The sequence below is a fragment of the Dama dama genome, chromosome 16, assembly GCF_033118175.1.
Source record: "Dama dama isolate Ldn47 chromosome 16, ASM3311817v1, whole genome shotgun sequence".
Lineage (NCBI taxonomy): Eukaryota > Metazoa > Chordata > Mammalia > Artiodactyla > Cervidae > Dama > Dama dama.
Window position 1 is genome coordinate 40,073,280 of NC_083696.1, and position 71,724 is coordinate 40,145,003.

The 71,724-nt window shown below is 48.0% G+C and overlaps 1 protein-coding gene across 3 annotated transcripts; it reads right to left on the reverse strand.

Annotated features, from left to right (window-relative positions):
* Positions 1-13,831: 13,831 nt before the first annotated feature.
* SLC25A37 (solute carrier family 25 member 37) lies at positions 13,832-60,533 on the reverse strand. Of its 3 annotated transcripts, XM_061163870.1 has the most exons (4): positions 60,194-60,533; positions 20,811-21,039; positions 18,587-18,643; positions 13,832-16,684 (listed from the first exon to the last, which is right to left on the reverse strand). In XM_061163870.1, exons 1-4 carry the CDS (start codon positions 60,401-60,403, stop codon positions 16,164-16,166), a joined length of 1,017 nt encoding a protein of 338 aa, XP_061019853.1. In that variant the 5' UTR covers positions 60,404-60,533; the 3' UTR covers positions 13,832-16,163. The 3 variants fall into 3 exon arrangements, with proteins under 3 accessions (XP_061019853.1, XP_061019855.1, XP_061019854.1); XM_061163872.1 differs by lacking the exons at positions 20,811-21,039; positions 60,194-60,533 and adding an exon at positions 20,203-20,727; XM_061163871.1 differs by lacking the exons at positions 20,811-21,039; positions 60,194-60,533 and adding an exon at positions 19,398-20,192.
* Positions 60,534-71,724: the final 11,191 nt, after the last annotated feature.

Below are 71,724 nucleotides of genomic sequence, written 5' to 3' on the forward strand. Positions count from 1 at the left end.
ATGGCACATTACGTACATGAGACATTAGTCAAGTGACTGAAGATTTCTCATCAAGATCCATAGAGGCTAGAAGACAAGGGAACAGCCACCTGTAACATGCTGAAAGAGTTGTCAACCCAGACTTTAAACCCACTGAATATGCTCCTCAAGGCAAAGTAGACATTTTCAGGTTAAGAAAAAGTAGGAATTCATTGCCAGAGAATCTGTTCTAAAAGAAATGCTAAAGGAAGGTCTTGAGGCTGAAAGGAAATGATACCAAAGGAAAACCTAGAACTCCAGGAATGAGGAAAGATGAAGAACAACAGAAATTCTAAAGCTTGGAATAAAAATCTATTTTTCTTGTCTTCAGTTCTTGAAAATATGTCTGATCAGTAAGAACAAAAATTATTTTATATTGGTTAGTGCCACTGGAATTCTCATACATTGCTGGTAAGAATGCAAATAATATAGCCATTTTAGAAAGCTATTTGGCAGAAAGAAAGCTATTCTTCTTATAAAGATAAACATACACTTAACATATAACTCAACAATCCCATTCCTAAATGTTTACCTTAGAGAAATAAAAATTTATGTTTATACAAAAACTTGTATGCATGTGTTTAGAGCAGTTTTATTCACAATCACCAAACTAGAAACAGTTCAAATGTCCTTCAATTGGTGAATGGATAAACAAGCTAAGGTGCACCCATACAACAGACAACGTTCTACAGTTTATATGACCTTCTGCAAAACTCAAAAGTATAGTGGTGGAGCAGTTTGTCAAGGTTTAGGGTTGGTGGGAAAAATTGACTATGAAAGGGAAGCACAAGAAGGTTTGTGGGAATGATAGAATTACTCTGTACCTTGATCGTGATGGTGACATGACTCTACGCATTTCTCAAAACTCAAAACTGAACACCAAACAAGTTCATTATTCTCAATGTAAATTTATAAACAATTTTTAAAAATTCATCAGTCTGTTAATTTCTCCACTTTCACATATCCCTTCCTTAAGTCAACATCCATATTTCTAAAAGCTGAATACAAATGGGACTCTTGCATATTTCAGTATTTAACAATTTACCAAAGCAGCTTGCTTTTAAAAAGAATCTTTGTGTACATCTTTTTGTGAAATAACCTTAGTGCATCTGATACTCGATGTTATCTATGTAAACCAGAGTTTTGAACTCCATCATCACCATCACTTATAAAGTGAAGTGACTCTGCAACTCTGATGATCCTCCAGCATATTCTTTTTTTCTCCTGCAGTTCTAACCAAGGGCAGGGTAGGTAAGTTATTCTCACAGCCTTTCCAATCCAACTGGAAGAAAAAGTGAGAACACTCTTAGGCAGTTCAAGTCCCTGGGATCAGCCCCTGGAGACACCCACATCCTCTGACTTAGTATGGAGGACACTGGGAGGCAGGGCTCAGGTACCTGGTTGCACCAGGACTTGCCCTTCCTTAGTCTGTGCCCTTGGCTAAAGATCACTGGGTCCTGAGGCCTGTTCAGCTGAATTATGGCCATCTCTCTCATCTCACCCTGCCAGTCGTGATGTCAAGGGCAAACAGGAGCAACACAAGAAGGAGGAAGTTGCCTTTGTATCAGCCTGGTGCTTAGTGATGTATGACAGACATGACAGACATGGTAAGCCCCGTGCACCGTGTCCCAGCTGCTCTTCTCCGCAGTTAGCTCAGGTGCCCGGCTCTTCGTTTGCACATCCTGGTCACAGTTCCTCAGGCCTCACTTTCCTGAGCCAGCTTTCAGGTTCCGTAGTCTTTCAAAAAATCACAGATAGCTGTGCCTTAGCGCCTCCTGGGATCGTGTTCCTTGCTTTGCTCAATAACTTCCTGGAAAAATAATGGATACAAATCTCACTGTTATCAACCGCAGAGCATAAAGATGTCTAAGTGTATAAACATCTTCTCTCTGTAAAGCAAACCAGTGTGGCTTCTACACACTGGTCTCCTTTTCAAAGAAGCTAATCCACCCCTCCTGCCACACACACATACACATGCCAATTTCTCTGGCAAATAAACCCTTATTGGCATATAGTGGGATTTTTGTCTGGTGAGCAGCCTAGTAGTCACTCTCTTGGGTTTCTGAAATTGTTGTTGTTCAGTCGCTAAGGTGTGTCCAACTTTTCTGTGTTCGCACGGACAGGCTACAGTATGCCAAGAAAACTGGAGTGGGTTGCCATTTGCTTCTCCAGGGGATCTTCCTGATCCAGGGACTGAACCTGCATCACCTGCAGGTTAAATTACCGATGCTTTAATGCAGTGATTCTGGGAGGCATAAGCTTGAACTCAATTGCTGGATATTAAAGCCATTCCTGGGAGCTCCAAGCTCCTGATGAAGCATTTCCTCCTCTTCCTGTGGCACACAGATGCTTCTGCTTATCTCTCAGCTCCATCCAGCACTCCCTGCCTTTACAGAAGGAGAAAGCAGTGCATAACTCAACCCAAGGGGAAGATATTCCTTTTTTAAACTAATTAATCTATTTCTGGCTGTGCTGGGTCTTTTCTGCTTCAAGAGCTTTCCTCTGGTTGCAGCAAGCATGGGTTACTCTACAGTTGCAGTGTGTGGGCTTCTCATTGCTGTGGCTTCTCTTGTTGTGGAGCATGGGCTCTAGAGCATGGGCTCAGTAGTTGTGGCGCATGGGCTTAGCTACCTCATGGCAGGTGGGATCCTCCTGGACCAGGGATCAAACCCGTGTCTCCAGCAGGTGGATCCCTTACCACTGAGCCACCAGGGAAGCCTGGATATTCTTCAATAAAACATGCATTTAGTAAATAAGAAGAAACAGACTATAGCATGAATGTCCTCTCATATTGCCAACATATACCAAGAGCTTTTATTTTTCTGGGGCTCTCACTGCAAACAGAAAGGATCGATGGATACTGCTAGGTTTTCAAAATAAAGCATAAGTCAAAACTAAATTGTTAATTGCCTTATGACTGAAAAGCCAAGAAGTATCCATGAATGAGAAAGAATCCACCAAACCCTTTTTCCAATCCATTCTCCATCCTCCGTCAGGCTCACCCTATGTTATCTGATCTAGACATTGAGGGAGGGTAACAGGAGGACTGATAAAGGCCCCCAGACCAGCCCTGCCTCGTCTGGCTGGCTAGCCTGGGTCATCTTTGAGGACTCCGTGACTGCGCCAGCCGCAGGGAGTAGAGACTGTTTAAATGTATGACAAAACCCACTGAAATGTTGTGAAGTAATTAGCCTCCAACTAATAAAAAAAAAAATAATAAAGCAAATATGCAATACAATAATCTGATAATAAATACCCAAAAAAAAAAAAAAAGAAGTTTTTATGCCTGTGACCCTGAGTCTTCACTCCACAGCAACTCAAAAAAGTTTTAATTTACTCACATCCACGTTAAATATAATTTCTACATGGCGACATACGAGATTGGAGCATTTAAGAGAATATTTTATAGATATTTAATTAAATGCCCATTGATGCTGATTCTTTGGTTTCATTTTCAGAAATCAATACATTTCTTTTTGTTTTCCAAACATTCCCAACTGTTCTCTGTAAAGCTGGCACTCCTAAGGTGCTGAATCTACAGTGCTTAACAGATGCAATGGCTTTGCACAAGGGAACATAGGAATGATACCTCTGAGCCAAATCCTTAGTACACACAGTTCAAGACGTTTGTACGTGGTTGTATAGAGGAGAAACTCAGGGCCCTAACACCCACCAGCAGTTGGTTTCATTTATATTATTCACTCGATATTTACAACAATCTTTTTAAGCTTTTAATTATCATCCTCACCTAACATAACAGAGAGAAAACATAGAGCACAATCACAGCGATTTGTGCAAGGGCCCACCAATAGCAAGCTGGCCTTTGAACCTAGGACTCGTGGCCCCAAGGGCTTCCCAGGCGGCGCTAGTGGTAAAGAACGCACCTGCCAGCGCAGGGAACATAAGAGATGTGTTCCATCCCTGGGCTGGGAAGATCCCCTGGAGGAGGGCATGGCAACCCATTCCTGTGTTCTTGCCTGGAGAATCCCCATGGACAGCGGTGCCCATGGGGTTGCAGAGAGTCAGACACGACTGAGCACCCTAGCAGGCAGACGCTTGTGGCCCCAGAGTTCACAGTTTTCATCTGAGTCATGACTCCTGCAGATTCTGTGAGAGGTGCAGGTCTCACTATGGCAAACCTATCACACTTCATCACTTACCACACAGATCTAGAGACCTTACTCATCATAATGGTCTTCAGCTTAGACAATTTGTCTTGAGAGTTTTTCCTGCAGGGTTGTTTCATACATGTACCTTTGGATAGACCCATATTGCAAGTTACATCTCTGAGTAAAAACTTCCCTGTACTCTCTCACTCCCAAACAAAATAGCATGTGGCATATAGTCAGCACGTATCAAAATAATTCATGTCTCCACCATTGGGCGTAAGGTAAAGAGACATGTTGGAAACGTTCCCAGGCCATGAAGTATCTTCAACACAGTGATCAATTTAAAAAATAAAAATTCATAAGCATGCCTTGATACAGATCTGGCTTACAGATAACAAAAGATTTAGTTCAAGACTCCTATAGAAACCCACAGGAATGCAATATCCTTTGTAAATGCTGCCATTTGAAAAAAATTCTGGTACCTAGAGTCCAGAAGCTGAGACAAATGTGGCTTTCCAGTTTGAAGGGTGAGAGATGAGATATGTCTTGTGTATTAATGAAAATCAGATGCCACCTTGTGGTCAGAAATAGAAACTCAGCAAAAAAAAAAAAAAAAAGATTGTTCTGAGAAGGAACTATTAGTACTATAGAATTCCATCCATAAGTAACATGGTCTATCCACGTGGAGACAGTGTGTTCCCACATTAATTCTCAAACACTTTTTTGCTCTAATCTGTGACATCCTTATGTGAACCGTGAACTTCCAGATGTTCAGTTGGATTTAGACAAGGCAGAGGAACCAGAGATCAAATTGCCAAAATCCACTGGATCATCAAAAAAGCAAGAGAGTTCCAGAAAAACATCTACTTCTGCTTTATTGACTATGCCAAAGGCTTTGACTGTGTGGACCACAATAAACTGTGGAAAATTCTGAAAGAGATGGGAATACAAGATCATCTGACCTGCCTCTTGAGAAATCTGCATGCAGGTCAAGAAGCAACAGTTAGAACTGGACATGGAACAACAGACTGGTTCCAAATAGGAAAAGGAGTACATCAAGGTTGTATATTGTCACCCTGATTATTTAATTTATATGCAGATTACATCATGAGAAACGCTGGGCTGGAGGAAGCACAAGCTGGAATCAAGATTGCTGGGAGAAATATCAATAACCTCAGATATGCAGATGACACCACCCTTATGGCAGAAAGTGAAGAAGAACTAAAGAGTCTCTTGATGAAAGTGAAAGAGGAGAGTGAAAAATTTGGCTTAAAGCTCAACATTCAGAAAACTAAGATCATGGCATCTGGTACCATCACTTCAAGGCAAATAGATGGGGAAACAGTGGAAACAGTGAGAGACTTTCTTTTTGGGGGCTCCCAAATCACTGCAGATGGTGACTGCAGCCATGAAATTAAAAGACGCTTGCTCCTTGGAAGAAAAGCTATGACCAACCTAGACAGCATATTAAAAAGCAGAGACATTACTTTGCCAACAAAGGTCCATCTAGTCAAAGCTATGGTTTTTCCAATAATCATGTATGGATGTGAGAGTTGGACTATAAAGAAAGCTGAACACAGAAGAATTGATGCTTTTGAACTGTGGTGTTGGAGAAGACTCCCTTGGACTCCAAGCAGATCCAACCAGTCTATCCTAAAGGAAATCAGTCCTGAATATTCATTGGAAGGACTGATGCTGAAGCTGAAACTCCACTACTCTGGCCACCTCATGCAGAGAACTGACTCATTTGAAAAGACCCTGATGCTGGGAAAGATTGAAGGTTGGAGGAGAAGGAGACGACAGAGGATAAGATGATTGGATGGCATCACCGACTCAATGGACATGAGTTTGGGTAAGCTCCAGGAGTTGGTGATGGACAGGGAGGCCTGGCATGCTGCAGTCCATGGGGTCACAAAGAGTCAGACAAGACTGAGAGATTGAACTAATTGATGACATCCTTACAGATATAATCCTTAATTCACACACGACATTTACCAGCTTCTTGAAGACCCCCTTCCTCCATTCTAATTTACGGGACTGGTTGTCATTTCACCTTGACTCCAGTGTTGATTAACCCCTAAGGCAGTGGTGCTCAACCTTTTTGGCAGTTCCAAGGACCAGTTTCATAGAAGACAATTCTTCTGTAGACCGGGGCTGGGGATGGTTTTGAGATGATTCAAGTGCATTATTTTTTATGGCAGAAAGTGAAGAACTAAAGAGCCTCTCAATGAAAGTTAAAGAGGAGAGTGAAATAGTTGGCTTAAAGCTGAACATTCAGAAAAATAAGATCACAGCATCTGGTCCCATCATTTCATGGCAAATAGATGGGGAAACAGTGGAAACAGTGGCAGACTTTATTTTGGGGGGCTCCAAAATCACTGCATATGGTGATTGCAGTCATGAAATTAAAAGATGCTTACTCTTTGGAAGGAAAGTTATGACCAACCTAGACAGCATATTAAAAAGCAGAGACATTACTTTGCCAACAAAGGTCCGTCTAGTCAAGGCTATGGTTTTTCCAGAGGTCATGTATGGCTGTGAGAGTTGGACTATAAAGAAAGCTGAGTGCCAAAGAATTGATGCTTTTGAACTGTGGTGTTGGAGAAGACTCTTGAGAGTCCCTTGGACTGCAAGGAGATCCAACCAGTCCATTCTAAAGCAGATCAGTCCTGGGTGTTCATTGGAAGGACTGATGCTGAAGCTGAAACTCCAGTACTTTGGCCATCTGGTGTGAAGAGCTGACTCACTGGAAAAGACCCTGATGCTGGGAAAGATTGAAGGCGGGAGGAGAAGGGGATGACAGAGGATGAGATGGTTGGATGGCATCACCAACTCAACGGACATGGGTTTGGGTAGACTCCGGGAGTTGGTGATGGACAGGGAGGCCTGGCATGCTGTGATTCATGGGGTCGCAAAGAGTCAGACACGACTGAGCGACTGAACTGAACTGAAGTGCATTACATTTCTTGTGCACTTTATTTCTATTTTTATTACATCAGTTCCATCTCAGATCATCAGGCATTAGATTCCAGAGGTTGAGAACCCCTTGCCCTAAGGCATTCCAAACTCAATAGGGTTTTGCAAAACACAATTAATGCTGATTTTTGCTTGTGATGGGAATGCAAAATGGTAGCCCCTTTGAAAGACAGCTTGACAGTTTTTTACAAAACTAATCTTACCATATAATTTGATAATCACATTTCTTTCAACCCAAAGGAGTTGAAAACTATGTCCTCAAAAAAACCAGTCCACAGATGTTTATGACAGTTTTATTCAATTTCTTTTGTTCTTTGTTTTTTATAATATTGTGTTGGTTTCTGCCCTACAACAATGCGAATCAGCTGCAAGTACACATATATCGCCTCCCTCTTGTGCTTCCCTCCCCTCCCCTCATCCCACCCTTTGTGGTTATCACAGAGCACCAGACTGGGCTCCCTGTGTTTAACACTTTGTTCATAATTGACAAAACTTGGAAGCAACCAAGTTGTCATTCAGTAGGTGAATGAATTAAAAAAAAAAAAAAAAAAACTGGAATAGACTTGTGAATACATCAGAGGAAGAAGAATGTGAGACAAATTGGAGAGTAACACTGAAACATACATATTACCATAGATAGAATAGATAGCTAGTGGGAAGTTGTTGTATAATATAGGGAGCTCAACCTGGTGAAAACCTAGAGGAGTGGGATGGGGTGGGGGCTTATGGCTGATACTTATGGCTGATTCACGTTGCTATAGGGCAGAAACCAACACGACATTGTAAAGCAATTATCCTCCAATTAAAAATGAATTTTAAAAAATTGGTACAATCAGACATGGAATATTATTCCATGCTAAAAATAAATGAGCTCTCAAGCCATGAAAAGACATAGAGGAAAATTAAAATACATTGAAAGAAGCCACTCTGAAAAGATGATTACTGTATAATTCCAACTATATGACATTCTGGAGAAGTCATTAACTATGAAGGAGCAAATTGATCAGTGGTTGCAGGGGTTAGAGGGAAGTAGGGATGAACAGAAGAGCACACAGGATTTTTAGGGCAGTGAAACTTTAATAGTGGACATACGTCTTTGCACATTTGTTCAAACCTGTAAAATGTACACACCACCAGGAAAGAACCCTATTTTTAGTTTTTTTAAGGAACCTCCATACTGTTCTCCATAGTGGCTGTACCCATTCACATCCCCACCAACAGCAAGAGGGCTTCTACAATGGAATATTACTCAATCATAAAAAGGAATGAAATTGGGTCATTGGTAGAGAGGTGGATGGATCTAGAGTCTGTCATACAGAGTGAAGTCAGAAAGAGAACAACAAATATCACATATTAATGCATATATGTGGAATCTAGAATAATGGTACAGATGAATTTATTTGCAGGGCAGGAATAGAGAGCAGACAGAGAATGGACATGTGGACACAGGGGAAGAAGAGGGGGTGGAACAAACTGGGAGAGTGGCATGACATATACACCCCACCAGGAATAGAACAGACGGCTGGCAGGAGGCTGCTGCATAGTAACGGGAGCTCAGCTAGTGCTCTGTGAGACCTAGGGGGGTGGGGAGGGGGTGGGGAGGGCGGGAGGGGGGCGGGAGGGGATATATGTGTACAAATAGCTGACTCACTCCCTCGTACGGCAGAAAGTAACACAAGGGGGTAAAGCACGTATGCTCCAATAAAAAGAGTGAGCCCTGAGTGTCAACGTAAGTTCATCAGTTGTAACACATGTTCAACTCCGGTGGGGGTGTTGATCATGGGGGAGACTGTGCCTATGTAGAGTGTCAGAAGGTATGAGAATTCTCTGTACCTTGATTCTACTGTGAGCCAAAAAATTGTTCTAAAAATTAAAATATGTCATTTTTGAAAGTTTAGACATAATAGACTCTACAATTTAAAAAATGCCATAGGAAGACCTCGCTGTCTTCTTCCTGTAGTGATGTACAACGTGAAAACAAGGGTTTGCTGGTATCACATTCCCAAAGCTGTAGGCTCTCAAGGTGACCTATTTTGTTTCAGGCACCTGACCTGGAGTTCAACACAGACAACAGCCCTCACTCAGAATTTAGAATGACACAGGCAAATCATTCAATTAACCTTGCATAGAGATGCAGCCATTAAAGATACAGTAAAAACACAGGTGTGAAATACATTTATATCCATCATTTTCCTGGACTGAGTTCCTGATTCTTTATATTTAATTTGTAGAGTAGTTTAGGAAGTGAGATGTGAGTCTCAGTAAAGCAAAATAAATGAATGATTCTTTCTGGCAGGTAGGCTAAAAGGCCTGCGAAGAGTCTCCTTGTTGAATCATATAAAAACCATGTCATCATACTTTAATTACAGACTTAGACACTGAATAGAGCCTGGATTAGAAGACCATAGGCTATCACAGCTGGAGGAACTATTACAGGTCATCTGACCCAACCCTTTCATGTTGCAGGTGAGAAAACTAGACCAGAGAGATTAAATGATTATGTCCAAGGTCACTCAAGATTGCCCAGCTAGTTTGTACCCACCAGGATGGCTCAGACAGCAAAGAAACCGCCTGAGATGCAGGAGACCCAGGTGCCATTCCTGGATCGGGAAGATCCCCTGGAGATGGAAATGGCAACCCACTCCAGTACTCTTGCCTGGAGAATCCCATGGACAGAGGAGCCTGTTCAGCTACAGTCCATTGGGTCGCCAAGAGACGGATATGACTGAGTGACTCACACACACGCAGGACAGTGTCCAGGTCTTTGAACTGCACTCATCTACTAAGATTCAATGATTAAAATGAACCAGAGCAAATAAATTATACCAGCAATGAAAAATTATTCTTGTATTAGTATTCAGTATGAGGTAATTACATGCTTTTCAAATTTGACTTTCAGAAACTTGCTGATCATAAAAACAAAAGAATTACAGAGGTCAAGGTGGAACTACAAGATAGCATCAATAAACTAAGATTTTTGGCCTAGGTCAAATCAGCAAAAATATTCTCTTCAAAATAGGAAGCTGAATCGAGTGAAGCATGAGAGTAAGCATCCAAGAACTTCTGTGAATGAGTGCTTTCGGCAACCCCCACTCACTGGAGCACCATGAGGCTTAGAACCCCGTGTTCCAAGCTGTGTGAAGGGACTTTTTCTGCCACAATGAATAACAGGTTGAGTTTGGCCCGGTATTTCCATCAACAACATTCTTTGTTCCTGGCTGTTGTTCCCAGTATGATTGTCATCTCAGGACCATTAATCATGATCCTCTTAGTGTGTAATTTACTATCAAATGCTTGCAGGAAAACACAAAGAGTCATACAATTGGCCCTCAGCCCCTGGCCCCTGCCTAAAGACTATGTGTGTGTGTGCATGTGCGCTCAGGTGTGTCTGACTCTCTGTGATCCCACAGACTGTAGCCCACCAGGCTCCTGTCTGAGGGATTTTCCAGGCAAGAATACTAGAGCAGGTTGCCATTTTCGCCAGGGTATCTTCCTGACTCATGGATCAAACCTCCATTTCTTGTATCTCCTGCATTGGCAGGTGGATTCTTTAGCAGCTAAGCCACCAGACTGACTATATACTTTCCTAATTTTTTGTTGTGTTCAGTCGCTCAGTTGTGTCTGACACTTTGCAACACTATGGACTGTAGCACACCAGGCTTCCCTGTCCTTCACTATCTCGTGGAGTTTGTTCAAACTCATGTTGATGAGTTGGTGATGCCATCCAACCATCTCTGTTGTCCCCTTCTCGTCCCACCCTCAATCTTTCCCAGCATCAAGGTCTTTTCCAATGAGTCAGCTCTTAGCATCAGACGGCCAAAGTTTTTTAGCTTCAGCTTCAGCATCAGTCCTTCCAATAAAGATTCAGGGTTGATTTCCTTTAGCATTGACGGGTTTGATCTCCTTGCAGTTCAAGGGACTCTCAAGAGTCTTCTCTAGCACCACAGTTCAAAAGCATCAAATTCTTCTTTGCTTAGCTTTCTTTATGGTCCATCTCTCACATCCGTACATGACTACTGGAAAAGCTTTAACTAGATGGCCCTTTGACAGCAAAGTGATGTATCTGGTTTTATTATGCTGTTTAGATTTTTCCTAGCTATCAAATTAAATCATGGATAAGGCCACTGGAGATGTTAGAAAATCAGGAAGAACCAAAAGAAGCTGCTAGCACTTCAGTGTCACCAGCTTCCAGACTGGTGATGCTCTTTTAGTCCTAGACCCAAGGCATTTGAAGTCTGGACATTGCTTTGAGTTCCAGGTAACTTCAGTTGTCATGGACTCTCTTAAAAGTGGTTACTATAAACCAACATCCATTAAAACCTTGTGAAGCCCAGCCCTACAGGAAAAAATGGCATATGGGTATCCATAATTACTTTTATTAAAATGTGTACATTATTTTATTCCAAACTTTATACAGATTTAATCAGGCAAAGGGAGAGGATTTGTTGCCCAGTTTCACTCACCTGATTGCATCAAGTTCAAAACTTGAATGTTGAGATATACATCTGTAACCTGTCAACCAATGCCAGAAGCATCCTTCAAGAGAATATTCTCAATATTCAGCAGAAGCCAGAATCTACTTACACACACACACACACAAATGACGAGAACAAAGACTCCCAAAACCTTTTGGCTAAGATCAAGTGTAGTATGGGGGCTTCCCAGGTGACTCTGCGGTAAAGAATCTGCCTGCAATGCAGGAGACTCAGGTTCAATCCTTGGGTCAGGAAGATCCCCTGGAGAAGGAAATGGCAACCCACTCCAGGATTTTTGCCTGGGGAAATCCCACGGACAGAGGAGCCTGGTGGGCTACAGTCCCTGGTGTCATAAAGAGTCGGACATGACTGAGTGAGTACTCCTCTTAAAGATAGCCACCAAGGGTCAGGGTGACAATGACAAAGAGCCGAGTGTTCACAGTCCATCGCCCTGAGCTTCACGGGCGTTCTGCTTTGTCGTATGAGCTTTCCGCAGTGAGTCCTTGACAACAACAGAAATTTACAAGAACTTTAAGGCAAGGCCCAAGCTTCAACTGCCTCGGGATGGAGACCCCAAAATCTCCACTATGATCTCAAATTTATAATTTTTCTCCTCAGATAGGAGTCTCAGATGACAGCGGACATGGGCTGGACTGTCCTTCCTAAGGTGGCACTTGTGTCCTATATCCTCTAGTAATTCTCCTTGGATGGCCCACGTGCTATGGAAAGTGAAAGATTACAGCTGCCACCAGTAAATAAAACCACGAGTAAAGAGCTTCTTAAAGGAGCCATGTCCACAGATAACCATGGAATTCTAAACTGTGGATGAGTCATCACATGTCCACCCCTTCACAAAAGGGGGCTCACATGTCCCCAAAGTAACATTACTTTTAGGAGGTAAGGCTAGAGAAATGACTGGGCTTCCCTGGTGCCTCAGAGAGTAATGAATCTACCTGCAATGCAGGAGACCTGGGTTTGATCTTTGGGTTGGGAAGATCCTGGAGAAGGGAATGGCAACTCACTCTGGTCTTCTTGCCTGGAGGATTCCATGGACAGAGGAGCCTGGTGGGCTCTAAGGTTCATGGGGTCGCAAAGACTTGGACATGACTGAGCGACTAACACTTTCACTACAGGAATGACTAAGCTTGGAAATATTCTCAAACTTTATTAATGTATTGGAAAGTCCAAGTTTTTAAACAATGTATCTGATCTAAGCTCCCTGGCGAAAGTTCCTTCCTTCCCACTAGAATACCAGGAGAGCTCAGGTGCTCTATAAATCATTTAACTCCCTTTTTTAAAAGTTTATTGAATTTGTTACAAGATTGCTTCTGCTTTACCTTTTGGTTTTTTGGCCATGAGACATGTGGGATCTTAGCTCACCAACCAGGAATCAAACCTGCACTCCCTACATTGGAGGGCGAAGTCTTAACCATCAGGGGACCGTCAGGGAAGTCCCCAGTCATTTAACTTCTTGATTGATATCCAGTGTGCTTCCAGATTTGACTTTCATGAACAAGCCTGGGATGGGCATTTTTGAGTACTTGCCCAATTACTGCCTTACTGGCTATTGGAATATTGTCAGGAACGTTAGGATGGCACTCAGAGGGAAAGCAGCTGAACCTGGTGGAGGTGGGATTTAGAAAGGAATCAGAAGCCCCAGGGGAGGCACAGTTGGTAAAGAACCTGCCTGCAATGCAGGAGACGAAAGAGACGCAGGTTCGATCCCTGTGTTGGGAGGATCCCCTAGAGAAGGGCATGGCAATCCACTCCAGCATTATTGCCTGGAGAATCCCATGGACAATCCTGGTGGGCTACAGTACATAGGGTCGCAAAGAGTCAGACACGACTGAAGTGACTTAGCATATGCCCAAAGGGAAGAAGGAAGAGAGAGAGCCAGAGAAGACAGGCATGAACGTGCCAGCCAGGAGGGTTGGGCATTGCAGTTACCATCAGCCTCTCACCCTCATGGTCCCACAAAGAGAGAAGAGCTGCCACCCTCCCCAGCAGAGCTGAGCAAAACCCAAGGAGGCTCCCAGCCATGCCCTGGGCCTCTCACGTGACCATCCCTGGGCTGGCCGAGGCGGCCACCTGCTTCAGTTTTGATAAGTGGGCTGAAGGGTACTCTCCATCTCAGCCATAGATCCTGGTCCTTAATGCATAAGACTGCAGGAGGCACAAGCCCCATGAGTTAGGCTCCTTTCTTCCATCCACTTCCCTCTCATGTCCACATCCCTACCACAGAACCCACGACACTTCAAAGATCAAGGCTTTATTTTCCATAGCTCCAGTGTCTTGACTGTAGCAGCACATCAGAAACATCCCCACACAGAAACACACATTTCTCCCCTTCTTCCAAGAGTTGGCGATGATTTGAGAGGCAGAAACCATGATATTTACAACGGGCAATTTAAGAAACGACACTGGCCCACCACGGTAACATACACCATGCATCTCACAGGTTAAGCAGCAGCAGTACATTTGTATTCAACAGGCACACTCATCCTTAAGAAATAAGGAATATTCTGCAGCACGGTGGTGTATCTGAAGTGGACAAGGAGGGGAGGCTGGATAATTATTTCAGAATTCGACCTGGTCTTTCTTCCATTTGCCAAACGTTAACACTAACAGAGGGTATGTTTAGGGGTATGTTTAGAGAGACGTAAACATTTCCCCCAGAAGCTTGATCTCCGTGGGCATTCTGCATCCCTGAGTGGGATGGAAGCTTGTTGCAACAGACTTCCACTGGGGAGATGGGGGTGGGGGCTACCTCTGAGAGGGGACAGGTCAGCAGCCAAACCTCCCAGCCCAGGAGAAGACCCTGTTCATCGGGCATGTGTGGGAGCTGTCTGACATGGGTCTCTGCTGTCCGGAACCTGCACACTATTCTGGGAGGCAGAGTGTGCGAGGTCTCAAGATGCTAATGTCCCAGGACCACCCGAGTTCTTCCTGAGAATGAGGGCACCTCAAGGAGCCTGGGTCTGAGCCCAGTGACAATGCACAACAGGGACCCTGCCTAAGGCAAAGGGCCAAAGGTCACGGTCAGGACCAGGCTGGGTCAGAATGAAAACAGTTGCTTCCTACGCATTTTAAAAGAAAACTGTGAAGCTGCTGGGTCTCGGAGAGAGGCCTGGGAAGGCGTGGCTGAAGGAAACAGGCTTGTATTTGCTCCAGGGATAACCTGGCTCAAATGTGCCACTGCAGAAAACAAGGCGGCATGTTTCCAGGCGGTGTGTACCACACAAGGTTGAAGATGGTTCAAGAGACATCCTGACCGTGCACAAGGGCCCAGGTCCTTTCAGCAGCTGCTAGGGAGACCTGGGCGGTGAGAGGCTCTCTAAGGGAGACATTCGTGATGGGCAGGGGAAACAGATAAATGCTGTAGATGCACTGCCTGTGTTTCTTAAAATCCCTAAAACTGCACAGGGAAGCAGAGATCAGGACTGAGTCCAACACAGACAAGAATGCCTGAAGTGCCTGGGTTAAAAGGTGGATGGAGAACGAAGTCCAAGGATCAAGGTAGGACTGATCCTATTTGCCTGCCCAACAAGCAGCCAAGCACTGGTATTTCAAGGGCTTCTAAGTGCTCGCCCTGAGAGGCGTACCTTCACCTCACCCACACGGGAAGGGAATGCTTTCAGGAAGACCAGCCACCCGAATTCCACCGGGGGCCACTGTGTTCCAGTGTGAGCCTTGCCTGCCGCCCAGTATGTGTGTGTGTGGCGGGGGGTGAGCTCACAGCGAGAGGAAAAGCCCCAGGGTCCGATCTTTGGTCCTGGAATTTCCAGCAAAAGACAAAGGGAAAAGGCACAGGACGGTGACTGATTGAATAAGGATTTAAAAAAAAGTAGCTAAAAATATTATTTTTTTCAACGTACCTTTTTCCCTTATAAAAAGAGAAATTCAAAATATAAACCTTATACTTATTATTTTACATTCAAGTGGAACTTCCATGGGGAGCTCAACACAATTTTAGGCCACATGGAGCAACGCACTACTTTGGTGCCCTTTGACTTAACCTGATGGAAAAATTCAGCCCTCTTACTATTTTTTTTTTTTTAAACAGCTTTATATTCTCAGCTGTAACACTTGCTTGTACACACGCACAGGCACACACTCAAATTCAAAAACTTCTACATAGAAAAATAAAGGATAAACATTATCCATCTATTTTATACTGTGTACTGGAACTTTTATATACATAACTTTTTTTTTCCTCTTTAATGTTTTCAGTCACTGCGCACGTTCTTCCCTCCTGTGTGATCTATGGACGATTCTAGGGGAGGAGGTGCTACACTGCAGGAAAAGCTACATCACTCTGGGGGGAGGACGAGAAACAGCGATTTCTCGCTGCCCCGCTGGCCTTGCCCCCACCTGCTATCACCTGGTATGTCCCGGCGGATGGCCATCGGGTAAACGGCTGTCCGTCCTCTCCTCCTTCTAAGAAGGGGTCAGGGCGCGCGGAAGGCCCCTCCTGCCAACCCTGTGCCCCAGTAATCTTGGTGTGAGGGCAGGGGAGCGGGCGCAGGCAGGGAGAAAGCCTTTGCACAATCGAAGACGCCGGCGTTGCTTCCCGCAGCCCGCTCCTTTAGTAGGGAGTTCGATTCTCCAGCTTGTGCTTGGTGAGGAAGTACTTGAAGAACTCATAGACGGACCAGGAGATGGCAGTGGACGGCATCTGGTAGATGACGCGGGCCTGCACGCCTTTGAAGTACCCGGGCAGGCCGTTGAGCTGGTACACCGTCCGGAAGGCGTTGGCCATGCCCGACAGGCGGCCGCTGATGTTGGCCAGGTTGAGGGCCATGTTCTCCTGAGTGTTGAGGAGGGTCTTACAGACGTCCAGGGGGGTGGTGGCGGCGGCGGCCAGGGCGCCGGCCAGCCCGCCTGAGATGATGTGTGACTGCGGGTTGTAGCCCCGGTAGGGGTTGATCTGCTCCTGCAGGAACTCGTAGGTGATGAAGTGGATGGACTGGAAGGGAATGTTCATGGTCAGCTGCGTGGTGTAACTCCGGTAGAAGGCCCCCAAGCCCTCCGTCCCCCACACTGTCCGGATGCAGCTGAGGGCCGACCGGTGTGGCGAGTTGTACATCTGCATGCGTTGCTTCACGACTGTGATCGGGCCGCGGGGGGTTGGGTTTGGCCCCACCCCGGGTCGGAGTGAGATGGGAAGCCAAGCCATAAAGAGAAACAAGCAAGTTTAGACACGGGTAACAGGGCATGGACAGCTAGCACACACACCCAGCCCCAGCCCAAGAAACCGCCAGGGGGCCAGCTCCGGGCCATCCCGGTTTCAAGACATGCCTCCGGGACCCAGTGCCAGGAGCCAGAAGCAGGCTCTTTCTTGACGTTTCTCCTGCCTGACTCTTGGTTCAGGTGGCCCCCACACCAGGCAGCCACTTCAGATTCCCCGAGGTGATCCCCCAGGTTCTGGCTGCCTTGGGCATCACACACGCCGGGGATCTCAATCCTGCTTCCTGGCTCCCCTGCCCTCCTCTGTCCCACTATGTCTACTGGACACCTGGCCCATCTTTTATTCTCAGCGGTCTCTACCCCGCTGATAGTGTTTTTAGCTCCTGGGTCTCAGTGCTCTTGGAAGAGACACTCGAATGATGTCAGCCCAAGTTCGATGACAAACTCCAATGAGGACTCAGGCTTTTAATACAAAAGTAACTGGTGGTTCAAAGGACAAATACTGCGGTCCCTTAGGCTTAGAATTTTAATCGTCTCCAAAGACTGCAAGATAAACACATACAGTGTGCTTTACTTCTAAAGGAATAAAGTCCTTAAATAGATATAATGTCAAGGAGAAAAGGGGAGAGTTGAACTTCATTTTTTTTTTTAATCTCCTGAGAAACAAAATTGAAATAAAACTCTTGCCCAGTTGACATGGGCTACCTAACTGCTCATTGACTCTGAATCACCTTAAACCCACAGAAGAAGCAGCAGCCCGCCTCCCCATCTGACCCCTCACGTCCTGGAAGGTCAGAACATGTTTCCTGTCTGATGGGGTGCAGGAGGCAGCTGACAGCAGATAAATTGTAACCTTAAAAGACAAACCAAACTTATAAGACTTAAGATGTTGCACTTTTTAACCTCTGATTCTCCCTTCTGGCAAGGGACCATTTTCAGATGAGGAAGGAAGCAGGAGAGAGGCCCACATCTTACAGAGAGATTAACCCAGCTGAAACTATGCTTGGCACCAGGCCCCAAGACCCCTCCCTACTCAGACCCGAGATGGCTAAGGATGTGAGGCTATAGAAAAAGCCAACAGAACTCATCTGCACAGCTAAGAATTGTTTTATAATGCTCCCAAAATTCGAAGGGGGTAAAAAAAGGTAACGTGAGAGAAGACAGCTACAATAAAGTGGCCAAATGTTAATTTATGAAGTAGAATGATGCATACATGGTGGGGGGGGCGGTTCACCATACTCTTCTCCCTACATCTGCCTGTTGGAAGTTTTCCGTAATAATGTGAAATGTCTTTCAAAAAAGCAAATTGAACATAACGCCTAATGGGTGACCTCTGACAAGTTTCTTCTAAATCTGTCTATGGTTGGTAAAAGTGAACAAGGGCCAGCGGGCTGTGTGTTTGTGTGTGTGTGTGTGTGTTCGTGTGTCTGTGTGTGTGTGTGTGTGTGAGCACACACAGGTTTCAGAGTAGTGCAACAGCATACAAAAGAACTGCCAGGAGAATTTGTTAAGCAGCTCTACTGACTTAGTAGTTCTGGAGTGGGATCTTCGAATCAGCATTTTAACACGCTCCCAGGAGGCATAGCTGCTACTGGTCCACGGATCCCACCCTGAGAAGTTCTGTTTAAGCGAACGGGAATCCCAGAGCTTAAACGCTGACCTCCCTTCTCGAGGCGTTTGAGAACATGGTCAAGAATTCTCCTGCATATTCCGACTGAGAGCCAGGAGTCCCCTTGCCCAAGCTTCTGCCCTGCCCCCCACTTCTGCTCCTGCCCCTCTGCACAGGCCCTGATGCCTCTCCCTGGGACCATGAAACATTACCTTCTGCTGGATTCATGACTGCGTCGTGAAGCAGGGTGGCCATGCTCCCAGCTATCCCTGTAAAACAAACTCCAGAAAATTACCCTCTGGGACCGGGGCTTCTCAGGAAGTTCCTGGAACCTAAAGTCAGACAGAACCCTGGACCTGGCTTTCTAAGAAGCAAAACTCACTACCCGTCCGCCCAGGTGAGCACCGACTCCTGAAACCCTAAAGTGATCATGGCAAATCCTGGATAAACATGGGGAAGGTAACACAGACACCGTTACTCACATTTCAATTCGGCAGAAATTCATTTTCCCTAGGAAAAGGCTAGACCTGCCAACACAGGATGTTACCACACTTTGGAGGCTTTTTCCACTGCTGAAATTTTAATTCTTTCTCATCCCTGGCCTTTGTCTATAGATGAACTCGCTCTGCCCTTAAATTGGGGCAATCGAAGGCGATATCATGTATACAAGCAGAGGGGCTTCCCAGGTGGCTTAGTGGTAAAGAATCCACCTGCAATGCAGGAGATGCCAGTTCAATCCCTGGGTCGGGACTATCCCCTACAGGAGGAAAGAGCAACCCACTCCAGTATTCTTGCCTGGAGAATCCCATGGAAAGAGAAGACTGGTGAGCTACAGTCCATGGGGTCACAGAGTGGGACATGATTTACCAATTAAACAACAACGATATACACACAGGAAGGGGGGGGGAAAGAGACAGCTTGAAGAAAATTCCTTAATAAAATCCAGGCTTTTTTTCTTTTTTTTTTTTTTAAAGCAAATGGCCAAGGGGAAAGGGCTCAGAAGACCTGCCGATGGCAGATTACCCGGGTTAGTTTGCAAAGCGATGGCATGTCTCAGGGACGGCCAAGCCCAGGTCTCCTCTGGCCTGGCTTCAAAAACCAGATTCCGGCCTGGAATTTTGCTTTTGACTCTGGGTTTCCTCTCTCTGTAGGTCACACTGCCCAATAATCAAGACAACCGCTGCAAAGTGGGAGAAATGAAGGACACAGGCTAAAGCTTCAGAAATGCTTATGTAACCCCCTCCCTCCTCCACACACACGTAGGATCATCTGCAGAAATATCAGGATGCAACCAGAGCACACCACAGTGAAGCGGTAACTGCACTGGGCAGACCTTGACATAAACACAAACTCGCCTCCACGGGGTCCAGTGCCAAGGAGCTAAAGAGGCAGTTTTAGCAAAAGCGGGGCCCTGAGACCATGAACTTGGAGATCTCAAAACTGCAGACCTTGGTGACCGTTTGGACAAATGGAAGTAGGGGCCAATTTTTAAAAAGCAAAATAAATGTCTGCAAACCAGCCAGATGGAGTCATTTTTACCAAGGTTTGCTGATGGGAAGGACGCTTTGGAGAAGGTGCTAAAAAAAGATGCTCTGCCAGTTACATCTACCTCTCCGTTGCTGAAAAATAAATTTGTTAAAGACTCCTGGTGCCACCAGCCAGAGTTGCGCTCCAGACCCAAACGGAAACCAACCAGAACCAAACCCACAGGAGCTGAACCCAGTAAGCCAAGCCTATGTAACAGGTGCCTGTGGCCAACTCACTCCCCCTTCCACCCCACCGCCCGCCTGGCTCCCTCAGAACAAAAGAAAACTATTTCAGCCCTTGCTTGGTGAGAGATGCAACAAACGGAAGAGACTGGGGCGAAATTCCCAGATCCTCCGAAGTTTAGGAGGGAAAGGTCCTTTGCGCAGGAGCAAATCCTTCGTCAGCCATAAAACTTCTTGACCTTGTAAAGCTTAGTTAGATCTTGACGCTGTAGAGACCTGTTGGGTCAGTTTTTAAATAGTCTCAAAGAAGAAGCTGTCCACATAACTTTTTTTTTGGAATCCAGCATTCAAAAGTTTTGTTCCTATTCAGGGTTTTTTTTTTTTCCCCTAGATCTGATCATTAATTGCTTTTGAATGTTAAGAAAAAAAAAAGCAAAAAGGCAAAACCCACTCAACAATGAATGAAACACCTCTGTCACTGATTCTCCCCAGGCTTCAGAAAGCGAAGGAGGGGAAAGAAAAAAAAAAAGCGCGCGTGCATGTGTGTGTGTCTGTGTGGGTGTGTGCGCGTGTGTCTGGGTGTGTGTGCACACACATAAGTCCTTGGTTCGTAAGCAAGCGTGGCGGAGATGAGGCGTCAGGCAGCTGGGTCACAGGGAGGAGAACCCTGGGGAAGGGTCTGTTGAAGGAGAGACCTTTCTAACTCCAGACAAACGCTTGCAAATACCGTTGGCTAGGTGGCTGTTCCCCTGGTGGTGGAAAACGGCATTTAAAGTCCTTTTCATGTTTTCGTAGCAGGCAAAATACATGGCGTGGGCTGGCCCCGCGCCCATCATCATCACGTTGAGGCCTCGCAAGGGTCTCCAGAAGCCTTCAGTCCGTATGATTTTCTTGAGGGCTCCATAGACACTTGTGTAATGGGCTTTGGGATCTGGATTCAGACTCTGCATTCGTGTCTGGGGGAGGGCGACAAAAGAAAAGAGAAGGATTAACGAAGCTGGTCAGCAGGGAAAAGGAAGATCTAGGGAGGGAGGGAGAGAAAAACAGGTCGTTTTTTATAGTTTCACAGGATTTTTGAGTGAAGATAACTTTTATTCTTCTCATTCCTGGAGTAATCCTCTACCCCTACACACACATACACATGCACTCACACACACCCACATACACACACTCACATGGATTTCATTATACCCAGCAAAGCGAGTAAACGATGAGGGGAAGGATTTGGAGTAGAAAGAGGTGCCCAGACAAGGGCAAGCTGTGTGAGCGCATGCATGCCAAGTTACTCCAGTCGTGTCCGACTCTTTGAGACCCCATGGACTGTAGCCCACCAGGCTCCTCTGTCCACGGGATTCTCCAGGCAAGAACACTAGAGTGGGTTGCCATGCCCTCCTCCATGCAAGTTGTGTGACTTCTGATGAATCCCTTAACCTCTCTGGGCCTTGGGAGCCTCAATGAAAAAAACAAGGTTGCTGCAAGCACCAAATGAAACAATGGGTCTGAAAACTCTTAAGAAACTCAGCGCTGTTAGTCACTTGGTCACGTCCAGCTCTTTGCAACTCCATGGACTGTAGCCCGCCAGGCTCCTCTATCCATGGGATTTCCCAGAGAAGCATACTGGAGTGGGTAGCCACTTTCTTCTCCAGGGGATCTTCCCGATTCAGGGATTGAACCCTGGTCCCCTGCATTGTGGAGAGATGCTTTACCATCTGAGCCACCAGGGAAGGTGGCAATAAACTCAGAGACCAAGTCAAATAGAAGTATTATTATCCAAGAGTTCCCACTTGGTTCTCGAGACTCCTGTGTCCTCACTTATCTGAGTCCTCTGTGCTGTTAAAGTTTCTGTTCAGCCTCAACCATAAATCTCCTTGGAATCCTCCATCCCTCGCCCCCTCATCTCCTCTAAATACTTTTTACATTTCATCATTACAAGTTAGCACTGAAATATATGCTCATGTTCTTAACACACTGAAGACTGGAGGATTTTTGCAAAAACTCATGCCTGTGGACTTAATACATGTTATAACATCAACTCACTCCTGAGTCCCCAGCTGGCACGTCCCACTGATTTTGTACTTGCCAGTCTCCCAATCACGTGAACCTACTCTCTCTCACATCACACTGATCAATAATGTGTTAATTTTTTCCTAAGTATAGTCCTGCCTCCTGGAGGCAGACACCAGCCTTCCACATCTCTGTCTTCCCCATCACACGCCCCAGGCACTTGAGTAGGAGTGATGGTTAATCTTATATGTCAACAATCTGACAAGGTCATAGTATGCAGGCTGGCTCCAATTCCAGTCAAACATGCTGCTGTGAAGCAACATTTTACAGATGAGATTAACATCACTTTATAGATGAGATTAACATTTGAAGTCAGTAGACTCAAAAGTCAGTGAAGCAGATTACTGCCACCCATGGGTGGCCCTCACTCAATCAGGTGAAGGCCTGAAGAGGGTAAAAAGACCAAACCCTGATGTCCCCCAGGAAGAAAGAATTCTGGTTCTAATCTTTGGTTATAACATCAACACACCCCTGAGTCCCCAGCTGGCCTGTCCCACCGATTTTGTACTTGCCAGTCTCCACAATCATGAGAACCAACTCTCTCTCACACACACATGCACACACACACACACATATACCCTACTGGCTCTGTTTCTCTGAAGAGCCCTGACCAGTACAGCAGGTAAGAAATATTTATGAACAAAGATCACTGGCTCAGTCCTGCAAAAGCAGCCTTCTCCCCCCTGCTCCTCTCCCCCAAACACATGCACAGCCTAGACTAAAGCATCTCCAAACTTTGATAGGAATACCCTTCAGCCTCCAGACAAAAATCATACAGAAACTAATATATAAAACAGAAGAGCCTCTCTGATTTTAAATGAGACAAAATGCTCTCACTCCCCAAAGCCGAAATCCCCCCCACCAGGAACCTTGAGGCTCAGAGGAACAATGTGGAAACCAAAATGGTGGTCATTTTCAGACATAGGATTTTGCCAGCTAGTAAAACCACGAAGAAAATGGGCACACCGCAGGCAAATTTTCATTTTGCCAAGAAAGGATATAAACATAATAGCAATATAAGCAACAGGCACCACTACCCTGTTTTATAATCATTTCCTAAAAGACAGAACTCTTTTTTTCTGGCTGTGCTGCATGGCCTGAGGGATCTTAGTTCCCCAACCAGGGATTGAACCCTTGCCCCCTCCAGTGGAAGTGCAAAGTTGTAACCACTGGACTGCTAGGAAAGTCCCAAGACAATTTTAATGCTTCAAAAGAAAAAAAAAAAAAAAGTCAAGATTACTTCTGATTACCAAATTGGTCTTTAAGTTAAATTTAGCTTTAAAAATACTAGTTCCCTCTCCCTTTTTTCTACCACAGACAAGTGAAAATGCCCCTGAACTAATCAGAAGAAGCCACCAGACACTTGGGCCCCACATTCCCAGGGTAAAATGGATGGGGTCAGCATCCCTGTATCTTTTTAACTGAGTTTTTACTCCAACTCATTTCAAAAGGCTTCCCAGGTGCGCAGTTGGTAAAGAATCTGCCTGCCAATGCAGGAGACCCAAGTTCAATCCCTGAGTTGGAAAGATCCCCTGAAGAATGAAATGGCAACCCACTCCATTATTCTTGCCTGAGAAATCCCACGGACAGAGGAGCCTGACGGGCTACAGTCCACGGGGTCGCAAAGAGTCAGACACGACTGAGCTCATGCATGCACATGCAATAATGGAGGAGACACTATGAACAAAGACGACAAAAGGAAGAAGTGGGAGAGTGTGCCAACCAGGGCGGTAGCTGACTCAAAACCCAGGCCTTGCTCTAAAGCACACTGCTGGTGGGAGCCAATAATGTACACAAAATGCAAAGTGCTGTCCTTGGAGGAGGAAGAAATGGTGTTTCAGGGACAGCAGGGGTTCTCTAGCATTCAATTCTAAAGGATATTTGAAATTTCTCAAGTTTCACAGCAAATGAAGCTTTGTACTTCCCGTGGCCTTTTCTGATCACTGCTCTGATAAAAAGCAGGAGCCTGAGGCAGGAGGTGGTACAGCCAGGTGGCCCAAAAGGCAAGCTCTGCTATCAGGCAGAACTGATCTTATCACTTATGGTGTGACCCTGGACAAGACAGTTAACCTCGCTAAGCCTCAGCTTCCTCTTTCTAGAGAATGGCTGAGAAAATTAAATGCCTATTCCTAACCTTCTGGTTAATGACAATAAGGGATTCGTTCAAGAGGCTAAGTAATATGGTTCTTGTACATTGACTTCCAGAACGTTCCATGGAGTTCCATGGAGGTGAGGTTGTGTCTGAGTCACAGCACACTCTAACGCCTATTATAGTGTTTAATCATTGGGTGCGTGCGTGCTAAGTCACTTTAATTTATATATATATATGAAAGTGAAGTCACTCAGTCGTGTCCGACTCTTCGCGACCCCATGGACTGTAGCCTTCCAGGTTCCTCCATCCCTGGGATTTTCCAGGCAATACTGGAGTGGGTTGCCATTTCCTTCATATATATGTGTGTGTGTGTGTGTGTGTGTGTGTGTGTGTATGTATATGTATATATATATGTTTAGTTGTTGTCACTATATAAACTAATACATAGTTTAGGCACTGAGTTGTGTTCAACTCTTTGTGACCCCATGGTCTGTAGCCGACTAGGTTCCTCCATCCCTGGGATTCTCCAGGCAAGAATACTGGAGTGGGTTACCATTTCCTTCTCCAGGGGATCTTCCCAAACTAGGGATCAAACCCCTACCACCTGCATTAGCAGGTTGGTTCTTTACCACTAGCACCACCTGTGGGGGTAGGGGGGCAATAAATATTCGTTAAATGTGCGGATAAGCAAACAAACACACCCGCAACTTCAGATACCAAGGAGGGTAAAGCAGTACTATGTCTCTTCAGTTCAGTTCAGTTCAGTTCAGTCGCTCAGTCGTGTCCAACTCTTTGCGACCCCATGAATCACAGCACGCCAGGCCTCCCTGTCCATCACCAACTCCTGGAGTTTACTCAAACTCATATCCATCGAGTCGGTGATGCCATCCAGCCATCTCATCCTCTGTCATCCCCTTCTCCTCCTGCCCCCAATCCCTCCCAGCATTAGGGTCTTTTCCAATGAGTCAACTCTTCGCATCAGGTGGCCAAAGTATTGGAGTTTCAGCTTCAGCAACAGTCATTCCAATGAACACCCAGGACTGATCTCCTTTAGGATGGACTGGTTGGATCTCCTTGCAGTCCAAGGGACTCTCAAGAGTCTTCTCCAACACCACAGTTCAAAAGCATCAGTTCTTCAGCACTCAGCTTTCTTCACAGTCCAACTCTCACATTCATACATGACTACTGGAAAAACCATAGCCTTGACTAGATGGACCTTTGTTGGCAAAGTAATGTCTCTGCTTTTTAATATGCTGTCTAGATTGGAAGGAAGATATGACCAAGGAGTAAGCATCTTTTAATTTCATGGCTGCAATCACCATCTGCAGTGATTTTGGAGCCCCAAAAAATAAAGTCAGCAACTGTTTCCACTGTTTCCTCATCTATTTCCCATGAAGTGATGGGACCAGATGACTTATTTTTCTGAATGTTTAGCTTTAAGTCAACTTTTTCACTCTCCTCTTTCACTTTCATCAAGAGGTTTTTTAGTTCCTCTTCACTTTCTGCCATAAGGGTGGTGTCATCTGCATATCTGAGGTTATTGATATTTCTCCCAGCAATCTTGATTCCAGCTTGTGCTTCTTCCAGCCCAGCATTTCTCATGATGTACTCTGCATATAAGTTAAATAAGCAGGGTGACAATATACAGCCTTGATGTACTCCTTTTCCTATTTGGAACCAGTCTATGTCTCTTACCACCCCTAAATACAAGCACACTTTCCCGGAATTACCTGTCCCTCCCATGACCCTTTATAGGGTCCTGTCATTGATGAAAAGTCCTCTTTGGCTGCATTTCTCAAGCCTCTGTGAGCCTCTGAAGCAGAAGGGAGCCGAAGCAGCCTGTCCCTGGGGACCCAGCTGAAGCCTGTCAATAAGAAGTGGCTCCTGTCATGCCCACTCCCAGAGAAGAGACCCGCCTTGGGGAACGTGTGTAGCAGCGGCCCAAGCCTCCTCCCTCACGATGTCTAGCCTGGGTGGCAAGACCAGCCTATGGAGGATGGCCTTTCTCAGTCCCAGCAGACCCTGGCAAGCAGGGGTGTGGCCGTGTGGGAAAACACACAGCACTGCAGCGAGGAGCCAAGAGACGGGATCCTGGTCCTCAAGGGCTCCAACAAGGCCAGTGGCCTTGGCTGTGGCAGCTATCTCTCTGGTCTCCAGAGTCTTCAACTGGGAAACGAAGGGGAGGATCAGAACAGTGGCTAGTTATCAAAATCACCTGGGAAATGTCTAAAAATATCTGGGCATCGCCCCAACATGAATTGATTCAAAACTGTGTTTTTTAATTGAAGTGTAGTTGATTTACAATGTGAGGTTAGTTTCAGGTGTTCAACAAGGTAATTCAGTTTCATACACACACACACACACACACACACACACACACTGTCACTTGACTAGAGTCCACCAGGCTCCTCTGTCCATGTGATTTCCCAGGCAAGAATACTGGAGTAGATTGCTATTTCCTTCTCCAGGGAATCTTTCTGACCGTAGATCAAAACAGCACCTCCTGCCTAGGCAGGTGGGTTCAACCATCCTCCTATGAACGGCCAGTTGGGTGTCTGCACACTCATTGGACTTCTCTGTCCTCAGGTGGTGGACTACTCAAGGAGGGGCCATGTTCAATAAGCCATGCCCAGAACAGAAGCAAGTGGCCCCTGAGCACTGAGGACCCAGGAAGCCCCCTCTCAGCCCATGTCAACTCCCACACTGCCAGGCTTGGGTCCAGTGCCTCCGAAGTCCTGGGGCACCTGAACTTCTCCAGTCTGCCTGCAGGGGGCACCCACTCAGTGTCAGGCACGGGCAAAGTACGAGATAAGGGAAGAATGACAAGGATTGTCAGGAGGAGTTCAGAGGAGAGAGCAGGAGTCACCATCTGTACCAAAGGTCAGGAAAGCCCTCTCAGAAGAGAGACTGAGGGAAGCTCAAGGTGGGCAGAGGAGAGTGAGGCGGCAGGGACTGAAGCCAGAGAGGAGATAATCAATGGAGCCCCCCCCACCCTTTTTTTTCTTTTTCTGTGCCTCTGCCTATAAAACGTACAAATGAGGGCACGGCATTTTCTATCTACCTGTCGGCCAGAGAAGGAGAAAAGGTTAGGAGTGAGTGTCCATCAATGGATGGATGGATAAACAGAATGTGATCCACCCACACAGTGGAATTTTATTCACCTTAAAAAAGAAGGAAATTGTGACATGTGCTCAGTCACTCTGTGGTGTCCGACTCTCTGCAGCCCCACGGGCTGTAGCCCCCCAGGATCCTCTGTACTTGGGATTCTCCAGGCAAGAATACTGGAGTGGGTGGCCATGCCCTCCTCCAGATCTTCCCAACCCAGGGATCAAACCTATGTCTCTAGTGTCTCCTGCATTGGCAGACAGTCTTTACCACTGACATCACCTGGAAAACCTGATACATGCTACAACACGGTGAACTCTGAGGACATGATGCTAAGTGAAATAAGCCAGTCACAGAAAGACAAATAGTGTATGATTCCACTTATATGAGGTCCTAGACATCTCTAATTCATAGAGACAGACAGTAGAATGATGATCTGTCAGGAGCTGAGGGGGGAGCAGATGTGGGGAGTTATTGTTTAAAGGGTAGGGTTTGGGGTTTTGCAAGATGCAGAGTTCTGTGGATGAACAGTGGTGATGGGAGCACGGCAATATAAACGTACTTAACGCCACTGTACAGGACACTTACAAATGGGTAAGACGGTACAGTTGACGTTATGTGTATTTTACCACAATCTCTTAAAAGGGCAGGAGGTAAGGGTGACTACAAGGAAAAAGAAAATGAATGAATGAAGAGGCACAGAGAGAGGGCAGAAATTAGAATTAAAAAAAAAAAAAAAAACAGAAACAGAATTTCACCAACTGCTATTCCCATCCTGGGGTTTCAACTCCTGCCTCGCTGTCCAGCTCTCCTATTTCCATATCATAAACACCTATTCTTTGTATTTTAATTCTCCTCTCTTGGAAATTCATAACGTACATTAGTGCACCCAGGACTCTGGGAAGTTCTGCAGGAAAGTCGACTATGGAGCTTTGTTTCAAGGCACTTCAATATCTGTCTTTGGCCATGGAAGCCTCTTCTCTCTGAATGATGGGTTACACCTTGCAGAATATGCTTGAGAAAAAACACAGCTGTGGCCAACACCCTGGAAGCAGGAAGTGCAGAGACCACTCAAGGGGTTAGCAGGTTCCCCTGGGGAGCCCCTGCAGAGAGTAGACAGCAGGGAACAGCTTGGAAGACCAGATCTGAGAAGGGGGATGGGGGACAAATGAGCAGGATAAGCCCTGTGCTGCTAGGGACAGAGTCTTACTCCATGTCAATTTGCATACTGCTTTTGCTCTCAAAAGGGCAGAATGGAGGATAGAACCTGGGTCCCAAGGTAGCTCAGTGGGTAAAGAATCCGCCTGCAATGCAGGAGATGCAGGAGACGCGGATTTGATCCCTGGGTTGGGAAGATCCCCTGGAGGACGGCATGGCAACCCACTCCAGTATTCTTGCCTGGAGAATCCCAAGGACAGAGGAGCCTGACGGGCTACAGCCCATAGAGTCCCAAAGAGTTGGATGAGACTCAGCATGCACCCAAGATTAGGAGACTGGTTTTGCCACTCACTGCATCTGATCTGAGCAAGTAGCCCTCCCCACCCGGCCCCACCCACCACCCCCATCCCCCACAGTCCCAAGGACTAGAACATCAATTCTATAGGAAGGTTCACATCAGTGATATAAACACTGTATTTATTGAACCGGCTCCATCACGGCCAGCAAGACTGCAATGGAGCGGACAAGCCCCTTCCTCAAATTCTCCCCCAAGAAGACAGAACAGGACAAACCCTCCTTGCAGGCCTGTTCACTTATAGAGAGGGCAGGGAGGGAGTGGAAAATGTGTGTTCTGTACCAGGTGAGCTCCAAGGATCGTATAACATGGACTTCAAGTGCTGGGGGGAGAGCAGAGCCGGCTCAGCACCTGTCTTTCCTGCTGGGAGACTGTGGCCCAGAATGGGAGAGGGACTTGCTCACGAGTCACAGATCAGTGTCCCCCAGAAAAGAACCGCATGCTGGGCCCAGGAGGGAGCCCTCGGACCTTCCAGCATATCCCACAAAGGACGGCCCAGCCTGGCCCCAGCTCCCACAGCATCTCTGGGCCACTGTCCTCCACCTGATCTGGACAAGCTGGGGATTCCCAACATTTCTTTCTGAATCCCTCAAAAATAAAAACCAAGTAATAAGAAAACCTCCCCTAACATGCGGCACTTCCAGGACCAGAAAAAGATAATGGGAAATCTAGCCATCCATCCGTTCAAATGCAGTTGCCATGCTCCTCCCCAGAGGCAGGTGTGATAGGGAGGCAGGCAGAGAGGGGCGTGCACAGGGCTCCAAGTTCATGGTGTGAACGAACAAACGATGAGTGGGCACTGCTCCCATAAAGAAACGAGGGCTGCACTCCAGAAGGCCACTCAGGAATCTCTGCTCCAGACCCCTTCCCGGAGAAAGGATAGAAGGTTCAGGCACCCAGGAAGTGCTAGGAAAATGCCAAACAATGTTAGCATCTGTCGCCCAGTGGCTGTTTCAGCATTAGAAATCAAGTTGGTGAGTGTAATTCCCTCCCATCTGCCAAATGTTTCCAAGTAGCACTGACATCATCAACAAACCACAAAGCTGGACTTTGAGACCCGCCCCCAGCCCTCTCCCTGTTTTCTAAGCCCTTCAGCCATCCACCCATGGGTGCAAGGCCTCCCCCTGCAGCCCATTTCTACCCACGGTCCATCCACGGCACCGTGCGTGGGATCTATCTGCTGTGGACACCCCAGCCCCCTTGCACAGCTGCCTAGGCCAGAGACTGCAGCCAGGAGCCGGTTCCCACGCAGGCCAGGAGGGAAAGGCTTTTTTGGGGCACTTTCTAAATTTGTTTAGCTTTTCTTTTTTTGTGGGGAAAGGATTGTCTTCCGGAGCAAAGCCACAGACCTCATCGAGGGCTTGGAAAGCCCTATCTCGCCTTCCAGAATCCTTAGGAGGCATGTATAGCAGATGAAGAAACCCAAACCACATCAAGGGAACCAACGCACAGTAAAACGTTCAGCACTCGAGTTCAAAACAGCGGAGTCCTGACTCGGACGGAACCTGTGGCCTCATCATATTCATTACATGGGAGGGACTCCCGGTGGTACTTCCAACAGTCACGCCCTGGCCCTTTGAAAACATGTGCGGAGATCATAAAAACTCAGGCGTGAGGATACCACCAGCATCACTCCCCACACATGAACCAGGATCGGAGCAACACAGAAAATCCTGTAAGACCAGGGTCTTCAACGTCTAGCGCTTAAAGCCTGATGATCTGAGGTGCGTGCCTGAGTGCTAAGTCGCTTCAGTCGTGTCCAACTCTTTGCGATCCTATGGACTGTAGCCTGCCAGGCTCCTCTGTCCATGGGATTCTGCAGGCAAGAACACTGGAGAGGGTTGTCATGCCCTCCTCTAGGGAAATCTTCCCAACCCAGGGATTGAACCTGGGTTATATTTCCAAGTTTCAAATTCCAAATAGTGTTTTTTTTATGTCTCTCAAGTTGGCAAAAGTGGATACATAGGAGAATATACTTTGTTTCTGTTTTTTTTAATCAAAAGGATAACTTAGGAACCAGAAAGAATGACTCCTCTAAAGCAGCCTTTCCTTGCTTCCCACACCCTGCAAAGAACAGGGGGCTGCTGGGGACTGCATATCAGAGCATGTGGGGGTTGGTGTATGGGGGGGTCCAGGCATTTGCATCCTGAAAGCCTCTGCTGAGAACCCTTACATGGGAGACATCATTTTGCTGACGAAAGTTCATACGGTCAAAGCTATGGATTTTCTAGTGGTCATGTTCGAATGTGAAAGTTGGACCATAACGAAATCTGAGAAAAGAAGAATTGATGCTTTGAAATTGTGGTGCTGAAGAAGACTCGTGAGAGTCCCCTGGACAGCAAGGAGATTAAACAAGTCAATCCTAAAGGAAATCAACCCTGAATATTCACTATTCAGAGAAGGACTGACACTGACGCTGAAGCTCCAATACTTTGGCCACCTGATGCAAAGAGCCTCATCAGGAAAAGTCCCTGATGCTGGGAATAAAGGAGAAAGGTGCAGCAAAGATGAGATGGTTGGATGGCATCACCGACTCAATGGACATGAGTTTGAGCAAACTCCAGGAGATAGTGAAGGACACAGGAGCCTGGCAAGCTGCAGTCCATGGGGTCACAAAGAGTCAGACACAACTTAACAATTGAACAACAACAATATGGGAGCAGCAAAAGGGCCAGCTCACTGGAAAACTAGGTAGAAAAAGTGATCAGAAAAAGAGATGAGAGGTGGTGGGAACACATCGGCTAAATCAGGCATCACTGTCCCTGCTTCGCCTACAGGAAGCCCCAGGCCTCCTGGGGTTTCAGGGGGGAGGGTGGGTTCACACATAGAAGAGGAAACCTTCAGCCTCAAGCTGTCTTTTCACCTATTTCCCACGGGGCCCAATGTTCACCAAAGGCACACTTGCTCTTCTCATCAGACCAACCAGCCTCATACGCTTCCGATTATCTGCTGCCTCTACAGCTCAGAGCCTGGACTGCAAAGGATCCCGGTCATCTGTCATTCACACACATTGTCAGAACACAATCCTGCAAGTTTCAGACCCACTAGAAGTGTACTTAAGAGGTGCTGGTATTTCTAGAGACAAAAGGATACCACTTGCATGTGGAACCTAAAAAATAATACGGATGAATTGACTTACAAAATAGAAACAGACTCACAGACATAGAAAACAAACTTATGGTTCCCAAAGGGGAAAGCGGAGGAGAGGGACAAATTAGGAGTTTGGGATTAACAGATACACACTACTGTATATAAAACAGATAAACAACAAAGACCTACTGTATAGCACAGGAAATGATATCCTGTAATAACCTATAATGGAAGCAAATCTGAAAAAAAAAAAAAATATATATATATATTGCTATACACCTGGAACTAACACAATATTGTAAATTACATAGTAAACTAACACAATGTTTTAAGTCAATGATACTTCAAATAAAATAAAACAAAACAGGACTAAGTAAAGAGCTTCCCTGACGTATGTGGTAGAAGAACACAAATTCCACCAAGACAACCCAAACTAAGTTCTTCCTCGGCTTCCCAGCGAAGAAGCCACAGCACCGAACACGACTTCTCTTGGTAACAGGCCACAAACCCCAGAGCACCTTCGACCCAGAAAGGGTGGCAGAAGAAGGGTCAGTTGAGCTGCACCTGGAAAGAAGGATGGGATTCACACTGGCAAGAAATGGAGCTGTCACTGCAGTCTCTGTACACTATTTGATTCTTTGACTTAGCCATAGGTGTCACTTTGACTGAAAAAACAAAATGTAAACAGAGCAGAGAAAGAATATTCTGGCTGAGGGAGCTGCAAACGGGCTAGTGGGTCTGGGAAACGGAGGCGGCCTGTGTCAGGGGATGCAGCAGTAAGATGTGGATGGAGAAGGAGCCTGGAACTCAGGAGAGTGGCTGAAACCTAGATGATGGATGAATACACGTTTGCTGGGGCTTCCTTGGTGACTCAGCAGTAAAGAATCCACCTGCCAATGGTAGGAGACTCGGTTTCATCCTTGGTCCAGGAAGATCCCCTGGAGAAGGAAATGGCAACCCACTCCAGTATTCTTGCCTGGAGAGCTCCATGGACAGAGGAACCTGGCGGGCTGCAGTCCATGGGGTCGAAAAAGAGGAAGACAAGAATTAGCAACTAAACAACAACAACACATTTGCTGGCTGGGAGAAAAGGCAGGTCGGGGCGGGACCAGGGGAGGCCCTGCCTGAAGAGCTTGCTAAGGTGTTTGGAATTTACTTTCCAGTCAAGTGTTTTCCATGGTTACGTCCCTCACTTGACACAAGAGTCGCACTGAAGGCAAGCCAGCTGGGATCTGCCACATCTGGGAGAGGGCACCGGGCAACAGAAGCCCTCTCCACCAGGCCCCGTGTCCCACTACAGGCTGAAAGGCCACGATAACAGCACAGCCACGGAGGTCTCCCTCCCCGCCCCCAGGCAGCAGCTCACAGCACAACCTCGCCTGTGGCTCCAAGGATGCCATTCCCACATACCTTTATCTTGGGAGCCAAACCTGCTTCTTCTTTCCTTTCTCGAGAAAATTCTATAGCAGGAGGGAGGGATGGAATAATCTGTACCTGGCTCAGATCCAGAGTACCTAGGACACGCTCGAGGCACCTAGTTGGTGGCCCGCCCAAAGGATTAAATTACCTCTGCTCTAGAGGCAGCCAAATTCCCAAGATTACAGGTAACAGGGTTGGAATTTCCTGGGTGGGATTGGAGATCTCACTGGGAAACAGAGAGGGGGTTGCAGGGAGCTCTGGGTGCAGGGAAGTCTGGACCATTGGTTATCGCGACCCGCCTCGCCTGGCTCTAGTAAGCCAAGCTAGTGCTTGGTCCCTGCGTTCAAGCCCCATATGCGGCAGGAAGGACTGTGCTGTTGCCGTTTAGCTGCTCAGTCGTTCCCGACTCTCTGTGACCCCATGGACTGTAGCCCATCAGGCTCCTTTGTTTCTGGGATTTTCCAGGCAAGAATACTATAGTGGGTTGCCATTTCCTTCTGCAGTGGATCTTCCCGACCCAGGGATCCAACTCATGTCTCCTGCATTGGCAGGTGGATTCTTTACCACTGAGCCACCAGGGAAGCCCTGAAGGGCTGAGTGGCCTTAGGCACGCTGCCTTACTTCTCTGAGCCGCAATGCCTCTACACATAGATTGTTATACTAATCAAGCAGTCACATCACCAGCTAACTCTCCCCATTTTACAGACCAAGAAACTGAGGCACAGTAGGATAAGCAACTGGCCCCAAGGTCACAGAGTACAGAAAGGACTGGAAGTCAGATGCACTGGCTCCAAACCATGCCCTTAACCACCAGGCTACACGACCCCCACGTCCTGGAAAGGTGGACCGGGAAGGTCACTTATGACCTCCGGCTTCTCCCTCACCTCTGACGGGCCTGCTTCTGCACTGTGCTGAGTTGCTCAGCAGTGTCTGACTCTTTGTGACCCCAAGGACCACGGCCCGCCAGGCTCCTCTGTCCATGGGATTCTCCAGACAAGAATACTGGAGTGGGTTGCTATGCCCTCCTCCAGGGGATCTTCCCAGCCCAGGGATGGAACCCAGGCCTCCCGCACAGCATGCAGATTCTTTTCCGTCTGAGCCCCAGGGACACCTCCCCACTTCTACAGCTGTGCTAAGTCACGTGTACACAAGCTCAAGTGCAACCTTGTAAAGATCGAGTAGCCTTGATGCCTCAGAAACACCTAGATCCTTGATGCCGAAGTCCACGAAGGGCCTGGGGCGGAGGGCTGAGGGGTGGAGGTCTCCATATCCAGGCGGTACACTTACAGGCCATCAGAACCCAGTCCCTTGGAGGTCACACAGCATCACTGTTCTCCAACTCTGGCCGTCATCAGCCTCACCACGAGGCTCACACAGAACTGGGTACTAGTAGCTAGTTCATTGTGAACGCACCTCTCTCCTGGAAAAGACTCTGAACCACCTGTCCACTCAGGCTGTGGGCTGGAAAGGCACCCTGATCAACAATGAACATCCAGCACTCGGTCAGGATTCAAAAACGCCAAGACGAATTGCTCCAGTGGCCAGGCTGCTTGCAAGGAAGAATTTCACTCACCTGGCCTCCCAGAGGCCTCCCCGGACTCAGTGGCCTTGTCTGTGTCACTGGCTTAAAAACACCCTACCCACAAGTGAGGACAAGACATCAGAGGCAGAACTGGAAAAACACCTCCTTCTCCCAAGTGTTCTGTCTTCCTGGCATCTGGGCAAATTTGCTAAGCCACCACTGTGCACCGAAGAAGTTTAATACAAGTGTCCCCATGGAAGTGACCTGGGAGCACACGTTCACGCCCCTCCCCCACACTCACAGTACCAGCACATTGACTGTGTGTGTAAGAAGCAGAGTCCAGACAGTCCCACTCCCTACTCCAGCCCCCAAAGCTCCGCCATCACCTGTTCTGCATGACAGGGGTGGGGAGGGGATTTCCTCTGGGCTTCCGTCTGATTTCAGAGTTCTCCCATCACACCCATTCAGCTCACACAACACTGCCTGGCTGATGGGGAAAAAGTTGTGTGACTTGCCTAAGCCACCAGAGGTGGTCACCACTGCACCAGGACGGGACAGCTCTCCAACTCCCAGATCCTGCCCACCTGACCCTCCTTCAACTGTTATTTTGCTATAAAAATCCCAATCAGGGAATCTCAAAGAAATTTCATTCCATCAGACAGTGCCCAGGGTCCAAAGTCCATCCATTCAGTCACCCATCACATACTGAGCCCTGACAGCATGCCAGACTCCGTTCTTAGGATATGGGGACACAGTAATGGCCCCATCCTCAACCACTGCACTATTTTTGAGCTGCACACGTTTGGCAAAGTTACTAAAATTCTTTGCCTTTCAGTGGCCTCATGGGTGAAAATCTCTACTTCATATGCTTCTGGAAATGAATAACAAATATGTGTCTCTTGTGTCTCCTGCATTGGCAGGTGAATTCTTTACCACTAGCACCACCTGGGAAGCCCAAGTGAGAAAATATAATAAGAAGTACATTACTTTGTGGACATCACCTTGCTGACAAAGGTCAGCAAGTCAAAGCTATGGTTTTGCTATGTATAGTCAAAGCTATGGTTTTTCCAAGAGTCATGTACGGATATGAGAGTTGAACCATAAAGAAGGCTGAGCACCAAGGAATTGATGCTTTCGAATTGTGATGCAGAAGACTCTTGAGAGTCCCTTAGACAGCAGGAAATCCACCCTGAGTATTCATTGGAAGGACTGATGCTGCAGCTCTAATACTTGGCTACCTGATGCAAAGAGCTGACTCTTTGGAAAAGACCCTGATGCTGGGAAAGATTGAGGGCAGGAGGAGAAGGAAGTGACAGAGGATGAGATGGTTGGATGGCATCATCAACTCAATGGACATAAGTTTGAGGAAACTCCTGGAGATAGTAAAGGACAGGGAAGCCTGGCGTGCTGTAGTCCTTGGGGTTGTAAAGAGTCGGACACAACTTAGCAACTGAACAACAAGAAAAGCACATTAACCACCGAGCACAGTAGAGGAGGTGCTTGGTAAGTGTGACCATTACTGAAAGTTTTTGTAAAAGGGCTCCAGCAAGTATGGAGTCACCTGTGTTAATACAAATGTCTTTGAAATATCATTAAGAACCACCACCCAAACTAGCTTAATCTTGCCTAGATAGGAGATGTGGGTATTTTTCCCTGTTTGCTCATAAATGGCTTTTTGGCACAAAGGATGTTCATCACAGGCTTGAACTGAATCATTGAGACTACAGAATCAGATAGGCCAGAAATTAAAGAGAGCCCAGGGTCCCAGAAGGAAGCTACCAGCCACAGGGCACCAAGGACCCCAGGCCACAGTGCCTACAACCTCACAACAGAGGGACAGGGCACTTTCCTAGAAGTCCAGTGGTTAGGACTCTGAACGTCCACTGCAGGGGGCATGGGTTTGATCCCTGGCCCATAACTAAGATCCCGCATGCCACACGGTGTGGTAAAATAAATAAAAATAAAGGGCTGGGGACTTTCCTGGTGGTCCAGCAGCAAGAAATCTGCCTGCCAACGCAGGGGACACAGGTTGATCCCCCTTCTGGGAAGAATCCATATGCCACGGAATAACTAAGCCTGTGCAACACAACTCCTGAGCTCCAGAGCCCACACTCTGCAACAAGAAGCCTCGCACCCAAACTGGAAAGCAGCCCCCACTCGCTGCAACTAGAGAAAGCCTGCAAGCAGCGATGAAGACCCAGCACAGCCAAAAATAAACAAATAAATACTTTTTAAAAAGAAATAAATAGCAATGGAATCCCCACTCTAACCCCCTCCGACCAGAAAGAGGCTGGACAAAGGGGAGGTGGCCCTTTGGTTTCCAATGGAGTCAGACCCTCAAAGACCAGCAGAACAGGCTCCGGGGCCCCATGTGACCTACATCGCAGCCCGGCAGCTTCCTCCTCCCACCTTGGCACCTTTGACAAGTTACTCAATCCCTCCCAGCCTGTTTCCTTCTCTGGAAATGACGCTCATCGCAGCAGCCACCTTCTAGTCTCTGTGAAGATTATAAAGTACAATGAATGAAAAGCCCTCTGCCTGGGGTCTGGCATCCAGCTGCTGGGGCTTTTATTTATGTTTTTGGTTCTTTTTGGTGGGGGTGTTAGTCACTCAGTCGTGTCTGACTCTTGGTACCATAGACTGTAGCCTGCCAGGCTCCTCTGTCCATGGAATTCTCCAGGCAAGAATATTGGAGGGGGTAGCCATTCCCTTCTCCAGGGGATCTTCCCAACCAGGGACTGAACCCAGGTCTCCTGCATTGCAGGCAGATTCCCTGAGCCACCAGGGAATTCCCAATTTGGTGGGGATGGGGAGGAGATAAATAGCAAATTCCTAGGAAGATGTCATTTTTACTCGAATTGCTTCACAAGATTACCTCCTAGAGAAGGATGCCCCCAGAATCCACCCTGATTGGAAGCAACACCCCACAAATCACTATTTGGATGAGATGACCTGAGCCACTGTTGGGAGTGACGGGCAGCCCTTTCGTTCTCCCTGCCTCTCTTAACAGAAGAGAATCTGAAGCTCAGGAAAGTGAAGGGATTTGCACATAATAGCCTCTAAGGGTCTCAGTCCCTCCCACCCACTCCGTTTCCACATTTACCTTCCTTTGCTCCCCAATTCTAAATGAATGGAACCTGCTGCTTACATTAATCCTGATTATGTAAGGAAGGAAACTTGGAGAGTCAGAGAGGAAGGAGGGAAAATCTAGTGTCAGTTTACACTAGTGCAAAGGGCCCAAGATGAAAGGGCTGCAGAAAGTTCACTAAGAGCCCAGGACAGTTCAGACCTTTACCTGGTGCTGAAGTCCAGGGCCCCGGCCAGGGTAAGGCCCTGAAGTGCCAAGGTCCCCTGGCACTGCTGACTGGCACCCATTCCTGCACGGTCACCACAGGGTGAAGGCCCGCCCCAGCGCTCGAGCACCCGCCACCCTCTGAACGGCAGAGAAGCAGGCAGCCGGGGCCACATTGAGCTACAGGGCTGGGCCCGGGGCGCCCTGTGAGGGCTCTGCTTCCTCCCCCGTGCCCTGCCCGCAGGGGGGCAGGCTCTCAGGGCCCTCAGATTCTGGGCATAAGCAAACCCACATGGTACTGCCGGGCACAGATGTTTCCAAAAATGTCTCTTTCCCAAACAGGGGCGACCCCCAAAATGTTCTCACACAGAAAGGAGAGAGTCCTGCGCCGAGAGTCAGAAAACCTCAATTCCCATCCAGCTTTGCCCACAAGTCCCTAAGGAACTCCCGGCTGGTATCCACAGGAATTCCCACCAGCAGGTAAGCCTGAGATGTGAGAGATTCCTCTGTCTAGTCACCCACCCATTACAATTGCAAATACCTGTCCAATGAATGGGCTTCTCCGGTGGAGCTAGTGGTAAAGAACCCACCTGTCAATGTAGGAGATGGAAGAGACATGAGTTCAATCCCTGGATCAGGAAGATTCCCTGGAGGAGGGCATGGCAACCCCCACCAGTATTCTTGCCTGGAGAATCCCATGGGCAGGGAAGCCTGATGGGCTACAGCCCACAGGGTCGCACAGAGGCGGACACGACTAAAGCTGACTTAGCATGCACACACATCCGGTGAATAGAGTCAATAGATGATCTCTAAGACTAAGTCTTAGTCTCATCTTAGACGATCTCTAAGTCTTAGAGATCTTTAATCTTACAGTCTCTAAGTCTTAGATGATCTCTAAGTCTCTTTTTGACTTCTAACATTCTAAATCTATAAAACCACTAGAGTCCTCTGGAAAGCAAATGCTTGGGAGGGGGAGTGTTTAATCTGATGCATGCCTGTGTATTCAGTCGATAAGTCGTTTCCAATTCTTTGCAATCCCATGGACTGTAGCCCACCAAACTCCTCTGTCCATGGGGTTTTCCAGGCAAGAATACTGGAGTGGGTTACCATTTTCTTCTCCAGGGGATCTTTCTGACCCAGGGACTGAACCCGAATCTTTTGCGTCTCCTTCATTGGCAGGCAGATTCTTTACCACTGAGCCACCAGCAAATGTACGTTACGTTAGATACGATACATCTATACTATAGAACCACGGCTTAAAAACACTTGTATTGGACTTCCCTGGTGACACAGTGGATAAGAATCCACCTGCCAATGGAGGAGACACGGGTTCCATCCTCGGTCCGGGAAGATTCACATGCAAGAGAGGCCACCGTAATGCGGGGCCTGTGCCCCAAAAGAGGAGCTCCCCTCACCACCACTAGAGAAAGCTCACACAAAGCACCAAAGACCCAGAACAGCCAAAAGTAAAAAACAGACAAATAAAAATTTAAAACACTGTATTTAAAAAAAAAAAAAAGAATTCCAGCAGAGATTAGAACCCATGTGCATTGCCAGTGGGAATGTAAAAAAGTACAGCCCCCATGGAAAACAGTACGGAAGTTCCTTAAAGAATTAAAAATAGAACTACCACATGATCCAGCCATCCCACCTCTGGGTATAGATCCAGATGAACTGAAAGCAGAGTCCCAAAGACATATATATATACACCCATGTTCACAGCAGTATTCTTCACAATAGCCAAAAAGTGGAAGCAACCCAAGTGCCCATCCATGGATGAATGAATAAACAAAAGGCAATATTATCCAGGCAATGCTATACTATTCAGCCTCAAAAAGGAAAGAAATTCTGACATGTGCTACAGCACAGATGAACCTCAAAGAAATGATGCTTAGTGAAATAAACTGGTCACAAAAAGATAAACAGTGTATGATTGCACCTAGATGTGGTATCTGGAATAGTCAAACGCAAAGTGACAGAAAGTAGAATGGTGGCTGCCAGGGGGCTGGGGACAACGAGGCGATGCTGTTTAATGGGGACAGTTTCAGTTGGCAAAGATGAGAAAAGTTCTGGAGGTGGATGGGGATGATGGTTGTACAATAATGTCGATACACCACAGTAGTGAAATGCACACTGGAAAAAGGCTAAGATGGCAAGTTTTATGTGTATTTTAACCACAGCTTTTTAAATTATAAGACATTTTTAAATTGAAAATAATTTTTCTAATAACCACAATTTTTAAACACTAGCCATCTAATCAATAGCTCACTCCACGTGCATTTCTGAAATCAGTCTGAAGTGTGGCCACAATCCAATAATTTCCTGAGGTTTCCTTGAACACCTGGGAGGGCAGTTTGGGGTTTGTTTATCTGTTCTGTGAAGGTGGTCAGGGGTCTCAAATGCACCACGTAACCCCCACGGACACAGTAACATTCCCAGCCTCGGAAGGAAGTACCTGGAAATTCCACCCAAGATGGAACGAAGGCAGAAGCTTTGATGGAAGATAGAAAGGCTTTGGGGCTTCCCGGGTGGCACTGTGGTAAAAAATCTGCCTGCCAATGGAGGAGACGCAAGAGACGTAGGTTCCATCTCTGGGTTGGGAAGATCCCCTGGAGGAGGGCATGGCAATCCGCTCTAGTATTCTTGCCTGGAGAATCCCAAGGACAGAGGAGCCTGGCGGGCTCCACTCCATGGGGTCGCAAAGATTCGGACACGACTGAGCAGCTAAACACACACCCAACAGAAAGGCTTAAGATGCAGAGCTGGGATGCTCGCCCTTTTCCCCAGGCCGACGCCCGGCCTGGCCGATGCAGTGCTTCCCTGCCCAGCACGCACAGGCCTGTCCCGGCCCAAAGGCCATCATGCCAGGAAGCAGCATCCCGCCTGTTCAGGTGTGGCGGTAGCTGCCAAAAACCAGCCACCCATTTGTATCTGAGAGACTGGGTGACCACACGGGTGGTTCCTGCCCTGCCTTCCGGGCCAGGGAGCAGAGGTGGCCCCCTCAGGCCTGTGGGTGACAGCTCTCCCGGATCCACCCTGGACGGACTCAGAGAGCCGGGCACCTCACAAGCCCCATGCACGGTTCCCCAGTCAAGAGTGGTCCTGCCAGCTTCTGCAAGACCAGCTTCCTCACCCTTTCTCAGAGACCACAGCTTCTAAAGGAAGCCCCACGATTAGCCTATTATCCACAGGAAAAAAAAAAAAACCTTTTCAAAGCTACCCTGTCGCCAGCCTTCTCTGGCTCATTCCTCTACTACTAATTGAATCAGGTGATGCATCTGCACGGCTGCCTCCTATTAAAGTCTGAGAGAAACACGAAGGAAGAGGCAGCCTCACATGCTGTGATCTGTGCCCCAGCACTGTGCTTTACTGCCACAGACACTCAAGAACTGAGGGGCTTCCCTGCTGGCTCAGTGGTAAAGAATCTGTCTGCCAATGCAGGAGACACGGGTTCAATCCCTGGTCCCTGGAGGATGCCACACGCCGAGGGGCAACTAAGCCTGTGGGCCACGACTATTGAGCCTGTGCTCCGCAACAAGAGAAGCCACTGCAATAAGAGTAGCCCCCGCTCACCGCAACTAGAGAAAAGCCTACACATCAACAAAAGGCCCAGCACAACCAAAAATAAATAAACAATAGTAAAAAGTAATCAGTGGAGGAGGGCTCGGAGGTACACTGTATTTCATTCACAAAGCAGGCATTTTAAGGCCCAGATGCAATCTCCTCCCCAAACGGCCATCTCCTTGCTGAGCATCTATGTCCCATGGAGTGAGACACTTCATGTTTTCTGGGGCCTAACACGCAGGATAAGAGCCCAGGATATGAGCCCCGTGAGAGCCAAGCTCCAGAGTTGAGGGGATCACCAGAGGGCGAAGGACGGGCTGCGGGGAAATTTTCCAGACATTACTGAAGCCAGATTTCCCACAAACGCTGCTGTCCAATCAGCTCCGTAAGGCTGAATGATTTACGTGCAGGCAGGGGCCAGGTCACAGCTGGAGGGGATGTTCTCCTGTTTCTTCACACACCCTTCCTACCAGACAATAACAGAGAAAGAGGACAAAAGACCAGAACCACCAGGCTTGAAGTGCTAAGGGTCTCAGAGAAAAGACACCAAAGGTAACATCCTGAACACTCACCTTCCAGTCTCCAAAATCCACTTGCACGTACTACTTTCTGCACAGACAAATTATTTTCTAAGTTCGAGGGGAGGTATTTTTGTTTCCCTGGATGCCGAAGAGAATGGCAAGAACGTCTGATCCTGGATGAGATTTCATACCAATGAAAACCCTCATCCTGGGAACAGAGCTCAGGTGTATGATTTAAACCAAAGTCGAATGACAAGAAGGGTTTCCAGAAGGGAGGAGAGATGAATGGGTGCTGGGGATGAAAATGAGGGGCCAGACCACAGGAGTCTAGTGTTGGTAAAACAGGGTCATTCTACCAACAGATTCTCCCAACAACAAAGAGTGTGCTGCTAGAGGGGCGGGGGATGCTTGGGGTAGGCAGAGAGTCCCTGCCTTCAAGGAGGTTACAGTCCAGAGGGGAGGGAAAGAGCACACCAAAAATCATACAAATAAAAAGTTACAAACTAAGGGGGAGAAATGGTTGGATGACATCATCGACTCAATGGAAATGAGTTTGAGCAAACTCCAGGAGATAGGGAAGGACAGACAGGGAAGCCTAGAGTGCTGCAGTCCATGGGGTTGCAAAGAGTCAGACACAACTGAGCAACTGAAGAACAAACCATCCTGAAGTGAAGGGCAGGGTAAAGATGCTGGGACAAGAAAGGCGGGGACCGAGTTTAGACTCGAGGGTCCCGGAAGCGACTCTGAAGCGGTGACCGGAAGCCTGGGGGGAGTCACGCAGGAGAAGCGCGGGAGAAGAAGGGGGCCACCTCAGGATGCAGGTAGCGACAGGTGGGATGTGAACAGAGGCCCCAAGGAAGGCGATGTCACTGCAGCCAGCTGGGTACCAGGAGCAGAGCGCAGCCTGTGCTGAGCCCCGAAAAGAGGACAGTCAGCTGACCCTCTATGCAACGTTTCAGTCCCTTTGGTTCTGACCTGAACACAAGCCACATCTCTCACGGGGAGAGATGGTGTTCCCGTCACCGTGATGGGAGTGGCGCCAGCAAGCCTTCCAAGGTGAGGAGTGGCCCCTTCATCCTGTCATTCCCACCAGAGTTCCCCCAAAATGCCCCAGCTGTCTGGGCTCACCCATCCTTGCTGCTGGCAAAGCTGGATGACCGTGGCCGTGCCGGCTGACCCCTCGATGACTCAGCTTCCTGGTAGTGAGCTCATAAAACGGCCCAGGCAGGAAGGAGTCAGAGAGCTATAAACAGAGCCTTCCAGAAGCATCGGCTACATGGCTCCCCTAGATTCCAGAGTGGGACTGTGGCCATTCAACATTTCTAGAATTGTCTGAATGACCAGTTCGCAGTCTTCTAGTGTTGCAGTTAAAGGTTTCAAGAAAATTAAATAGACTACCATTTCTTGGCAGATACTCTAGGAAACAAGGTCCCCCAAAAGTATTTGGGCATCTAGTTCTTTTCCTGCTAGCTCCCTGGTAGAATTCCAGGGTGTGTGTGTCAGAGGGGGTGGGAGTCGTCTTCCTAGCTTCCTCCTTCAAGCCAAAGTGCTTGTAAGTCTATACTTGACACTCCAAATCAAAGGACAGTGCCCAAAGTTATACAGCTCATGGAAATAAAGAGTAGAACTTTTAGAACTAGAAGCCTCCTAAGAAACCATATAGGTTTAGTTCCATTTTGCCATTTTATAGTTGAACAAACTGAGACACAGAAAACTGAAATGCTTTCTAAGAGTCACTCAGCTGGTGGGCTTCTGGTTATCACAAGCTAATCATAACTCACCCTAAAAGGCAAATTAAACGTTCCGTGTGTGTCTCCAGAGAAAGGATCCATTTTGCTGTGTTTTTCCTCCTTTCATTCCCTGCCCTCCACACTCAAGCTCTGGGTTGGCAAAGGTTCTTCCTGCCCCTTCAACTCTGGCTGCTCAGACAGGATCAGAAATCTGTTTTCAATTTAAAAGCCACTTCTAGTAAAAGCCCAGCTCTGTAGTTAACTTTCGTTTTTTTAGGTTCTGAAAGGGAATTTCGGAAATTTTCTTATGATTAGATTATCAGAAAACTCAAAAGACCCTGGAAGAGACATTCAAGGGAAGGTTACAGTGAGAATTCTTACCCCAGGTCAGGGGAAGCGTCACCGGCTGGCCCAATCACAGACGCCAGTGGAGGGCACAGACTGACTCCGAGGATAACAGAACCACCTAGAACTGTCCCCACACAGAGCCCCCGGGGACAGACTGCGGCGCCCACTCGTTCGCCACCTCCTTCTGAGCCTCAGAAGACTTTCCTGGAGGCAAAGAAGGAACTAGGAGTCACTCCAACTTGTCAATGTATTCCTTATTATTATTCTGTTGTTTTCACAAAGAAAAATTGCTGAAGCTGACATTCTTTCTTTTATAATCAATGTATTTTTCATCTTGCTTTAGGTATTTTTTAAAATTGAATTATAGCTGATTTACAATGCTATGTTAATTTCAGGTGTATAGCAAAGTGATTCATATATACATATATATAATATTTTTTCAGATTCTTTTCCATTATAGGTTATTATAAGGTATTTGAATATAGTTTCCTGTGCAATGCAATAGGTCCCTGTTGTTTATCTGTTTTATATATAGTAGTGTGTATCTGTTAATCCCAAACTCCTAATTTATCCCTTCCCAATCCCCTTTCCCCTTCGGTAACTGTAAATTTGCTTTCTTTGTCATTGAGTCTGTTTCTGTTTTGTAAATAAGTTCATCTGTAACATTTTTTTTAGGTTCCACAAGTGACATCATATGATATTTGTCTTGCTCTGAGTGAAGCTGATATTCTTGCTGCTCTGAGAACTAATTATAAATCTTCAGTCATTTTCAAAATAAATTTACTTAACGCTTCACACTTCTTGGCATAAATACACTCATTAACCCAGTGATTGTCTATGAAGCCAAGATTCAAGGGAAAACAGTTTTTAAACACAAGTACACTAAAAGAGAGTTCTCTAGTCTCTCTTGCTCATTTTAGGTTACTAACCCTTTCTCTGACAACCCCTATTCCAATACGGCATCTTCTATGCCTTAATGTCCAGCAGATCCAACTTTTGCTTCTACCCCAACTGTTTCTCCTGGGGCACAGCTCGGCATTGTTAAGCGACACTGAAAAAGGGCCATGCATGTCCTCCTTCAAAACACCCAGCAGGTTTAGTAAGAAAGACCTCAGATGCCAGGGAATCCACAGACACAGGAAGAGAAGGCTGGCCGTGGGGTCGGTCAGTTCTTGCCCATGTCACAGGACTGGTCTTGCGGAGAAACAGGACTCAGTTTTTAGAAGCTGGGAGATCCAGGAGCTTTTCTCTCTTAACCTGGACCGATACGGGCACCAGAAGGAAAATCCTCAAGAGCCAGCAGCTTCCAGCCTTTATCAGAATCACTGGAGGTGGACGGACAAGCCCCAGGAACTGAAGTCTCTGCATTTAGAGAAGGATCCACCAGAGACAGAAGGACTCAAAGAAAAGAGAGAGCAGGAAAAAAAAAAAAAAGTCCAACTATTCAGCTTCCTTTATAAAGTGACAAGAAGGGGGTGACCCTGGTGGATCAGCAGTAAAGACTCCGCCTGCCAATGCAGGAGACGCAGGTTCGATCCCTGGTCCTAGAGGATTCCACATGCAGTGAAACAATTAAGCCACTGCACTCTAACTACTGAGCCTGTGCTCTAGAGCCCAGGAACCACGACTACTGGAGCCTGTGAGCCTAAAGCCTGTGCTCCACAACAAGAGAAGCCACTGCAGTGAGAAGCCCAAATACCGCAATTAGAGAGCAGCCCCCACTTGCCCATGCGGCAGTGAAGACTCAGCAAAGCCAAAAATAAACGAATAAAAAGTTTTTAAATGCCATTAAAAAGAAGTAACAAGGAATGAGACAGGAATTTGAGTATCCATCACAGGTCCCCATATGGGGCTCGAGACGAACCTCTGTCATCGCCACGCTTCTCTCGTCACCCTCTAAACTGTGATCTGGGTTACTCTGGCAAACCCTAAACCTCACCAAATCATGTGACTGTATTTAATTTTTAGCTACTTGCCTGGCTGCTGCTCCAGCGGGCATTTGCCACTCATGGCACCCATCAGTTAGGAGCCGATTATGAGCAGAAATGCCCGTGACATGACAGCTTTCCTCCCTTCCTCTGTGTTAACGACTCCTTTGGTCCTCAGCTCTGCAGGAAAAGTTCCCACCGGGGGAGGCTGGGCTTCCCTGGACGCTGCCAAGCAGTCACTTAGTGGTCAAACAGTGAATTAAAATTCAGAATGCAGGGGGAGGGAAAAAGAAGGTATTTCAGAATGGGGGGCAGGCCCTGGTGTGACCCCCACACCAAACACAAAAACTTCCTCAGCTGATTCTGTGGGCAGAAGGCTCAGAGCAGAACCCCAAAATCAGAGGGACAGGAGGGTACAGGTGTCCTGGGGATGGCCAGGCATCTCAGGGACAGGCTGTGACATTCCAGGGGACAGGGAATCATACAGTTCTGTCCTATCATCTACATCTCCTTCAGTCTAGATACACATGTTGATATATTATTTCTTCCAGGGGCCCTTTTCCTGACTACTCTCGACAAGGTTTGGTTTCTGTGAGAAGAAACTCATCACCCCTTCCAGGGATGATTCAATGATACCGTCCTCCTGGCAGACAGGGGACTTCTGTGGGGATGGACCTCACAGGCGAGAAGCCTCCAGGCTTCCAGAGCCTGGCACATGTGGTCACACCCACATGCTCCCACTTCTGAATTAATTTCATCATTAAAATGAAGACTAGGGGATGATGCTGCACTTTTACACATGCCTTTTAACTCTTTCTCGATAGAGAAATTCCATGAATCAGGCCTATGCAAGCCAACACTTAGCAAACAAGCCGTGGAAACAGTGACTAAGGGGAGAGAGCTGGCTCTACAGCCCATGACACGCCCTGGGCTCGTCCTTAGATGTTCGCACTCATGTACACACACACCAGCATCTCCTTTCCCGTAGAAACGTTTCGTCCTGCTTCTTCAGTGTGGCTTCTGAGATCTGATCATCAGGCAATCACTCATTCCTCTAATTCAGGCTGGAGACAGCCCTGGGACACCCATGGGATACAACCTCTATTCCAGGGGAGCAGAGCTCCCCACTGCAAGTCCGAGGCAGGGCCCTGCATGTTTCCATTCCTAGCAAGCTGGCTGGCGAGCTTCCTGCAGCTGCCAGCACCCACCCTCACATCCACCTTCCACACCATCTGCCAGGCCCGGGGCGAGGCAACGTGCCAGCAAAACCCCCTCCCTGTGGGCAGTGTGAGGAAAGGAGGAGCAGGGACCCCAGCACAAAGGCACCTGCGCCCTGCCTCATTCCCTTCTTACTTTCAACCATCAGTGGCCGTGAGTAAGCACAGCACGCAGGGCAGCGAGGGACGAAGGCAGGCGGGCGTCAGCAGACACAGCGTCACGCTTCAGGACGACCCGCCACCTTCTCAGTCCCCAGGCTCACCCGCCTGCCACTCAAGGGGACAGACTCACCTGCAAAATGAAACGGAGCCTCTAAGGTGAAAACCCCACGGAGATGAACGGGAGGGGCCCCCACTCCCTGGAGGAATCCTTAATCACTGGCCTTAATCACAGTAGTTGTATGCAAGCCTCTCATCGCTGGTCCGACATCATCAATTTTAAATGTATTTCTGAGCACGCCCCAGAGTGTAATTGGCTCTTCCTGATTACCCAGCGAAAGAGGTGGCGGCAGACAGCCACCCTGGTCTTTATTCAACAGATGGGAGACAAGAGAGTAAGGAGAGAGGCTAAGTGCCCATGGCCACGCAGCTGCAGTGAAGCTGCAGGGGCCGGAACCAGAGCCTGGACTTTCCATTCCAACCAGCTAAACCTACCCCTTTAACAGGATCCCCTTTTGATAACAAATACCACGGCCTGGCACCTGCAGAGAGCTTTATACTCTCTAAATGGTATAAAAGTCTGTTGACTGCAAAACAGGCTGTATTTTCTTACCACACATATTAAGTAGAACTGAAAGGGAGGTGCAGCGGGCCTTGTCCCTCTTCCCTATTTGAGATGAGAAAACTGCAGCCCTAGCAGACCAAGAACTATGATGTAGTACTCTTTCCATAGGTCATTTTTAGGCTGTCTTTTGGAAAGGAATCCTTAGGCTAATCCAAAATCAAGTTACTATACTGAGTCCAACTTTCACTCAGCGCTAAAATGAGAATGTGCCATAGCAGCTGCAGTTTGCTCCAGAGAAAGAAGCCAGAGAGAGCCAAAAATATCCCATGGCAATAACTATTTGTGATCATCCCCTTGCCTTACATATTGGAATAGGTGACCAAGGAACTCCTACCTATATGTTAGAGCTCTGAGTTCCATGCCCAACTATGACTTTTTGCCAGAGCTTCCTCAACTCCAGTTTCCCCCTCCCCAAAATGCAGCTGGGACCCCAAAATCTCCTCTCAGAACCCAGCTCCAGGACACTGCCATCATTAACATGAGTCTACATCTCAGCACTTCACATGCTCGCTCCTACCGATTCCTTTCCTCAACTTGCCTCTAACACGATCCCAGTTTGGTAATAAATACCATGGCCTGGCACCTGCAGAGAGCTTTATACTTTGTCAGTGTTATAAAGGTCTGTACCAGTACCTCCAGTGCTGGTACAGCAGAAAGAGGCGCAAGTTCCAGGCCATGTTAGTGTTCTGAAGCTTAGTTTTCTCACCTATGAAATGAGAAACTGTGGGTGCCTCTTCCTATCTTCAAAGGAGAGCTAAGAGGATCAACTGACAGAATATAGGTGAAAACAATCCAAAAATAATGCAATATACAGTTACAACAGCAACATACAAGCATAACCAAGCATTCAAGCAATAACACTTTCTGGGGTGGTCCAATGGTTAAGAATTCACCTTGCAATGCAAGGGACGTGGGTACGATCCCTGATCAGGGAATTAGGATTCCACGTGTGGAGCAACTAAGCCCGTGTGCCGCACAACTCCTGAGCCCACCTGCGACAGCTGGAGAGCCCAGCTCGGCAACGGAGATCCCGCCTGATGCAACGGAGATCCCGCGCGCTTCAGTTAAGATCCGATGCAAATGATTTAAAAAAATCAGTCTAAAAAAAGTAATAACGCTTTCAGAAATGATAACAGGAGCTAATATAAAGTGAGAGCTTACCACTTACCACTGACACTATTCTTAACATTCTAGTTGTAGCATAATTCATTCTCATAGCAACACACTATGAGGTGTGTAGTGCTTTATTCCCATTTCACAGATGAGAAAAATGAGGCACAGGGAGGTTTCAGCAATTTGCCAGGCGCCGGCCAGGCAGTCTGGACTCAGAGCCTGTGGCGTTAACCTGAAAAGCCCTTCTTCATTCAGCATATCACCTCTGATATGATCTGTCATTAGTGGGGCCCGTCAAGGTTTGGGCTTCCCTGGCGTCTCAGAGGATAAAGAGTCTGCCTGCAATGCAGGAGACACAGGTTTGATCCCTGCGTCACATTTGTGCTTCCTCTCACCCTGGAGAAGGAAATGGCTATTCACTCCAATATTTTTGCCAGGAGAATTCTATGGACAGAGGAGGCTAGTGGGCTAGAGTCCGTGGGGTCGCAAAGAGGTGGACATGTCTGAGACAAGCCACCTGCAAACGTGATCCCACCTGAGCTATTCAACAGCCCTGTTCAGTAGGTAAAGAGATGATGTCAGTCCAGGCGACTAATAATAGTCTATGAAACAAGGAGACACCAAGCCAGAGAAATAACTCATCCAGGTTTCCAAGCTGATGAGTGGCAGGATGGGGACTTAAATTCATGGGGCCTGACCCCTCCACCCCCAGCCTAGGGCCCTTTCCGGGGGTCCCAACGCCAGCACAAGTCTGACACACATGACCCCCTCCCCAACGCCTGCCCACAGCGGCATCTCCAGGGAACAAAGGCTGAGGCCACACTGAGAGATCCATCAGGGGCCTCTGCCACCAGACCTCAGGGGACAGTGCCTTTCTGAGTCGCTCACAGGATTTTGTGTGTGATGGACCCGGAGGCTGGTGGCCCCGGAGGATGTCCTCTCGGGGACACGAAGTGGCAGTCCCTTCACCTGACCCACGGTGGCCAGACATTTCCTAAACCTGTTATGCAACTCTTGCTTCAAGCAAGCTGCTGCTGGGATTTCGCTCTATTTCAACATGTTTTGTTTTCTCTTCAGAGAGAAAGCACGAATGTGAAACCAAAACACTTCTTAGTGACCAGACAGCGGCCCTTCCCGGCAGGATGGGATTACTGGGCAGGGGGTGGTGGCTCCCAAAGGTACCTTCTGGGAGCCAATTTCAGCTTCCAGGATGACTAACAACCGCAGGGGTGAGGAAGAGGATGTGTGTGTGTGAGTGTGTGTGGTGGGGGGTGGGGCACAGCACAACTGAAGTCCACTGTTTCTCAGCAGGGAAGGAGCCAGCTCAAGAGTGCCCGGCGGACAGCCCCCGTGACACTGCCCGTCGGCCCCAGGATTTCAAGATGGCAACACACCCCGGCCCTGCAGCCACATCAACTTGGGTCATTCTTCTCCCCAAAGCGAGCAGGTCTCCTGACCTAAGGGAAGGGTCTAATTACAGGGAGCAGGCTCTGGAATTAGGAGCCAGGGCTTATTTTGGTTGCCTGGGTGAGGAGGGCCCTCAGTCAGCGCGCAACGAATGAAGTGGTGGCCAGATGAATAAACAGCCTCATCGGGGGCTTGTGGGTTCCACCGCAAAAACGGACAAAGCGGCTGAGAGACTCTCTGTGCGGCCAAGGACAGTAGGGATCCCAAACAACGCTAAGCAAAACAAAATAAAAACTATTTTGCACTTGTTTAATAGCAGGTTTTAAAGCACTTGCCCCACCCCCACCCCACATCTCTTTAAAACAACTGATTGATTCAACCAAGAGTCACAGAAAACCTTTACCTATCTCTGGGGCTCAGCATGCCATTCAAGGTAGTCCAGGTTCATTCTGAAGGCCCCGGGGAGGGCTGTGAGGAGTCAGGTGGAGAGACAGACACTCCCGGAAGTGAACTGAGACGATGGGGCTGCCGCTCGACCCCCTCAGGCCCCTCACAGGCTCCGCTGCACCAGCGAGAACAGGCTGGATTTTCAGTTCCAATCGACTAACTTCGCCCCTGTAGCATGATCCTCATTCGATAATAAATACCACGGCCTGGCGCCTGCAGAGGGCTTTAAGCTTTATAAACTGTGACCACTGCCAACCTGCTTACATTTTCTTCCAAGACTCGATTAAGTAGATCTGAAAGGTAGGTAGGATGAGTATTACTCTTCCCTTTTTAAGGAGAGAAAACTGGGGATGAGCAGGATAAGAAGGATTTGTGGGCACTCATTCAACAAATACTTAATTGAGCACCTACTGTGTGCCCGGAACTGTTTCTGACAAAGGGAACACCCAAGAGAACAAAGGAGTCCAAAATTCCTGCCCTTTGGGAGCTGACATTCGATTGAGGGACGACAGACTGTGAACAATGGAGATCATATTACAAATGAAAAAAATACTAAACTATGTAAATAATATACATAAGTTAATGGTATTGTGGGTTACAGGGTAACACATGCTATGGAGAAAAGCAGGGCTGGGCAGTAGGGAAGTGTGAGCAAAAGGAGGGGAGAGAAAGCGCGGGTTTATTCAACTGTGACTCTGTGATCAGGGAAGCCTGCAATGTAGAGACAGCAGCAGAGTCCCCTGAACCAAGACAGGAGTGGCAGGAGGGAGAAGAAAACAGATTTAAGGAGCACCACAGGGGCAGGAGTGGACAGGTCTTAGAAGCACATGGAGAGAGGGCATGGAGGGCAGAGATGGGGGAAATGTTGAAGACCATCCTCAAACTTCTGAGGAAGGGGGCCCAGGCCAAAGGGCAGACCAGAGGAGAGAGCAGGATGTCCATGATGGACACTGAGGCAGCCAACTGCACATGTCTCCAAGGCAACAGGATACCCAGATAATCCCCAGCTCCCAGACAGACCCGACCAGAGACACAGATATGCAACCCATGAGTTGTCAGCACCCAGGTAGAAACGGAGATGTGTCCCGAGAGACAAAAAGAGGGTGGAGGACAGAATTCTGAGGAAGACCAGGAGGCTGTCTGTCATCAACAGGGACCGGGAAAACGGTGGCTGAATTTATTAGCCAGGAAATCGCTGGCAGCCTAGTGGGGTTTCAGCAGAGCGGTGGGTGCAAAGGAAATCAACCTGAATATTCACCAGAAAGGACTGATGCTGAAGCTGAAGCTCCAATATTTTGGCCACCTAACACGAAAAGCCGACTCACTGGAAAAGACCGTGATGCTGAGAAACAAAGGCAAAAGGAGAAGGGGGCAGCAGAGGATGAGATGGTTGGAGAGCATCACCAACTCAGTGGACATGAACCTAAACAAACTGCAGGAGCCTGGGACTAAACAGATGCAAAATGCCAGAGGTCTGGGGGGAAGGGGGAGGTGACAAGGGGAGGAGGTAGAGACTGAGTGTCAACCATCCTTTCCCAACATTTGTTATTTTGAGGAGAGAAAACTCTCGGGGCACATGGGGTCAAGGTGAGCTGCCTGGGGTTTGTTTGTTATTTAAGATGAGACAAGTATGGATTCAGAAATGCTCTTAAGAAGGAACCAATGGCTGGAGGTGGGGGTGGGGTAGAGGCCAAGATACTGGAACTGGGTTACTCAAGAGACAGATGACCAAAATAACTATGACCGTGACCTTTATTGAGAACTTAGGCACCAGACACTGCAGCAAAAGCTTTACATACGTCATGCCCACTTGATTCTTTCAATAAAGAAGAATCTGGGTCTTGGGATTCACATTCCCAATCTGTAGACAAGGAAACTGAGCTTAGAGAGGTCAAGTAAGATGGCCCAGGTGGAGAGCCAGGATTCAAACCCAGGTGTACATCGGTGGTTGCTAAACCCACGGACTCTCCTTAGAAGAAGGAAGGACCCTCTTACTTTACAATAAGAGAAGGGGCAAGGGTTGGCAGGCTAGTAGGAAGGACAGTTAGAGGAAGAAGAATTTGATGGAGTCCTGGTTCCTCTAGGAATAGAGAGCAAGATGCCACACTGAGGCTGAAAAAAGTAGAAGGGTGGGAGTCTGAGAAGCAAGGTGGTCTGAGGCAGCTGCTGAGCAGGATGGAAGCCGACTGACCGGAGCACGGGGAAGGCCAGGCTGGGGCCCCAAACGCCTGGCACACAGGGCAGCAGTGGACGCAATGTGAGGGTTTCTCCTGAAGGGCTGGGCTTCCCTGTGGGCAGTGGGTTGCTGGGGATCAGATGTGGGCAGGCAGGTGTTGGAAGATCCAAAGGCAAAGAAACTATGGGCTGGGGAGTGGCTGCAGTGATGGGCTGTGGAGGCCAGGCTGGATGAGGAAGCCAGGGATGCGATGAGATGTGACAGAGAAGAGGTGAGAAGAGTGTGACCGTGAGACAGCTGTGGCCAGACTCTGAGCCGTCTGAATGCACGATTTCAGAGGTAGACAGGTTCAGGGCCAGGACAAGGCCCTTAGAAGTAACAGCCATGGACCTGAGTGGCGTAAAGAATAGGGGGATTTGGGACTTCCCTGGTGGTCTGTGCTTCCGATGCGGGAGGCATGGGTTTGATCTCTGGTTGGGGAAGTTCCACACCCTGTGCAGTGGGGAAAAAATAAAATAGAATGGAGGGATTTGGACGTTAGTCAGGTGGTGACCAAAACAGAACACTCTCAGGATGATAATAGAATTCAGGATGGATGAACAGTCTGTGAGCCAGATGTCAACATCCAGAGGATGAGGGAAAGTGGCTGGATCATGGTATTGTTGATGATGATGGTACTGAAGCTGAAAGGTCCCACCCAGAGGACAGTCCTACACAGGAGGCAATGATAAGCGCTCTAAGGACTTAACCCTCACAGACACCCAGGACATCAGTACCATCTTTTCCTTCTCTTATAAATGGAGAAACCAGGCAGAGAGGTGAAGATATTTGCCCCAGGTCACACCCAAGTGGGAAGCAGGACCACAGTGTGGCTCAAGACTCCCTCCCCCTGCCCACCCCGCCATCCCAGGGGAGTAGAAGGTGAGGGGTAACGCAGGGAGAAGAGGGACAGACGCTGGTGGAAGTGGATGGCAGGAGCCTCAAAGGGAAAGGAGAGCTTGATAGGGTTAGCAAGCAACAGTGGGAGGGTAGCAGCCCCAAGGTGCCTGGTTTAAACTAATGGGAATCATCTCTACCTGAGAGGCACCTGGGAGAGGCCTCAGGAGAAGAGCTGGGTTTCTATCGGCTTAGGGAGGAGGAAGGAATGTTCAGTGAAGATGTGAAGGAGTCAGTGACAAGGCACATCCACAGGGTCCAGGGGGAAAGTAAAGAAGGAAGCCAGGGAAAGCTGGTTCAGGAAAGAGAAAGCAGGAAGAAAATTAGCTTCTGCATTTCATAGATAAGGAAACTACCAGAACTCCGAAAAGCTAAGTGTCCCACCCAACCGGTAAGTCAAAAGCCTAGGATCTGAACTGCCCCAAGCCAGTTCTCTGCCGGTGAGAATTCAGGCTCAGAAGGAGTCTGAGGGCAGGTCTGCAGTTAAAGTGATTGGAGGAAGCTTCCTATGAAAAATGGCAGCAGTGAACATTCCAAGGTGTTGGCCGGGAGAGGAGGGCAGGCTTTGGGAGAAGCAGAACTCACAAGATTTAAAAACAAAAAGAAAACTCTCTGGGCAGGAAAGCTTGGGGACTAAGGGAGATAGGGAAAACGCCAGAAAGTTCGGGGGTTCAAGACAGACTGCCAAAGGCTTCCTTGAACACAAGCAAGCCAGTTCATCCAGGGCATCAGGGAACGCCAGAAGAGTCCAGATCCCAAGCCTGTAAACAAAGGAAAGCAGGACTCGAGTCCGGAGACTGGTCACCACCCCAGAGATCGAGGGGACAAAGGCCCTAATCAATGAAACGGCCACAGGTGGCTAAAACGTGCCCAGGGGCAACCAGGAAAGGCACAGGAAGCCCACTCCACAGAGCCACGCCCCCTGACTCATGTGACAAGCCCCTACCTCAAGGGCACGCCCCCTACCCCTTGTGCGCCCTAAGGCGTGATTTGAACAATGTAACTGAACCCCTCCTCCAAGTTAGCCCCAGTGCCTCGCCCTATTGAAGATCTGAGGCCGCCTTGGCTGCCCGCTGTAATCTCAGGGACTCCCCTCCAAGCCCTCTGCCCTGGCCTCGCCCTCCCCCATTTCCGGACAGAGGGGGCCAGCGGCAGGCAGGAAGGTGGCCACGTGGGGGCCAAGCGCTGTCTCTGGGACCGGATCCCTGCCCCCACTCCTCCAGCAGACCCCAGCCCTGGGCATCAGCACGCGGCCTGCGCGTTCATGAAAGGAACAACAGTACAGAAGTTCAAGAAGAATTCCTCGCTGGAATCCACGCCACTCCCAGATCCACCTCATAGAAAAGTGCTCCTTCCCACTGAAGGAGGATGGAGAAGAAGGGAAGGGCAGGATCGGAAGGAGACTGAAAAATCACTGTACTTCTGTCGCAAGAAACGAGAGCAACTTGGGATTTCACACTCTTTCGAAGCCGAGTGGCATCTCCTGGGCTGTGCATGGTTTTGAAAGCACTGGAGTGAGTGGGAGGGACGCTGGCAGCTGCCTTCTTCACCCCGTCCCGTACTGAGGACCCTAGCAGCCCACTTGGCACTGCGGAGACCAAGATGAGCAAAGTCAGAGGTGGAGGAACGCTGAGCTGCCTGGCACCTGCCCGCCTCGCTGCTGCTGCTCCTCGGAGCTCAGCACTGCCAGCGACGGAAACCCCCGAGGCCAAGCGAGGCTTCCAACTGGCTCGGCACCCACCGGCTCCTAGAGAGAAGGCTTAGACTCAACCCGCTCGGCCGGCTGTCAGCGCCCTGCCATCCGGCTGCACCCTAGCGGGGCAGGAGGGCTTCCCCCAGCAGAGCTTAAAGGGACTGCGTTTCCCTGAGAAGCAAAGCAAGAGAAGGGTCAGCGGAAGTCCTCTCGCTTCAAATCTTTCCTGTTTCCTTCTGCCCCTGCTTTCGCCACCGCGGGACGCGCGGCATGGTCGGAGAGCGGTGTGCCTAATCTGGTTGGAATTTCCTCCTCCACCCACCTGGCATTCTCCCCACAGTCCTGAGCGCTCCGGACCAGGGGTTCTCACGTCCACCCCAAGTGCTGGTCTAGGCGACCACGCCGCTGGCCCCTCTGGAGCACCAGGGAGAGCGAGGGGTATGGCAGAGGGGCTGCAAAACCCCAGCTGGCATGGAACACGTCGTGGCGACCTCTGGGTGACAGCCCTCCAGGGTCCCCTCGCGCCCTCCCGTGGGACCACTGCGAGGTCCTGGCAGCCGGTCCCTTTACAGATGAGTAAGCAGTCATATGCCACCACGGAGGGGCCAAGGGAAGGAGGGGAAAAGTTGCCAAAAGTCTTCTAAATCCCCACTTAAGAATCACAGGCTGTTGACTGCTGGAACTCGAGAGACGTTAGTGATGATGAGGTTTAGTGTTTTCTCAGACTTTTTGGCCTAGCCAGAGGTACATTTTGCACAGCCACTCAGGGAACACACATACACACAACCCAGACTGTCACAGATCAACAGTATTTCTTACTGCATGCCACACATGCTTGTGTTAATATTTTGTACTCTCACCAACTGGCTTTTTAAGAATGTTGCTCCCACTAATGGTCACCACCCATTTTGAAAAATGCAAGTCATTAAGGTGACATTGGGTAGAAGGGATTTCACAGAAAAGTATATGCAGTATTACAATGTGAAGCATTAGCCAAGCTGAGTTTCCACACAACAGAGCAGCTTGCTGGGCTCAGAACTGAAAGTGACCAGTCCTGAGCACCATGGTCCACACACCACACAGGAGAGAAAAACTGAAAAACACAGGCCCATCCCACACTCTCACTGAACTTTACAAGATCAAGGTTAAAAATGTGTGCCTTATAGAATACAAACAAAACAAAACCTTTTTTTTTTCCTTTCAAGATATAATTATTGATCGGGCTTCAAGTGTAATTAATTATTTCAAATTGCAAGTAACATAAAAAGAGGACAATGAGTGTTCTGTGTTCATAGAAAGGGGGACAGGTGAAAAATAGGAAATATTGAACATAGGCCCCATTTTACTAGTGACAGAACAGTGCCTAAAGAAGGAAGCAAGTTAGGGGCTGAGCTTGAACCCCAGCCCAGGGCTCCTGACTCAGTTACTCACAGTCTCCACCATCCCTGTTATTTATGAAGAACATAGTGAAGGGCTCCCCAAGGGAAGCGTTTCCCTGTCTGAAGCAAGGATGGTCCCTGACATCTCATGTTGGACACAGACACTTGTGTTGGTCTTAGCACACCTCTATTGCAGCCTTCCTGGGGTCACACAGCAGGGCTCATGCCACTTAACTCTCTCTGTGCCTTTTAGCTCCACTGCAAAATGAAAAGAGTAATCCAAGGAAACTGTAGCAAAAGAAAAAAAAAAAAAAAACCAACAAGAGGTGCTTTAAAGCCAAACCGGGATGCTCAAAGCCAGACCCCTAGGGTCTTTATTCAGAGCCAGGATTATAATCCCAGAATCTAGAAACTGTTCCTGCTTAGCTAACCCAAACCTATATTTTATTTATTATTTTTAAGTTTTTATTTTATTTTTTGGCTGCACCACACAGCATGTGGGATCTTAGTTCACCGACCAGGGATCGAACTCGTGCCCCCTATGTTGGAAGCGCAGTTAACCACTGGACCACCAGAGAAGGTCCCCAGAGCCTTCATTTTACAGTCAAGTTTCACAAAATGACTTGCCCAGGACAGCTAAACCAACTCCTTTGACCACACATGACATTAACCTGTCCACAAGTGAAAACTGCTACAGAAATCAATGCTAAGTACATAGTGACAAGTGGATCAAAACATACCAACACCTAGAGGGCAGAAGGAGGGGCAGAGAAGAAACTAAACATAGATCACACAATTCAAACACATGCAATTAACCCCTCTTAAGGGGCTTCCCCAGTGGCTCAGCAGTAAAGAATCCACCTGCCATGCAGGAGATGCAAGAGACCTAGATCCCTGGGTCAGGAAGATGCCCTGGAGAAGGGAATAGAAGTCCACTCCAGTACTCTTGCCTGGAGAACCCATAGACAAAGGAGCCCGATGGGTTACATAGTCCATAGGGTCGCAAAACAGTCGGACACAACTGAGCAACTTAGCACACACAGGAGAGGGTCACAGGGAGCTCAAAAGGCATAACTAACCCTAAAGACAAGCTCCAGTGATGCCTTGAACCAAACTCACAGCGGAGGTCAAGAGCCTCAGAAGTGGTCTAGTTCTTTGATGGCTCATGCCTGCTCAAATGACATCTCCTGGCTCCTAACCTTCCCACACTCTGTCCAAGGCACATGAGATGACAACTTCAAATATGGGGACTTTTTATTACATGTGAAGGATTATTTCCTATACAAATGCCACCTGGTGTCCGTCCAGGGTCTTTCTTGGAGGAACTTTGAAAACCTAAGAGAAAAGATCTCCCTGTGGCCTCCATAACCCTGGCAGGCAAATGCCGTTCCTTTAATCTCCCTCTGGCATGCCGTAGAGCAGAGGGGTGATGACTCAGACCCAGCAGTACAACATAAGACGTGGGGCTCACCTTAATGTGAATGCCCGTGGCCTTCACTCTGGACCCGTGTCTGTCCAGCCACTGACCGCCAGCTCTAAGAACTGCTCAAAGCAGGGAACACCCTCTGCATTAGACATTCTGGCCTTCCCACCGCTCATGTGGGGCCAGCATCAAAAACAAAATACAGATGCTAGTTGGGGAAGTCTGTTGAGTCTGCCTTGGAGATAACTGCCACCTCGAGAAGCCCCCAAATCTCCGAAGCACACCGGGGCTGGAGTCGCGGATACCAGTGGCACATGAGCACCGGCAGGCTAATCCAGTTCACCGCTCTGTGCCTCGGTTTCTTCATGTTAATTCCCACGGCTGCTGTAGGAGTAAGATGAGTTCTGCCTACACAAGTACAATGTATCAATAATAGTATTGCTTCCCCATAGCACTCTATCCCCCGGTCATTCTGTATCCTGAACAAGCTGACTTAGTGCAGCTCAGGCAAAAATCCGCCTGGTTAAAGCCACCTCCTGACAGCAATGCATTTAAAACTACCCGGGAAGCGCGGGGCAAACTGAACGGCTATTACACAACGCCTAAGACTGCACAGCACGCGCTCTCCCTGCCTGCCCTGCAACAAAATGAGAAGGCAAATGTCACTGTGCGCCTCACTGCCTCTCAGCTGCTCGGCTGCCAAAGGGCGGGCGGCCGGGCCAGCCGGGTCGGGGCCACGTTTCTCGGCGCGAGTGTGGTTGGCGCTCCCAGCGGCGAGCCCCTCGGGGACGGCGCACGTGTGTGGAAGCCCCGATCACCCGGCAGCGGCCAGCTGACGCCACTCGCCGCGGCTCGCACACCCAGCGTGCCAGTGGGAGCTGCGACGAGCCGGGACCGCAAACCCTCCGATCGCGTGGCCAGACATGGTAAGACTGCTCAAAGCCATACCGGCCGGCTCCGTCTGGAGCCCCGCCGCCACCGCCGAGGCCAGCGGTGCTCTCCCCTTCTCCTCGCCGGCGGCAGCGCCGCCAGCAGCCCGGGCCTAGAACTCGGCGGGAGCGGCGAAGCGGGGCGCCGGCTGGGGCACCCTCGTGGGCGCGGAGGGGGGGGGGGGGTTGCCCCCGGGGGCCCAAGCGCACAGCGGAAGGAGCTGCGCGGCGCACTCCCAGGCGCCCCGGCTGCGCGCGCCAGCTCCCGGTGGGACGCAGGAGACCCGGGGGCGCCGCGGCGCTAAGGAGAGCGCGGTTGCGGAGGGCTGCTTCCAGGCTGCGTCCAGGAGGCTCCCGCGCGGGATGCATAAGCACACGCGTGCGCTCGCTCCGTCTCTAAAGTCTGCTGGCGCCTCACCTTCACTGAGTCTACCGGGTACATGACCGAGTGCTCCAGGATCCCGGCCATCGCTCCGGCTGTCATGTGGGTGGATAAGGAGGCGCTGGTCGGCAGGTTCTCATAGTCCTCCGACCCGGCGTCCTTGCAGCCGCCGCCGCCATCTCGGCTGTCCCCATCCATCCTGCGCGCCCCAGCCTGGCTCCCTACGCCGCCGCGGCGTAGCTCCATTCGCCGGCTCCGCGCGGCGCGGGAGGCTGCAGGAGGCGGGCGGGGCGGGGGAGGGGGCGAAAAACTTCACTTCTTTAAAGTGGGAACCACCTCCCCGGTGCTGCGGGGCCTGACGCCATGGCGGGCTGGGGTGGAGCAGAGGGGCCCGAGACACCAATCACCGAAAAAGAAGGGACGGGCTGCGGCCGCGCCATTGGTGTGCAGGACAGCGGGGACCCGCCTCCCTGTGTGACGTCACTGTCCACTGCATATTTCCAAGCTACCGGACGGGGGCGAGAGGAGGACGTGGGGTGTCCCGGGAAGTCGTCTTACCTCCTGGTGGGGTGGTGCTGCCTGGCTTGGGGCAGGCCAGGGGGGTAGCTGCCGGGAAGGGTCACCCGGATCGCAGAAGGGGAAATGCTTGAGGCTGGAGGGGGATCCGGAACAGCGGCCAGTCTATCCACAGAGCCCAGGGTTTTGTTGCGAACACTATTGCTCAGCAAGCTTTGGCATTCCTTGGGCCTGGAGCACTGCGAATGTCGTTTATGGAGCAGTTATGGTGGCCGGAGGAGGAGTTGGGGGGCACATGGGGGTGGATAGAGTTCCAGAATTGAGGACCCACTGCGCGGTACGAGGGGTGCACCTCCTTTTCTGCAACACAAGAGCATGTACCGTGGAGGGAACAAAGTGAGATCTCGAGATCCTGCGCCAGGCTGCTTCGTTGGCGCGAACACTTAAGTTTTTCTTTCTGAAAAGAAAACACGTGATTCATCAAGTTTATTCCTCCTTATTCTCACCAAGGGGCTAAAGCCACACAGCCCTGGACTGATGAAGACGATAAGTGGTCATCAGGTGAAGCCCTTCTGAATAGGCACCTTCAGCGCGTTTTCCTGGGGCAGGAAGGGCTTTAAAAGCCTGACCTCACGATAGAGAGGAAAGTGAGGAAGAGAGTAAAATCTTGCAGTATTGCATCTGCCTGGGCTTCCCCGGTGGTGCAGTGGTAAAGAGTCCACCTGCCAAGCAGGAGACTGGAGTTCCATCCCTGGGTCAAGAAGATCCCCTGGAGGAGGAGATGGCAATTCACTCCAGTATTCTTGCCTGGGAAATCCCATAGACAGAGGAGCCTGGGGGGGCTGCAGTCCATGGGGTCACAAAGAGTCAGACACAACTGAGCAACTGAGTGCGCATGTATAGTTCTTTCTAGTATTCTAGTTCATAAACTATCCCAAGCTATTAAATATCTTCTTAAATAAAGTGTAACCCAGGTTACTTTACTGTAACCTAAATAACAATGTCTTCTCCATCTGGGAGGAAGAGGGAGGAATAAAAAATTAGGGGAGTAACCTGTCTGTTTATCTAAGGCTCCCTGAAATGTGCATCTAAATGTGCATGTTCTGGGCTTGAGATTTGGTTTGAGCTGATCAACTTTTACTGCACCTTATCTGGAGAAGACTTCTGGTCAGGAAAGCTGTGCCTTGAGATATGAACGGGTGGGGGAGACCCTGAAGATGCTGTATCTCCTTCTTGGCCTCATCCTGGTCCCAAGATTCGAGTCACAGTCACCCAGACAGCTCCCCGGGATTTGAGATTCAGTGATGTGAGCAATGTCAACAGAGGCTTCAAGACCAAGGGGACTGTTTCTGAATATTCAGTAGGTGCCAAGAGAAGTGCTAAAGATGGGATAGGTAGAAACAAGCTCTGCATTTAGTCATTCCTGGAGACAAATTTCCCTGCTTTTGCTAAAGGTGATTTTCAAGAAACATTGGTCAAAACCTGTTGATACTCATTTAAAAATGGATACCCTTTAGCCAGTACGTATTAACTCATCATCTCACTTCAGTGACCAACACTCTGAAAATACATGATGCTCTTCAAAGCATTGTTTATAGTAAAATAATTGGAAACAAGCTAAGGGTTCAACTAGAGAGGAATAGCTGAGCAATTATGATACCTGTATTAGTGAAAGATTATGGGGCCATTAAATTGTGATTATGCAACAACATGGGAAATAATTATGATGCAGTTCTAGGTAAGAAAACAAAGCAGAGTTCTATGAACCCTACATTCACCAAGATGTAAATATGCACATAAAAAGAGTGAAGTGGTTATTGTGATAGTGATGTAGGATTATAGTTATGTTTACTATATTTTTCAGACAAACAATGCTTGTATTGCTTCTGTAATTGAAAAAAACATAAAGAATGAAAGTGGATCATGCTTTGTAGGATTTAATCTCTCGATGGATGAGAAAACCCCTGAACTCTGCAGTGGTGGCATTGGTGGAAAAAAGTCAACCCGTAGTTGCTTAAGAGGACTCTTGGCATTTGTGAACATCCTCATAATCTTCAGAGACATACAATGTTTTAAAATTTTCATTAAATGTTAAGCCGAAGCATTTAGAAAATCTTCAAAATATTTATTATGAATATTCAATTTTTTTTCTCACCAAATGTGGTAGTTATAGTGGTTTGGCCCTCAATACCTTAAACTTCTCCTTGTACTGTAGTGGCCAGAAAATTTAAAACGCATATCTTGCAGTCGGAGTCTAAATATGACTTAAATCCTGACAGCTGAACTAGAGAGTTCTGGGAGGTGGAAGGCAGATGGAGACCACCATCCTGCTGTTTTGCTGTTGTATGCTGCCTAGCGAAATCCCAGACCTTTGGGTCAGGAGCAGCTGGGGTGGGCAGTGGCTTGCCTATTACAATAGCATCGCAGTGTCTGGACCCCAAGTTCATGGATGTTGAAAGGCAGTTGTGGCAGTGGGAGTGGCAACAGGGAAGGTGGAAGCACCATTGCTTCCATAGGTGGCCTCCTACACCTTTGAGGATTCGGTGGGGCTTCCCTTAGGAAGCCAGTTACAAGTTGTGAGTCTGAGAGTCATCTCTGGAGACCCCGCCTAGGTTTCCCATTCAGCAATATTCTGTACAGTAACAAATGGGCGTCATAATGAGGGAGGTATCTCTGGATGTCAGAATACAGTGGTCAGCCCTGGTGCTCAACCTCTGCGGAAGGCCTGCTGGGAGGGGGGTGACATCCCCAGACCCCATGACCCAATGCTCTGGCACCACTGCCAACAAGAAGGGGGCATCACAGGGATGCAGGGGCAGAGCAGTGAGCCTGCCCTGCCGGGGTGAACCAGGAGACTCGGATGACTTGCTGGTTCCAGCTGAGTCTTACGTAAAGTTCCTGAACGTTGAAGTGCTGAAGATGTCCTTGGTTCCCAGCTGCCTTCACCCAACTGGGAGTCCACTTAGAAGCAGGAAGCCACAGAGAATGTAGGGAGAATGGCGCTTGAGTTGGAATCACAGACATGTCCAAGCTTGGGTTCCACCTCTGACCAGTTGAGTGACTCTGGCCCTTTAGGTTGGCCTGCTTCCTCACCTGCTGACGATGAACATTGCTGATTAACGTTGTTGTTGTTCAGTTGCTAAGTCATGGCTGACTCTTTGTGACCCCATGGACTGTAGCACACAGGCTTCCATGTCCTTCACTCTCCCAGAGCTTGCTCAGACTCATGTCCATTGAGTCGGTGATGCCATCCAACCATCTCATCTTCTGTCATCCCCTTCTCCTCCTGCCCCCAATCTTTCCCAGCATCAGGATCTTTTCCAATGAGTTGGCTCTTTTCACATCAGGTGGCCAAAGTATTGGAGCTTCAACTTCACCATCAGTCCTTCCAGTGAATATTCAGGGTTGATTTCCTTTAGAATTGACACACAGTGAACAAAATACAGAAAAAAAAGAATAAAAGCCTACAATGAATTATATATAATTTGAGGGTGTTTGAAAGAAGGAAGACAGAAAGGAGTTAAGACTACACAGAGAAGACATTCAGGCTTTCTCCAAAATCTTGCTTTTCTCACAATTACTCAAGTCCTGTCATCTGCTTACCCACTCATGCAACACACGTATATATTAACACTCTGCCCAGAATTTAGTCAATGCAGTGCTTATCCCTGGAGCTCTAGAATTCCTCTGCCAGGGGCGGGTGGCGGGGGAGGGGGGCATGGAGGAACTGCGTGGTGTGATGTCTCCTAGAGGATAGTGTGCTGGGTACCAGGTGTGACTGTGCATTTTGCTTTTGTTTGTTTTGCAATGTGCACTCCTCCACATTTTCATTATTTTTAAGTCAAGGGTATATGTTGGGAGGGCCAAGGGGCCACTAGACATGCAGGACCCCTCGCTTATTTACACATCTGGCCCTGTCATCCCAGAAGCCCTTGCTTTCCCAAGGACAGTGCTGTGTTCCCTAAAAACTCTATCTGCAATTCATCCTTAGGGATGTGTCTCCTCTTGACACCAAAGAAGAAATGGAAACAAAAAGCTAGCCTTGTTCTAGAGCCCTCCCATCCAGTAAGAAAGGGGTGGAGGCAAGCCTCCAGGCCACAGAAGACACTGCCTCAGTTTATTGGTCTTCCTTTTATAAAGGATGGCGACAAGAAAGGGTCAGAGCTAGCGGTTTAATTGGGGAATTAAGAGTGTTGCCCAGTTCCACGGGACAGTGAAGGAGAGAGAAGCCTGGCATGCTGCAGTCCATGGGGTCACAGGTTGGACATGACTTGAGTGACTGAACAACAATAGCAATGTCCCAGGAGCCTGCCGGTTTGTCACAGACCCTGCTGCTTAAGTCCCTTGTGATAAGGCTGGAACCCCTTGCTGTGATACATGGTGGGGTCCACAGACTCCCGTCCTGCAGATGCCTGTACCATCCTCCCTAGCAGCTGCCCCCACACTTTCATGGATGAGGCCCAATGATGCCAGCTGCTCCCTCCTCACATCATGGTCTCTGCACTGTGGTCATTTCCACACTCAAGAGCCCATCCCCTAGTGGACGTCTCAAGGCCCTGGGGTGGAAGGGGGCGCGGGGGCAGAAGAGCCCCGAGGCCCCAGTGGCAGCAAAGTATTGGCTCATTTTTGGTAGGGTGTGCCAGAACAGTGTGTTTGCATGGTGACCTTGAGCCCTGCATGGCCACCCACCGAAAGAGGTTGCACCTGTAATCTCTCCCTCTCCTCAGCCTTTTCCCACAAATATACTGAGTCCTCTGTAGCCTAATAAAATCCCTCTTTCTGGCTCCACACCTTCAACTAATGCCCTATTTTTCTCTTCTGTCCTGAAGTCCAAAAAGAATGATCGCCCTGGCTACCCCTCCTTCACTAGATTCTTGAAGACTTCCTGTGACTTCTATCTCCTGCACCTTTCTAAAGAAGCTCTTGAAAAGGTCACCCATGACCATACTTCCGGATCAGCCAGCCTCTCCCAGCACAAACCTCTCGACCCTGCCTCCCCTGGAATTCCTCACTCACTTCCACTTTCTTCCTACCCTTCTAACAATGCTCTCTGCCTCCTTCTCCACCTCTCCTTCCTCCCCATAGGATGTTCTCAGTGCCCCTTCTCTTCCTTTTGTTCCTCGCTTCAATTTCCATTTTCCTATTCCCAACCCTGGCTGGGTTTTCAATTCTGACCATTTCTTTGCACGCCAGACCTGTATTTTCTTGTGCTTCCCAGATACCTCAGTTCAGTTGCTCAGTAGCGTCCAACTCTTTGTGACCCCATGGACTGCAGTATGCCAGGCTTCCCTGTCCATCACCAACTCCTGGAGCTTGCTCAAACTCATGTCCACTGAGGGTGATGGGTCTTTTCCAGTGAATCAGTTCTTCACATCAGGTGACCAAAGTATTGGTGCTTCAGCTTCAGCATCAGTCCTTCCAACGAATATTCAGGACTGATTTCCTTCAGGATTGACTGGTTTGATCTCCTTGCAGTCCAAGGGACCCTCAAGAGTCTTCTCCAGCATCACAGTTCAAAAGCATCAATTCTTGAGCACTCAGCTTTCTCTACGGTCTAACTCTCACATCTGTACATGACTACTGGGAAAACTGTAACTTTGAGTGTATGGACCTCTGTTGGTAAAGTAATGTCTCTGCTTCTTAATATGCTGTCTAGGTTAGTCATAGTCAAGGAGCAAGTGTCTTAATTTCCTGGCTGCAGTCACCATCTGCAGTGATTTTGGGGCCCAAGAAAATAAAGTCTGTCACTGTTTCCATTGTTTCCCATCTATTTGCCATGAAGTGATGGAACTGGATGCCATGATCTTAGTTTTTTGAATGTTGAATTTTAAGATACCTAGCTCAGACAGTGGAACAGGGTCCCAGGGCCATCATCACAAAACACCCTAAATGGGCAACTTGAAACAACAGCATTATACTGTCTCACAGCTCCGGAGGCTAGAAGTCCAAGGTCAAGGCATTGGCAGGGCCACGCTCCTTCCAGAGTCTAAGGAAGTATCCTTCCTGGCCTATTCCTCACTTCCTGTGGCTCCCTGGCAATCCTCGGCATCCCACGGCTTTAGATGTGTCTTTCTGGTCTCTTCCTTCGTTGTCACATCCCTATTTTTCTACACACACATAAATAAATATGTTTATTTATTTAATTAGTTTATTTGGCTCCATAAATATGTTTATTTATTTAATTAGTTTATTTGGCTCCATCAGATCTTAGTTGAGGCACAGGAGATCTTTGTTGCATCATGCCAAGTGTTTCATTGCAAGACAGAGATTCTCTAGTTACGGCGTGCAGGCTTAGCAGTTGTGGCACATGGGCTTAGTTGCTCTGCAGCATGTGGGATCTTAGTTCCCCAACCAGAGATAGAGCTTGCATCCCCTGCACTGGAAGGCAGATTCTTAACTACTGGACACCAGGGAGGTCCCCATTTTGCTCTTCTTGTTAGAACACCAGCCATATTGGATTAGGGGCCCATGCTACACCAGGATGACTTCATCTTAACTTGATTGTATTTGCAGAGATATTTCTAAATAGGACCACAGGTTCTCAGCAGACATGCATGCTGGAGGGGCACTACTGAGCTTAGGACAGGGAGGCAGAGAGACTAGAGCTACAGGCCGAGGGGAGAGGCCTGGGTTCTAATCCTGACTCGGATCCTTTGCCCCCAGTCCTTTGATCTGCGAGAGGAGGGGCTGGACCCAATGAGGTGCCGATTACCCTCCAGCTGAATCTTTCAGATCTAAAACTGAGTTCATAATCTTTCCTCCTACTTGGCGACTCCTTCTAATGCTACTTTTTCCTATACATTTTCTTCTGTTTTACCAGGTGACAGATCTGCAAGTTCAGTCATTCCTGACTCTTCTTTCAGATCCTTTCAACCAGGGGAAGATTCAGGTCTCTGATAGAAAATCACTTACAGCTATGGTGACTGTAATTTATCATCCAAACTGGGATACTTTTTGAGTGACAAGGGGCATCTGTGAGAATTCCACCAGGACAGAAAAAGGTAGCTTTGGAGAAACTAGGATATGGTCACCATCTTCTCGCCAGACCTTGCTTTTCCATCCCTGAAAAGTGGAAGTGTTTGTCACTCAGTCCTGTTCAATTCTTTGCGACCCATGGACTGTAGCCTGCCAGTCTCCTCTGTCCATGGAATTCTCCAGGCAGGAATACTTTAGTATGTACCCATCCCTGAACGTCCTCCGTAAACCCATGGTCCTACATCCTCCAAAGGGAGGGCTCTTCAGGTCTCTATCTGTCAAAGGTGTTCATTTCTCAGTTCAGATGGTTCCCCTTCCAGGAAGCCTTCTCTGACCCTCAGAAATGAGCGGAACCCCACCACTCTTTCATGCCTCCTTCATGGCTTTCCCATCCTTCCATTTATTCTTACAGTTATATTGTCTTAAATTCCTTGAGGATGTAAATTGAATGAACAGTCAATATTTATTGCAGGAATAAGCGTTTCCTTCAAAGGAAGTCCATATTCCTATAAAATAGCATTAAAATTCTGCATGCTTCTGTGATCTCCAAGAAATTAAACCATGTTGTACCATAGCTCCCAAGGCTCTAAACACAAAAAGTTGGTGGAGAAGAGAGAAAAAGGGGACATTTGCTTTTCTTCCAAAGCACATGTCACAAATGCTAAAGGAAGGTGCTACACTTTTCTTGGGAGTGTGGATTTGCAAAGCTTGAGAAGTAGAAGAGACCTGCAGTATGACAGAGCCTATAAGCCCATGGACAGAGGAGCCTGGCAGGCTACAGTTCATGGGGTTGCAAAAGAGTTGGACAGAACTTAGTAACTAAACAACAACATAAACCCATCTCACAAGTGACCAAAGAAATCTAACAGGTAAAATAACTTGTCCACAAATGCAGGAGTGGATAGTGGCAGAATTGGGATAAAAACCCAGGTGTTCGATACTTTTTCATTCACCTGCTTTTGAAATAACCCTGGAAGCTGATAACCCTTTATTGCTGTCGTTAGTCTTATCTCAGAGGCCTGTTCGGTAAAAATCAATAGTCATCAATGTTCCTCTCTGGGCATTTGACGTGACACAGCATATTAGCACATGGCCATATTTGCCAGATTCCGCAGGGAAGTTTCAAACCGAGCCCTACCATCATGAAGAATTTGCTGGGCTTCCGTGGTGGTTCAGTGGTAAAGAATCTGCATGCCAATGCAGGAAACATAGGCTCGATCCCTGGTCCAGGAAGATCTCACACGGAGCCATGAAGCCCGTGCAACAGGACTGTGCTCTAGAGCCCGGGGTCCACAGCGTCTGAGCCCGTGCCCCGCAAGTACTGACCTGGCACTCCAGAGCCCGTGCTCTGTAATGAGAGAAGCCACGGTGCTGAGAAGCCCGGGCACCGCAGCTAGAGAGCAGTCCCTGCTCTCTGCAACTAGAGAAAAGCCCACACAGCAGCAGAGGCCCAGCACAGCCAGAAATAAAGTAAATAATTTTTAAAAAGTTTGGGAAAGGTAAAGGATTTGTTGTTCATGATCCTCCAGGCAGCATAGCTGTCATATTTCCAGATGGCTGAGCGTAGCGGAGGAGCTCTTTAGGAGGAGCTCTTTAGGAGGTGATATTCCCATGTCTGGAACCTCTAGGGCCTGTTCTTCCCATGGACAGATTCTGGTCTTTCAATTTCAACTCCAAGGTCATTTCCTCAGGAAGAACAATGTAAACCTGTCCCACAGTCTCATTTTTAAAATGCTGATTCTTTTTTATTTATTTGTTTTTATTTTGGCTGACCCGGGCCGTCTTTGCTTTTGCTCAGGTTTTCTCTGGTTCGGGAGAGTGGGGGCTACTCTTCATTGCAGTGCATGGGCTCTAGGGCGCAGTCTCAGCAGTTGCGGCACGTGGGCTTGGTGGTCTGGCGGCATGTGGGATCTTCCCAGACCAGGGATAGAATCAGTGTTCCCTCATTGGCAGGTAGACTCTTTAACCACTGGGCCACCCAGAAGCCTCATGATCATTTTTTTTTAAATGTATAGCACTGATTACTTTCTTAAATTATCTTATTTGATTATTCTGTTTCTTGCTCTCTCTCTCTCTCTCTCTCACGCACACACACACGTGCACACACACACACTAAATTTCAAGGAAAGAGACACTGGATATCACATTTTCACAGCTCTGTCCGCCGTGCCTAACACCATGCCTGGCACAAAGTAGGCTCTGACTGAATAAATGCAAATGAATTAATAAAATGTCACCTCTTCCAGGAAGCCTTCCCTGACCCTGACAGCCCACACACAACTTCCTTCACTGAACTTCTCTAGGAGTGTGTCCTACCTCACCTACACGGCATTTATCACTCACTTCCTTGTACTATAGCTTGTTTCGGTACACACCTTAGTCCCCCATCTAGATCCTAGGTCCTGGAAAGCAGAATCTCTGGTTTATGCTCCTTTATAGACCCAGAACCTAGCACAGATTCCCGCACATAACAGGGGAGGAGCTGGCTTGTGTTTAATCACTCGAGGAGGAAGCAGAGCATAGCAGAAAAGGTGAACGTTGACCTCAGAAGCCCTGACTTACCACTTACTACCCAGCCGTGTGTCCTTGGAGAAATTACTCAGCATCTCTGGGTCTAGAGTCTCAATTGTAAAACGGACACGTTAATTCCTATGTTGTAGGATTAAAAAAGAAATATAAAGCATGCTTTATATGTATATATATATATATGTGTGTGTGTGTGTGTATATATATATATATATATGTATAAATATATTTGGGGGCTTCCTGATGGCCCAGTGGTTAAGAATCTGCCTGCAGTGCAGTAGATGAAGTTTCAGTCCCTGGGTTGGGAACATTCTCTGGAGAAGGAAATGGCTACGCACTCCAGTATTCTTGCCTGGGAAGAAAGAGTCAGACACAATTTAGAGACTAAATAACAGCGACAATATATATATATTCAGAAATGTCATTTCCCCATTTATGTTTGACGAGTGTTTGTCAGCTCTTACTGTGGCCATGGACATTTTTCATAGCATGCTAATGTTCATTAAGGATTTTCTGTCTCTTAACCAGCAGTTAATTTTGCTTCTTAAGTGTTCTTTACTTTTTTTTCAAAAATGCAAGTCTATAACATTTTTATCAAAATGCTTTTGATACGTGCAAGTATATTTAATCAGGGCATGAACATAACTTGCTACATTTAACAGCAGTCCCCAACATTTTTGGCACCAGGGACTGGTTTCATGGAAGACAACTTTTCCATGGGTTTGGGGCAGGGTTGAGGGTAGTTTTGGGATGATTCAAGCACATTACATTTGTTGTGCACTTTATTTCTATGATTATTACATCAGCTCCACCTCAGATCATCAGACATTGGAGTCTAGAGATTGGAGACTCCTGATTTAATAGACTTCTTTTCCATATGATAATTACTTGCCTGCCTGCTCAGTCGCTCAATTTGTGTCTAACTCTGCAACCCTATCAACTATAGCTCCTCTGTCTGTGAGATTTCCCAGGCAAGAATACTGGAGTGGGTTGCCATTTCCTTCTTCTGGGGATTTTCCTGACCCACGGATGGAACCCACACCTCCTGCATCCCCTGCATTGCAGACAGATTTTTCACCACTGAGCCATCAGGGAAGCCCCCATAAGATCATAAAAAGGACCTATTCAGATTCTCACCATTTGCATCATGTTCACAAAAGTCACTTCAAGAGCTATAACTTTCTCTCAAAATGCATCAGTTTGGCCCGGGTAAAGCATGTTTCTTTTAAAAGGCTGTGCACTTACTCAGGTGTGACCTTTTTTACAATGTTGCACGTTTATACAGAGGGAAATACAGAGAGGCTGCTCTGTCCTTTAATCGCCTGGGCTGTGGCAGCAGTGTGCTCATTTAATCTCTCCATTCCCAGAAGTTTGGTGTCCAAGTCATACTAAGCAACAGCAGCTTGTTGATCTCCGGAGAGTTTTCTTTATTCCTTCCTTTCATTCTCCCTTCCTTCTTTCCCTTCATCCTTCCTTCCTCCCTCCTTCCCTCCCCTCCTTTTCTTTCTTTCCTTTTTTTTTTTTTTTTCCTGCCAATGATAGTTACCATT

What these genes read in the sequence shown, in the direction of transcription:
- SLC25A37 (XM_061163870.1), bottom strand. Translation starts at nt 60,403, where the DNA reads ATGGAGCTACGCCGCGGCGGCGTAGGGAGCCAGGCTGGGGCGCGCAGG. An exon ending in ACCCGGTAGACTCAGTGAAG is followed by an intron (nt 21,040 to 60,193) that starts GTGAGGCGCCAG and finishes GCCCTCCCCCAG; the next exon opens with ACACGAATGCAGAGTCTGAA. An exon ending in GAACAGCCACCTAGCCAACG is followed by an intron (nt 18,644 to 20,810) that starts GTATTTGCAAGC and finishes TTTGTTTTACAG; the next exon opens with GGATAGCTGGGAGCATGGCC.